We start from the raw sequence: 52,525 nt of genomic DNA on the forward strand, positions 1-52,525 counted from the left end.
ACAATTAAGAGAGAAAATTAAAGCAGACGAAACTCATATAATATAAACTCATATCAAACTAGTGTCTTACCGTTTTTCGTTGTTCACTTACAAACAATTGAGATTGTTTCTCAATTAAGTACTCAAGTAATGTTAAGGGGATTAAGTTTGTAAACAAAATTTACAAAACTAAATGATGTGTAACCAATAAGAAACAAGCATGTTTATCAAGGCTTAGGTAATAGTCAAATCATCAATTTTCATGTTATACAGCTTACTATATTTTGTCTACAAATTTAGCCTCCTTAGCATTACTCGGAGTATTCTTCTTATAAGCCTTTATTAAAAGTGTTCTCATTAAATATATGTTAAGTAAAAATACTTGAAAGTGTTATATGAAAAAGCATCGAATATGTATACCTTTAAAAATAACACATATGATACAAAATTACTTTTAATTTTTCGCCAATTAAAACTATAAACACGTTTAATTGTCAAAGAACATTTTCAACACAAAACAATCCAAATAGACCCTATAAAGTAGAAACCGAACTTCAACAAAATGTAGCTAGTGTTATTTATTTTCTATTTTATTTTTGGTCATAAGCTAGTGTTATTTATTAGATGAAGAATAATAGGATATACACAAAGATTCAAAAATAAAATAAGAGGTGCCCCACGGGCCCACCACAGCCTCACAAATCATAAGAGATTTTTCATATGATCGAAATATGAAATGGTACACCACGTGTCATTATACAAATGGTGGGATATGTGTGTTAAAAAGTTAATAACTTAAAAAATACAATTTCCCACCACTTGTATAAAAACACGTGATGTACCACCCATGTTCAGGTCACAAGGAAAAATTTCTCCACAAATCAGAAAAAAAAAAAAAAAAAAAAAATTCAGTGTATCGAGAATACAGCCTAGTACACCAAGTGTTATCTTACAAATGGTTAAATTTTTTTATGCAATTACTTAATTACTTATATTATGACACTTAATATATCAGATCGTCTTTTTAACGTAATAAATCTCTCTACAAATCACAAAACGCGGTTCCACCAAAATCCCAAATGGTATTAACGACACAAGATTAATCCAAGCTACGTGTTTGCGTTGACCCACCGCACCACACTATCATGAGACTCATACTCCACCAAGGGTATTTTAGTCACTACCAACAAATCCTAATATTAGTCATTGCTTGGTGTTGGTGATGATCAAATTAGTCCAGATGTTTATGAATCTGTGATTACCAACTTAATTAATTTGTGCTGCCGTATTTTATTGTTTCTATATAGTTTCAATAATCTTTTATAAGTAGTGGAGAAAAGAAACAGAAACTTTTAAGCATAATAGTAACATTGTCACGTGATATTAATAATTTATGCATTACAAAAATGATAGCGAGGTCAAAGGATAAACTTTTGAGCGTGGCAATCACATTGGCCACATGATACTAGTAATTTATGTATTGTAATCAATATGATAGAGGAGTAAAAAAAGGAGATTTTTTAGCGTGGCAATCACACTGTCAGATAATGTTGGTAATTAATATATTGTATTAGTGAAATTAAGTGATAGGATCAATGCCCGTGTGAATTTTATTGGATCTTTGAAATCAAATATACTTAAGGGATGTCTAGTTGACCTACAAATGTGACCACATTTCTATAACTTCTTGTGTTCTTTTTACCCGTGAAAATGGTGGTTTATTATCCTAAACTACTTTGTATACATAAGACTTGTTAACAATGACTCAACCATGATAACAGGGTTAATTAGATTCATATAAAATAATAAAAAATCGACAATCTCGAAATAACTAAATACACTTTTTACATGCGAGAAGAGATTCTAAATTACAACTAAAGTATTACTTCTAGTTATACACAAGAATGTCCCACGCAAGAGAGTAGAGGAATGTGAAAAATTAGAAGAAATTTTTGAAGTGCCAAAATATTTGCCGAAGAAAGCTTTCAAAGTGAATTTTGGAGTGCTAAAATTATCAGGCCATAAAAATTGCAAAACATGTCATGGTGGTAGAATACTCAACATTGAACGTTAAGGTACCAAAATAGTTGGTATAATTTCCAATTCACACAACTTTTCAATCGTCAAACATTTCGAGAAGGAATTATGTGCCTAACACCGCACTTTGAAAAAAGAAAAGAAGACCGTTTTTACTTGAAAATCTATGCATAACATCCATTTGATGTCTATCATGCAATTATTCATTTTATAGTTTTAGTAGCGTCGTTCAATCATATGTGTTTAAAAATGAATAACTCACCCAATAAAAATTTGCTACGTGATAAAATAAGGATTGAGTTTGGATAACTACTAATCTTTAGAACTGATTTCAAATTGGTCATAACATTTTAAAATATTCCAAATAACTACCTAAAGTTTAGAAAATTGGCATCTGTTAGGTTCACTAGAGTTCAATGATGACATGGACAAATATTGAACATGTTTTTAACTCTCAAGTCATCTATATAGATTTGAATCTCCAAATTGACGCCATTTAGCTAAGAAAATTTATGGTTTAACTTGGCTAAAATAGGTCATTTGAGGAATTAGAACTCCAAAGACATCGATTAGTGAAAACCGACTTTAGTATTTGTCCATCTTATCATTTAATGCTATTAATGTCATCAAAAAATATTGTTAAAGTCCCCGGTAACCTACCAAATATCTTATTTTTAAAATGTTAAGTAATTATTTAGATCATTTTATAAGATTGAGACTAATTTGAAATTACCAAAAAAAAAAAAAAAAAAAAAAATCTCAGCTAGTCCTAATTCCTAACCATTTGTCTCCTAAAGATCATTTGGCTGATTTTTAACTTGATATTATAATTCAAGTAAATAAAAATGAAGCAAGATCATTAGCTCCTACTTCTTTTTGTTTTTTGCTTTATTAAACCCATGATTGGGAATAATCCAAATCATCCAAACAGGAAATCAATTAGTAAAATTCCCACTAACCAATACTTTTTTCGCTGGTTTATTAAAGGTAATGTTAGGGAGATGAAATGTTGTAAACTAAATGACATGAAACTATGGAAGTTAGTTATTAGATTACGACTTAAGTGTTAATAAACGTGCTTATTCTTATTGATGACACATCATTTAGTTTGACAAAATTTTCCTAGCATTACCCGTTTATTAAAGTTTTAGGAAGATGGCAAAAGTGTGTATTTAGCTAATCTTTTTTTTTTTGGTCTCTCAAAATATTCTGATGGGGAAACTTAGAAAGAATAAGAGTTTTCAATTGATTTTTTATACTTTACAACAAGAACTTAACAAGCGTTTAATCCAACTACTCCAATCGCATGAACTCAGACCCGAGACCTCAAACCCAAGAGAATCCGAACTCAAGAATTTGGAACACCAGTGCATTTTTCATTAATCCAATTCCTCATTCTTGTGTAGCACCAAACATCACATTAGAATAATGTTATCCTTTCCAATCCCACGTAAACTACTGCACTAATCCAATCCCAGTCACTTAATTAACATGGCCATGAGGAAAAGCTTTGTGTTGGAATTTGAGTGTGGTGTTTATTCATCATATGATGCAAACTCAAACCAGGTTAATTATTCCGAGCACTAAGTAGAGAATGATCAGAGTCAGAGTGAGAGATTACTTTTCCTTTTAGAGGGGGATGGACGTTGAAACATGTCTTTCCCAACATGGGGGACAAGGTTCGGTGACTTGACTTCTTTCATTCTTTGTGGGGTTAATGACTTAATGGGATTTGAACCAACTCAGTTTCTGTTGCGAAAATTAGATTAATTAAAATTAACTTTAATAATTCTCGAATTTTAGGGTGTGTAAGTATATAAATCAAATGATGGTATAACAAATAAGTATAAATATTGTCCCACATAGTCACACAGATCGAATTGATTCTAAAAGTTGTACTAAGCAAATTGAAACAATCATAGTTGATAAGCTTTAACATAAAAGTGAGAAGATTTGAATTAATTAAACTGAATATTTAAATTAAGCTTGAAAATAAACACATTGAAATAATAATTTAAAAACAAACCAGACCTAGGGCATACGAATTCATCGTAACTAATTCTACTTAATCCCCTTAATATGTTATGAACAAGTAATTACCCAATATATTGATAATCAATTTTCTCCAAGTTTATTTAATGGTCATGGCATCTGGTTGCATCAAAATTATCCTTACAAGCGTTATGGAAATAGTTGGAAAATCATATAAACCCTAAATGCATGACATCTCCAAATAAGAACTCATGGTATCGATTGCAAGAAGGTAAACACACACCCTTCCCTTTTAGTGTAGATAATATGGTGTTTTCCAAAAAAAAAAAAAATCAACTTAATTTAAACCTAGATGATGATCAAGCATCTAAATAAAAAGCAAGTGCATTACAAATAGCAAAAGATACTCAATATGGATATAAAATTTTTTTTTTTTTAAAAAAAAAAAAAACTGTAATCTAGCTCTTCCAACTTTGGCTTTTGCCTCGAACCCCCTGTGAAATATGATGATATTTTGTTTTGGTGACGGACTAATCTCATAAATGATAGAGATATCAAAATTTTAAATCATTTTTATAAAGCATATGATGTAATAATTGATAGTTAGACTCATTTTTTAAATTATTAAAAAAGAGTTCAACTAATAACAGTCACCTTATGTGGTATATAAATCCTTAATTAAGAAGGAAAAATAAAATAATAGACTAATAATTAATTCCCTTAAAGCCTTTTTGTATTGCCAAAAACTGGTCCATAGAGGAATCATTACACTACTGCCGCATAAGCACTAGTTCATCATGGGATCAAATTCTATCTCGCGCCCATCCATTACTGCTTCTAGTAAATATGCACGTAAAAAATTATTATAGGCACCCAAGTCTTCCTTTTATATTCTTCTTTTTTATGTAGCTCCACTATCGTATGCCTAAAGATCAAAACAATATAATTCAGTGCATCTAATCCATTCAAATATACAAAATTCAAAATAATAAATGATAGAAATATATGAAAATATGAAGACATCAGTCCCCACATGAGCTTAGGTGGAGTATGAGAGTAGTATTCTCTTGAAATTCCTTTCCTACCATCTAAGTCCTAACCATAATGTTGGTTTTACTGCGTCCTTAATATTGGAACCAAGTCCTAACTCTAGAAAATTAATATTTGGTTCCCCAAACTATGTACCTTGAGAAAGCTTCTGTCATCCTCGGGATCGATCTTGTAAACAAAAAAAAATTATTAGTCCTTGTTTGGGGACCTCTACGTTCTTTATGTGATCTATAAACTGATGGATCAACAAGATTTCAGTGTTGGTCGTATGACTTGAAATCATTTACACAGCACACGTAATGCCTAGAACCATTAAAACTATCAGGGCCAGTGGAAGGGAATAATTTTTCCTTGATCCTTCTTGTGTGTCATGAACCAACTCCAATTCCAACTCCTCACCATCTCCAAACCGTAACGTTCTAGTTATAACCCTTCCACTCGTAATCTCCTTGTTTTTAGGCTTATAACATTCTACATGAAGAAAACAAGAGGCAGAACGGAGACTTTTTTTTATCATCCAACACCCAAGAGATGCTCCAAACTTTTTTCCCCGGCCTGCACCCATCGATTTTCACAGAAGAAAAATCGCTGCCACCGTACATTCTGCAATATTTGAACTGGAAAGTAAAACTCTTTTATAAAGCCACCGGTTTTTCGACCTCAAAATTTTTCGAACGGTGGGATATTTTGAAAGGAAGGAAGTTTGTGTTTGGCTCCGGAAATAGGGTTTAGTAAAAATACTAGAGAGGTTTTTTCCATTGACCATAACCAACCAACCTTTGCAGGAACTATGAACCGCCTTTGATTTTGCTTCGACAACCCTAACTTGATAACGTTGCATACCATAGGTTGGGCCTTGGTTTTGTGCCGCCAAGAAACAAGGTTACAAATTAAAGATAACAGTACATAACTTAATTTAAGAATTGCAAAGCATAACACTGGTAAAATAACATAAGGGATTTTTGAACATTAATCTTCCAAGAGGATTAAAATTTAATAAAAATCTGGTGTTAGATTGATTATTGATTTTAGTCCCTTAATGTGTACTTAATTCAAATTCATATTATATTTTTGTTTTTATATTTAATAGATAACTTATTTAATGTTATTACATTAAATTTTAAATTTATTATTATACAATTTTATTTAACTTGCTCTAATAAGTGTACCGAAACGTCCGTATCATAATATATTATACTAAATTAGTGTACCAAAATGACCGTACCTAAATATATTATAGTGAATTAGTGACAGATAAGAAAATATGTAAAAACATAAATGTACCGAAAATTCCGCACCTAATTATATGATACTACTAGTGTACCAAAATATCAGTATCCAAATATATTATACTAAACTAGTGTACTAAAATATCCGTACCTAAACATATTAACTCATTGTACCGAAATGTTCGTACCTAAATATATTGTAATGAATTAGTGGCAAATAAGAAAATATGCAAAATGTCACATCCCGGCCCGGGGTGGATCACTTCCCGGGCCCGCTCCACCACCGTAGCACGATATTGTCCGCTTTGGGCCCCGACCACGCCCTCACGGTTTTGTTTCTGGGAACTCACACGAGAACTTCCCGATGGGTCACCCATCCTGGGAGTGCTCTCGCGCGCTACTCGCTTAACTTCGGAGTTCCTACGGAACCCGAAGCCAGTGAGCTCCCAAAAGGCCTCGTGCTAGGTAGGGATAGGAATATACATATAAGGATCACCCCCTGGGCGATGTGGGATGTCACACAAAAACATAAGTGTACCAAAAAATCTCTACGAAAATATTTTTCTTATATAAGATGCCCACCATAATGAGAATTAAAAGTTATAATATTTTCATAAAATTAAATTCATAAAATTTATAAATAAAAAAAAAACATTGAATACATATGCTGTCATTAAATAGAGTCTAGGGACTAAAATTAATTTTTAATCTTGTATAAGATATTTTTCTAAACTTCATCTTATTTAGGGATTAAAATTTAATTTTCTAATAAAATAATTAGTACTGAAACAAAAGAAACAAAAAATCTCTAGCTAAGCTATCATAAATTTGGAATGAACCAACTCGGTCCCCGCATGAGCTTAGGTGAAGCATGATAGTAGTATTCTCTTGATTGTCCAAATTTCTGACCATCTAAGTAGAAATTGTGGAGCCAAAAATATTTACTAGGCGACACGTGAATTTTTGGACAAAAGAGGACAAAAATACCCTTGAGGCATAACGGGATTCCTATGAGCGAGCAGCGGGCAATCATCCCTCAACAAATTGTCGAAAATGCCCAAAATAGGTAACAATTCAAAACCTATTTCATCAAATCCCATCTACAAGGTAATTCCCAAAACCTATCTCATTCCATATATTTCTACCTCATTATTTAGCTAATCAATTAGTTAAATAATTTATTCATTCCATAATTCCTAAAACATTCCTTCTAAAAACATAATAATTGACTAATTAACGGGTTAATTGCCTAATTAATCCCTTAAATGTCAATTAAGTCATCCATTTTACCCAAAAAGCACAATAAGGCCGGTTATCCTCCACCCCAAAAGAAATCAACCATGCCTTCTACCTTTTCTATCACATCAACCATGCCTTCTACCTTTTCTATCACATCTTGCCTAATTAATCCCTTAAATGTCAATTACTTAATTACTTATATTAGGGAATTATTTTGATTAATTAGCTAATTATTTCATAACTCCAATTTGAAATAAATCAAGAACCTAGCCCACAAAAAGAGCTAGGTGGCCGGTCCTCTCTCACCCAAAGAGGCCGGCCATTCATCTATAAAAGCTATCCATTCTCTCCCAAAGACTACTTCCAACTCTATTGCTAAAATTCTCTAAAAATTATCAAACACTTTCTCTCTAAATTTTAACTTTGGCATCGGAGGTTTTTCGGCCAAACCCCCCCTCCCCCATTTATCGTGGGCGCGTGAGGCTGTTGGCCTTGACCAAATATGTTAATTGTTTTGTAGGTGCAATTTTGTCCAAGATGAAGGAGGAAGAAATTTGCATCCACAGAAATGATGAGAAAAATCACACATGCTGGTTTTACTACGTACAGCAATATAGGAACTAACTCCTAACTCTGCAAAATAAATGCAGTTGGCTTCTAACCCTGTGAAATTACTCACGGACAAGGAAAAAGAACAACCTCGACTTGTTACAAATAATATTTGGTTCCCCAAACTCTGTACCTCGATAAAGCTTCCGCCGTCCTCCAGATCGACCTTGTAAACTAAAAAATCATGAGTCATCATCCGGGTACCAGAATCGTTCTTTTCGTGATCCGTAAACTGATGGATCAACAAGATTTCGTTGATTGATGATCCTATCAAGTATGACTTGTCCTTGACCTTGACATGACTAAAACCATTAGGACGACCACCACCAGTGGAATAACTTTTCCTTGATTCTTCTTTTTTGTCATAAACCAACTTCAATTCCAACTTCTCATGATCATCTCCAAAGCGTCACGTTCGACTTGTAACCTTTCCACTCTTAATCTCCTTGTTTTTTATCAAAACATATAGCATGCCACATGACGACAACAATAGGCATAAAGGGGACTCTTTTCTATCATCCAACATCGGACAGATGCTCCAACCTTTTTTCCCCAGCCTGCACACACCAATTTCCATAGAAGAAAAAATTGCTGCCACCCTACATTCTGAGATATTTGAACTGGACAGTGCAATTTTAAGAAGAAAGCGATCAGCTTTTCGAACTCCAAATCTTTGGAAGGGCGGGATTTTTCTCAAGGAAGGAAGTACGTGTTTCACTACAGAATTAGGGTTTAGTAGAAATACTTTAGAGTTTTCTTCATTGACCATAATCAACCAACCTTTGCAGGAACTATGAAACCGCCCTTGATTCCGCTTTGACAACCCTAACTTGATAACGTTACCATCAGGCGGGATGGTGAACTCTAACCCTAAGTACTTGGGACTTGGTTTAGTACCGCCAAACTTGCGGGTCCAGGCTGGTTTAGTGCCTATTAACCAAGGAAATTGTTGAACACTGCGGATGCCTCTTCGCAATGCAATCGAACTCCAATACTTGCAGAGGATGCTTAAGCCGCGAATCCGATCAAGTAAGTCGAGGCGCTGTATGATATTCTCCATGGTATCCGAAGGTGCTGTCTGCCAACACCCTTCTACAACTAGCCATAGCCATGCCAATCAACCCCAAGTCCCAAAACAAGAAAACCAATTTTCCAAAAATGACAGTTTCAAAATTTCAGAAAAACGAGTAAGTTAAAGACGGTTACCTTGAACCTCGTTGCCGTTCTTGGTGTCCTCGACCTTGAGGCGCTTCTTCTTCTTCAGGCCCTGCATGCCGACCTCCTTCCCTTCACCCCCGGGAAGATTCAAGTCCTCGTTCATCTCCTCGGGTGCCGGCATGTCCAAGTCTGCGTCCATTTTGGGTTGGTTGATGTCGACACTTCGTTTTCTCTTCTTCTCAAACATCTTTAGTTACGTAATTAATGGCGGAACCCTAGACGGTAGACCTGTTTGGCTGCTTCTAATTGTATGTTACGTTGTTTTCTGCTGCCAAGCAATTTATGAGTTTGGCTTAGTTAGGATTCTTATTTTTTTTCCAAAAGTTTGGATTCTCATTCAACAGAACTACTCTCCTAAGTTCCTAATTTTGAGGACGTATCGGCTTCTTTTTCATATGAGCCCTTAGATTAATTATTTGGTAGATTAAACTATCAACTTAAATAATTCTTCTTAAACCAAAACACAATAATTCTGCGAAGTAATTAAATTAAAAAAAAAATAATAATCTTGCGTGAATTAAAAAAGTAATCTTTGAAGAGCAGCAATTCATATGCACTAATCCTAGGGCCGTTCCTGAGATTTTGGAGGCCCTGTGCGAGACTCAAACGGAGGCCCTTACAAGATCTAAATTTTGGTTGCTATATTGTCTTTTATATTTTATATATTTTTTTTCTTGTGTATAAATTGATATAAATGCAAAAGAAAAAAATAAAAAAGAAGCATGGTTTGGTGGCTATGTATCTGCATTCTTTATGTTTTTGGGTTCGAAACTCCTTACTTTTTAAACACAAAAAGCATGGTGTGCTGGCTATGTACATATCATATCACCGCACATATATCATAATCAGAACAACACATGCTCTTTATTATGAACTAGTTAAACAAATCACTGATTATGATATTTGTAGCATGTTATAATGAACTGTTAGTTTTTTTATTGCATTTTTTCTCACTCCCTAAAGTGAGGATGCTTCTAACCCCCACTCAGTTGATTGTTGTTAGATTACTTAGAATTCAATTCGTGTCTTAAATCAATTAAACCAAATTAATTTAACGGTAATCAATAGGAAATGAGCATCAGCTGTTCACCTCCACTTTAGTATTGTGAGCAAAGTTGTATTATATGATATATATATATATATATATATATATATATATTGACTAAATGGTCTTCAAATAGAATGAAAATTAGATGATCCTTAAAAGCTGACCAAAAGAATAAACAAATGACATGTATTCGATTAAATGATGTCATATATGGAAAGGGGGGGGGTTTTAAAGATTATATCTTCAAACTTTTAAGGATTTTAATTAATTATGATATTCCTAATCATAGATTTATCATCAAAAGTTATCTTTTATAATGATAGAAATTAAACTACAAATATTAAAGAGAAAAGAAAAAATTAATGTAGTTCAAAAAATGCCCAAAAGGGTTCTATTGGGAGTCGAACCTGTGCAAAAGCAAATGTAGTACATTATAAAGGTTAATTAAATTCAAGGGCCCCTAAAACTCGGGGCCTTGTACAGTCGCACACCTGACACTCCCTTAGGGTCGATCCTGACTAATCCAATGTAATATTTGGAAAGTTACTGTGCGCTTAGTGAAATCTTCGCATTCCAAGGTAATCTAATGCTCAAATCCAAAAGTAGTGCTAGCAAATTGAGCTGAGGAGACGGATTTTCTCAACCCATGATTAGGAGAGATTATTTATTTATTCCTCTTATTTATATTATAATTGGTCAAGTGGTAAATAAGTGATGACATGCACCCCATTAAAAATCTTTAAGCAGTACTTCAATAACTCAAATATATATATATATATATATATATTTTTTTTTTTTCTTTTTTTGTCATAAGCTCTTTTGGTTGGTAAGAGCATTCCCACCGTTGGGTTTTGCTCGGGGGACAGGGTCCAAAACAATGGCCCGAGGGCCGGTGGGAGGCCTCCAGCGTGGGGTAGCCCGATGGAAGGGGAAGGCCCGAGCTCCAGGCCCGTGGGGGATTGCCAGCCCTTGAGCCCGAGGTGGGCGTGACGTCAGGCTGACGCCAGGGTGGCGTCAGCGTAATATTTTATTTTTTTTGTGTCAGGCGCGTGCACCCCACCCGCGCGTGGGGGCGCGTCGCCGACACAAAAATCAGAAAAAAAAATCTGTCAGTTACCGTTGGGAAGCCACGTGGCTTCCCACGGTGCGTTAGATCTTAACGGTCACTTAATGTGGACCGTTCGATCTCAACGGTAAAAAAAAAAAATTTAAGTCATATTTAATATCCACCGTTCGATCTGAGATCAACGGTGGATATTAAAATGCTTTATAAATTAAAAAATAAATGAAAAAATAGTTTTAAAAATCTGAAAAGTTACCGTTGTGACACGTGGCACAATCTGGAGTGTTGGAATTCAAATTTTTTTATATCCAACGGCAGAGATTAATTAATTGAATAAAAATTTAAAAAAAATTGTAAAAAATTCAAAAAAATTCAAAAAAATCTGAAAAAAATTGTAAAAAAAATTGTTTTTACTTTTCTATAAATACCTTCTCATTATCATCTACCTTACACAACAATTTCATATTCTCTCAACTACTTTCAATCACTTTGGGTTGTAATTTATTATTTATTGTTTGTATTATTTATGTTGTTTCCAATTTCTTGAATATTTATTCAAATTAATTTGGTAAGTTATTTATACTAAGAATTAATTTGGTAAGTTTAATTTGGTAAGTTATTTATGTTGTTAAAAGTCCATGACCATCGTTCTAATTAAAAGTCCTTGTATAAAATAATTAAAAGTCCATCGTTCTAATTAAAAGTCCTTGTATAAAATAATTAAAAGTCCATGGTTCTAATTAAAAGTCCTTTACATAGATTAAAAACCACACGAAGATGAACAATATATACATGCAAAAACATAAAGTCTACTTTTTTTTATTTTGAAGAAAAAAACATAAAGTCTACTTGTATGATGGTGCCATTCTCTTTAATGATGATATGCTTTAATGTATTAACCAAAGGAAAATATGTACATATGTGAACATAGCGTCTACTACTTACATCAAAGCCATGATAAAATAAAGAGTGTAACTAATTAAGATGAGAATTATGCACAATCACAATTTTAAGGTTGCAAGCAATTCGGATAATGACACGTGGCGTAACGAGAACGATTAAAAATCTTATCCGATATTTACAATTAAAATTATTTTGTATTATTTTATAAATAAAAAAAATACTAATATTTTATTGCCTATTGCCAGGGCTATTGAAGTGTAACGGTGGAGATGCAAATTCTATTGCCAGGGCTACTTACTGTTCATTAAGGGCAATTACTGTTCATTAAGTGGATTGAATAGTGTACTGCCAGGGGGGAGGGCTCCAACGCTGGAGTTGCTCTAAAGAACATTCTTATCCTTCTCAGTACCCGATATGCAAACCCAAGACAAATGGAACTTAGACTTTTGAACACAAGTACATTTTTCAGAGAATCCAACTCCTCATTCTTGTGTAGCACCAAACATCACATTAGACTATTGTTAACCTCTCTAATACAATGTGATCTAATCTAATGCACTAATCCAATCCTAGTCAACAAACGTGGCCATCAGATTGGGAGTTTCCCTATATTGCACGGTATAATTGTACAAGCTTTTGTGTTGGAATTTGAGTGTGACATTTATTCACCATGCGATGCAAACTCAAACCAATTATTCTGAGCACTAAGCAGAGAATGATCAGAGTAGTGACAAACCACTTTTCCCTTTTGATGGGGGACAAGGCATGGTGACTTGACTTCTTTCATTCTTTGTGCGGTTCACATGCACTTTCCAACTCAACACTCCCACACATTCTATTGGTCATGAAAGAAACTTCGGTAGGGCTTTTTGACCAAAGCGACTCTCACACGGAGTAGGGCTAGAGCTTGGGTCGGGTGGACCAAAATATAAGAGATTTTATATTTTTGTAAGAAGTGTCTTATAAATGACATGGTTGGACACTCCTACCTAAAGTTTTCTTTAGTTTAGGAAAATTAATTACCATGCCAGTTCTAGCCGAGGCAAGCAAACGAGATCGAGAGGGGTATACAAAATCGAATAGTGAAGTTTCTCTCAAAGCTACAGAATTTATGGTGCAAACATTGCTCATTTACAATGAGAAAAGATAAAAAAAGGACATAAGAGGTGATTTCACAACCTCCTTCCCCAGCGAAGATGGCTCATACCAGCAACAAAGAGCATCATTTCTATTCGAAAGATTCAATGTGCTTATATGGTTAATCGCTAACCGGTATCAGATCAAAAAAACTACATCCCAACCAATCCACTTCACGCTAATACAGAACTCTTATGGATGTACCATCAGTCTGATCGACCGAATAAGGTTCAGGTAAAAGTAGAAGCCGACTGATTTGGAAGACAATGACAGAACGGCCAATCTCGCAAAATATGGCAAGGAGAGCATCTGATAAAACTTCAATCTTCTTCTGACGCGACTAACCATCCCTGGTTTGAGTTAGAAGCTCTTGATCTAGATCAGTATTGTTTTTCACCTAACTCCGAGGCATAATCTGTACGCAGCACATCATGCTGTTGCCTAAATATCCCAATTATAATGTATGGGCATATAACCATGCCTGCCATAAACAGCGTGAACTGCAGTAATGCAAACAGTACTTAGACAGTTTGCCACAGCAAAAATAATACGTAAATCTACAAGGTATGACAAGATGAAAAAACAGGATTTACCAGAAGAGGAAGCGTCAAGAAACTCCATATTGGCCACAAAGCGAAGCAGAAGCTGCCAAAAAATAAAGAGCAGCAAGTCAGAAGCAGTAATTGTAAACGTACCACGTGATGAATGTAAATGGAATTGCAGTATGGTTCCTCTTACAAGCAAAAGGAGATGCCGCCAACTAGTGTCACAAATGGCAAAGCAGATATACTTGCTAATTCCCATTTCTCGTCAAATCTCCCTACGCTCCATGCCGACATACTCGTATAAAAGAAGATGATAATGTTTAAAACTACGCCCGCCATCCCAAGGTATAAAGGCAATCTGCAAGTTATATAAAATAGATAAGAATGAAAGCTTTAAAATGTATATGTATCCCGATCAGTTAAAAGTTAATACACCATATAATTCGTGACAACTACTGAATATATGCAGGCAAACCTTGCTTCTCCAGTCGCTAAAAGAATAAGAATTTTCTAAACAGCATGATTATGTTTGTCTTACACATAACCCAAATCTTAAGCAAATATATGCACAAATCACTTGACCATAAATCAAAATCACATAATCCAAATTCTCATTTAATAAATTAATATTACAATTGCGTGAACAGAAATGAAGAGGCATAGGCTCTGTCAAAAAATAGCAAGCAATACATCAAACATAAGTTTAAGCTCTGTCAAAGCTTGCAAATGCAACCAGGCAATTCAATGGGAAACTACCAAATTTCCACGAGTATGTCTTGTATCGTTTCCCAACAACGCAAGACTAAAAAACCAAGTCATACAGTATACTTGTCCAATAACACTAGCAATAAAACAGTAACACATATCACTTATCACAAGCCTGAGGCACAACCCTTCTAACAAATGAACAAACAAAATAACTAGAGGTGCAAACTGAGAACAATTCAAGCAAAACCGATACCTTCTAATTCGCTCATCATGGCAGAAGAGATATATCAAGTTGGATTTCCTGTCACCATAGTACACAATGAATGCTGCTGAGGCAAGCCAAAGGACATTCTCAAAAATCTCAATCCATGACCAAACTTTCGGAGTTTGTGGGGATGAAGTGCGCATAACCGAGCATGCATCATCCTCAAGATCATCGCCGCTAGATGCATAGCCCTGGCTATGTCTCTGCCTCATGTATCCGGCCCCAGTTGGCGTACCACCGGACATCGATACAAACAATATGAACTACACAAACTATAAGAATCTCAAGCCGCAGAATCTGACCAAACCACGCTAATCAATCACTAATTAAACCCCCACCGGGCAAAATTCAATTCTACAAGGAATGTAGTAAACTGTTCTACTCTCTCTGCTGCTCCTAAACCTCTAATCAAATTTGGAGCAGCAATGTGTTTCTGTATCTATGAAAATTGAATGCAATAATCTAGTAATCCAATCACCAATATCACCTAAAATTACACAAGTCCACCACATGCTCATCAAAGAACCAATAAATCTTGATAAACCAAAGAACCCTTATCAGAAATCCAAACTCCCGCAAAACCATCTCGAATTCCAATACAAAAAACAAGAATTTCAGAAGAACAAACCCATCTGGTCCTGGAGTCCAATACCTTCCTCCAACGAATGCTTCAAAGTCTTCAAACACAGTTCCCGAATTCAACCTCCCGTCGGAACCCAGACGCCAATTTCATCGGTTTCTCCGATTTCCAGACACCAATCCGAAGCACGCAGCAGTCCTAGTAGAGGAGAGCAGAGAGAGAGAGAGAGAGAGAGAGAGAGAGAGAGAGAGAGAGCTGTGTGTAAAGGCTGTGTTACTAACGGAACTCTAGAGGGGTATTTTGGTCTTTTGGGTCTGTGCGAGCGGGTGCAGGTGTTTGGAGAGGGAAGACAGAATTGGATCAACGGAAGAAAGAAAGTGTCTGGATTGGATTGCAAGTTTGCAGGGACTGGGGAAGACGTAATTAAGGATATTATTCCTTTCGTGGACGTTTGAGAAAAAGAATGTCAGCAAAGAAAAAGAAGCTTCCAATTTTGATTTTAAATTTTTTAAATTTCCCTCTTTAATGTTTTTGGTTAGGTAATGTATCTTGATTTGTTAATTCTTTAATAAAAAACAATATGGGTAAATAGAATAAGTTGAATGTAGAAATAAGTTAAATGAGTTCAAATAAAATTTCTCATAAAAGAATTCGAGTTTAGATGAAAAAAAAAATAAGAACATTCGCATAACAAATCTGACTAGTTATCACGAATTTATTACTTTTTTTGTATTATATAGGTAGAAAAATTCAAACACGGCTGCAACCATGAAAAGAATTGTGTCACTAATTGATTTAATTACCACAAATTTATCATTTTTTCCGTGTGATACAGAAAGCTGAATTTATTGACTACGCAACGAAAAGATTGAGATGGTTTAAAAGTCACGCCTACTAAAAGTTGGCGAGGGGTGATTGGCCCAAACGCGAAACGTCTAGGTTCGTCTTCCCCAGTTGACTTTTACTTTTCTTGTTGATTGCCTGCTTCGAAGGCAAGCAAGCAAATTGCTGGCTTCAATTTGGCATTGTTTTGCACGCTTGCAAAAGGAAGAATGTTGCATTCAGATGTTGTTAGTGGCCGAGGGTTGTGTTCTGGATTATGAACCACAATAATATTTTGCCTGTCGGGTCCGGCAGTGCCGATCTCGAGCCGGCCAGTCCGGGATGCTAGAGCTATTGCCATCTCACTCAAAAACAAGGTTACATTTTATTACAGTAGTTAATGGGGGCAAAAAGTAAGGTGCAAAGAGCATGCCACAATGGGTTATGGGATCGTATATCGATTACATGACGACGACATTTGTACATAACATAGAAAAAAGAAAAAACAACCAGCAGCTACTTCACCGTCAGTTACCGCCTCCGTTGCACAGGCTAACCAAGTCCATCAGTGTTGAATATAACACTTCCAGGGATAGATGACCTAAAAACTTCCTAGTTTCTGATGCAGCATCGGAAGCGTCTATACTGAGTTTTCGTTCCTCTATAAACCCGCCGTCTATGACCAACCACCATGAGATACATCCTTCACTGTCTTCTGGGTCCACATGTGCCACCAAACTGAGTGTTTCGCCCTGATCCAGCTCAAATGACAAACAAAGAAAGTCTCGTTTTGCCTTTATTCCAACCGTAAGAGCTTCTTCGTGAAGCCAGCGAATAACTTGACCTGCAACCTGTTGCCAAATTCCACAATCATGTTAAGCACACATGAGTTGTAGCGTACCACATGCAACCATATGCTAACAGACATCACAAGACACCAATGGTGTGTTTGCCAATAATCTGTTTTTCACAACACTCCTTTTTTTTTAATAAATTAAAACCGGTTAAACCACCTCAGAAATATAAGAAATACCTGCTGCAAAATTATCACGGGAAGATCTGCCAAGTCACAATCGTATCTGTTCATTGAACAAATTTCCTCAGAATTCTCGTTGAACAGGCCAACCACATTAGGAGCACCTTCCCCTTCTACATTGATGCAATCATCTGTTACAACCACCTTAGTATGAAACTGAGATTTGGCAACGTTCCTCATGTGACGCATGTCAGATGCTCGGGTTTGGCATGCATGTAGAATAGATTGAGGAATCTTCACAGAGAGCATCCATGATGATGTCCGCGAATGCCAAGTGGGGTGAGATAACAGCTGCAGATATGGTACCCCTTTAACCTACAGAATCATGAACACAAGTGAGAAAAAGTTCAACCAAATTTAAATTCAAGCATTGATGTCTTCACAAGAATTTGAGCTTTACCACATTTTCCAGCTCCTTAAGAACTTTGTTTGAAAAGATCCGATGAGCCAAAGACAAACAGAAATGACCAAGAAGTCCAGAACCTTCTTTGGCTGGTTGACCAGATACTCGAGCACCTGTTGAAGTTGGTATATCCTTTGCTTTGACAAATACATGCTGGTGAAAAATCTGTTGCAGATATATTTCACAACTAATTTGATCAGGAATTATTGACTTTATCTTTGGGGTTTCCGGTTTATCATCCTCTGGGAACTGCAGGCCATCCAATGTGTCCAAAGGTAAAATTGCATTCTCTATGTTTTGGGTGCTTGGACTGTCAGCCGTTTGTTCATCTTTAGATGGGATAAGTGATATGAACACAGAGGTTCCTTCACCAATATTCAGTTGCAAATAATTTTCTTGTATTCCAGTTACATTGACTCCTAGAGTTTGATTGAAAGCTTCACGATTTACCAAATTAAACACCTGGACCATACGACCAGGAGTTAAAAACCATTAAAAAGAAGTGTGAAAGAGGGATAAATAAGGAAAAAAAGAATGTGAAAAATATACCTGCTCATCGAAGATTGCTTGATGAACTTCACGAAGAAGTGAATGCGTTTCTTTAACACACTCATCATCACTTACAGATTCTTTCTCAGCTTCCCTTGATGAATAGACTTTGGTTTTACTGGATTCAATTGGAGTATCACCTGGATCAGCACCAAGAAACCCAAATTGAAGAGATCGAAATGAATTTGGAGGTAGATTAATCGCCAGCATGCCAGCTGAGTCATGTTCAACACGAACTGTAGACAGAGCAGATGGACGAAATATAGCAGCTGGATCATATAATGAATTGTCAAACAGATCAATGGTAAAGCCTTCATTTCCAGACGCTGAAGCTGCCATACGCTGCCGCTTAACTTTCCAGTTCTGCTGCAATCTATCCGCTTGTCAATATACGAGATGGAGAATATTGTTCAAGAATATATGAATACTATCGTACCAAGTTCCTTTCACTCATGCACAAACAGAATATCACAACTTCTAAGTTACCCTAATTCCTCTGTGCAAGAAGAAACCAACGGGCTTATTGAAGTTGTTTATAGGTGATACAAACAAGTGACGCAGAAAATACACAATTAAAGCAAATGGCTTTGCTGGGTGATAAGAAAGAATAAATGGCAAACAAACTAACATCACTGCCAGAGCATCACTAAACATTGCAGATTCACCTGATTAGAGCACCGTAAAATCTCGCTTCTCGAGCAACCTGTCGGTCCAAAGCTTTGGCAGACTGCTTAAAATACTTTCCAAGATGCTGAAATAGTAATCAATAACACATAAACAGATATCCACGAACAATCAAAACAAAAAGTTACCGAATTTAAAAAATTTACGAAATTTACCCTGAAGCATTGAAGCTTGGTTGCGGCAGACACAGCAAGATCAGACATAGCTTCATTAGGAAGCGGCTTAGGACGCGTCATGCTAGCCACTGTTACAGCATCGTTTGTTTCTACCTGCACACATTCACATTCCATTAGAATCACTCAATCACAGCAAGCATTGCTCCTTCAAATGAATCTCTCCCCGAAATCGAACGAAAATCGAAATACTTACAGTGTTGATGAGATCTATGATAACAGAGAGCTCCTGGTGCGCCAGCTGCAAGTTCTCCACCATGCTCTGCCATTGCCACTGCGTCGCCGCGCTCTCTTTCGAGCTCTTCTTCTGCTTCTTGTTCTCGTCCTTCTCCACAGCCCAAGCGAAATCGATTCTCCGAATCAAATTCTGCCGCTTCTCGTCGTAGCCTACATCACTTTAATCGAAGAAACAGACAATTAGGGTTTCCGAGAAAATAAAAAGTTGATGCCTGTTTGGTTGCCGAGAAAATAAAATCAGACAAAAAGACGGTAAATAATAACGACGTACGGAGGAAATCTTTCAAGGCCGTTTTCTTCAATGACTTCCAAGCGCTTGATGGGAAGCTTGTCGAGCGAGATTTCCATTTTTCCGTCCATTTTCTCTCGATTTTTTCCGGGAAAGTGAAAATTTTCACAGAAAATTCGGGCAGAACCCTAGGAGGACCGGGAAGTGGGGAGCTGGGCACTGAAAGGGAAAAGTCGTGGATTGCTTTGTGTAAAAAGACGTATTTGCCTATTCCTGGCTTTTTCTCACACTCATTTTTACTTATCCTACATTCTCTTTAATTTTCGAAATCAATAGCCAAAGTTAATAATAATATATGAAAAAAACTATTATTAGCACTTCAAATGTATTTTTCTCTCTAATTATAGAAAGTTTGAAGTACCAAATGAGAATTTTGGAGTGCTAATAACAATTTCCTATGTGAAAAGTAAAAAGATTGTATGTGAATGGCACAACCTTTTTATAATAGGGTTATTCTTGTTGACCTTTTAAGTTTTAACTGGATTTTTAGTTTTCGTAAGGAAAATGATCCTCGTCGGATTCTTTTCCCAAGGATCTCAGGGATCCTGTGATCATGATCGTTTATCGTACATCATCTGATCAGTTTTTGTTAGGTACTATTTATATTTAATTTAAAATTTAAAATTTAAAATGATTTTTTATCGCACGATGTACGATGAACAATCATGATTACAGAATCCCCAAAAAAAAGTATCCGAGAAGAATCCTTTTCCTTTCTTTAAAACCCAAATTGTTCCACTCAACTTCTTGAAACTCAATGAACGATGAATGCCTCATATTGGTAGGATTTTGTTAAACTTTGCTACATTGACAATGGTGGGCCTAAAGAGTCAGTTGAAGACAAAACTAAGTATAGAAGATAGGCAAAGGCAGAATAAGCAATGTTAAAGCCGTCCAAGTTAAAGAGAAGGCTGGAAATTGTCCAGGCGGTGCTGGGAGGAGGGTTGTGGGTGAGGTGATGGTTGGTCGATGTGGATAGCCGCCGGTAAGGTTGCGTGGTGAGGGGAGAAGGATCCAATGAAATCTTTTGGGAGGGTGGAATTATTTATGGCCATTGACATGTATATCTTCATAGAATCCACTAAAAAATGAAATCCGATCAAATTCCTAATTTTTTTACTACACCTAAATTTGTATACACTTATTTAAATTAAAATTATTAAAATCCTAATTGACTACATATGAATTTAAATTGACTTTTAAAATGTCTTTTAAAATTTAAATTGACTACAATAAAATTTATAAATGATTTAAAACCTTAATTTGACTAAACCATATCTCAATATGTATTTTTATCTGTCATTCGAAATTCTAAATTGTTTGAATGTACTATATTCCTACTAATTCCCTAAAAAAAAATTCACCCTAACAGATATTATGTTGTGACATTTCTTTTCCTTTCTTTATCGGTGTGAGTTTCCTTTCCCTCCTAAATGACCGTCGTTGATTCATTTTTTAAGCATCTAGGACATATTCAAGTTATTAAAGCAACAAATCTGCATGATCTTGGTGTATTCAAGTTAGTTAGAGCAACATATTCTCTCTTTATACTTTAATTTAAATTTTCTTTCCACACGTGAGCAACTATCTAATTATTAATTACTGCGACTCACATTTGATCAGTGCCAAAAATCATCCAAACTCGATAGCATAAGGGTGTAGGTAATACAAAATATTTTGGTGGAGGGATTGCATGTAATTTTACACAAATCCGGGGCCACCAATCGACCTGTGATCAAAGGCATGCAACTTGTCCCTTCCATCTGAGCCACAAATCTAGGTTTTTGAAATTTGATCTAACGGCTAAAGTTATTATAACTTTTAAAATGAGCTCTTATTTATAGCCGTTTGATCAAATTTCAACGGCTCAGATAAGTTGATGAGAAAAACTTGGTGAAAGGGATCCGACACCATAAAACAGAGAGAAATAAAAGTTCACCAATTAATTAGCTAGTTTAGCTAGGTTGTCAGAAAAGCCCTTACGTGTTGAAAAAGAAATGAGTAATACCAATCTTGATATGAGTCATCAACGTGGAACCTACGTGTAATGGCCGGTCATCACCTATCTGGAAAAATCATCAGAAACCTAAAAACAAAAGCCATTACGAAATGCAGCAGCAGCACACCTTCCATTTCTCTCCTCCCAACTCTATTTATTTAAACCCTAATATCTAGCCTTCAATCCAGTTTTCTATATATTTGCTTATTCCATGCCTCTCGTCCCTATCCTTTTTATTAAATATAGTTCTACCCAAATATTTTTCAAATATCATATCATTTGGATCATATGAAAGAGAGCATGGGAAATCCGCTGCATTTGAAGTCCTTGAATCACATCTCGATAGCTTGCAGATCAGTTGAGAAATCCCTTGATTTCTACCAGAATGATCTAGGGTTCTTCCCAATCAGGAGGCCTGGCTCGTTAGATTTCACTGGTGCATGGTATATGTATTACCACTGTTATTAATTTCCATTATTCAAGATCATATATAATCTGTATAAACTTGTAAAACCAACAAGAACCCTTCAATTTGTTGATTTCGTTGTAGTTAGGATTCCGCTTTTGTTTCCTGGTAGTCACGTTTGGGTTGTGAATGCATGGACTGTCGTTTATAAATCTTATGCTACCTACTTTTCGAATGAAGTGTCCATTTCAACCAAAAATAATATATTGTGAGCTCTCTACTATGATTTTGAGACTATAGTGGATATATTATTTTGTGTTAATTTTGGTTAATTTTAATCATATATAGGCTATTCAATTATGGCATTGGCATCCATCTTCTCCAATCTGAAGACCCTGATAAAATGCCCAAGATCAGCCAGATTAATCCCAAGGATAACCACATTTCTTTCCAGGTCTCTCAATAGCTCCTTTTTGTACATATGTTCTCATCTTTCGTTTTCCTTTTCTCTTTAAGACCGATATCGCGGATGATATTATGTTGAAAATCATATGATCAATCTCTAGTTACTGTAGTTAGACGGTTGATCATGTGATTATCAATATATCCAAACGTACAACATACTTTTTAAACCACTTAAACTACAAGTCTTCTTATGTTTTTCCATATGTGCATGTGTATTGAACCATTGATCATGTGGCATGACTAGAAAACAAAAAACATTTGTTTGTTTCTTTGCAGTGTGAGAGCATGGCCTTAGTGGAGACAAAGTTGAAGGAGATGCGGATCGAGTACGTGAAGCGCAGGGTGAAGGAGGGTGGGATCAACGTTGATCAGCTTTTCTTCCATGACCCAGATGGCACAATGATTGAGATCTGTAACTGTGACAACCTTCCCGTTATACCCCTAGAAAGCCAACCTATATCAGATCCTGCAGCACGTATCAGCTGCAGTGCTCATAAGAACAAGTGCCACACCAGATCATCAAACAAGCAGTCCAAATGAAACATCAACAGCATCAGCAGCAGATGGCATATATGCCTCCCTCCTATGCACATCAAGAAAGATTACCTGCCTTCTGCATGAATGGGGAGTTTTTAGGAAGAGATATTAGGTTTAATTTGCTCAACCAACTTGAAGATGTTCCTGAAATCAGAATGTGTATGTATTTGTTCTGATTCAAGTTTCATATTTTTATTTTTATTTTTTACTTTTGTTTTTTGTTTTTGTTGTACATATGTACTGATTCAAGTTTCATCAGTGAGCAGATAAAAGTTAAAAAATAATAACTTACCTACAACACATGAGCGCTACTTTTTTTTTTTTTTTTTTTTTTGATACAAGCAAAGAATATGTGCTAGGAGAACACAGGACTTTGGTTGCATGGTTAGATATTTTAAGCTGTTTTAGTTGTAAGTCCCTTGTCGAGGAAAGAAAATAGAAGAATTGGGAGCTCCCTTAAGTCCAAAAGGAAGAGCTACTATTTCATTCATAGTCGCTGTTTTGGACTGCAAGGGACTCCCATTTCTGCAATTTTCGCATGAATATAGTTGAGAAAAGAGAAAGTGAAAGCTGAGAAAGATTAGAAGGAATGAAAATGATGTGTGAATTTATAGCTAACCATGGCTTGAAGATGAATGCCAAAGCGTTGATTGTAGAACTGTGACATCTAACTGACCTAGAGAATAATCTTTCACTACTAGAAATTTGGCTATAAGCCACCCTTTTCATTTAGTGGCTATTGTCAAGTGTTGCCACTCACATTGGTGGCAAACCTCTATGGCCACCAAGCACCCACTAAACTAAAGAGTGTGGCCTATGTAGAGGACTCTATTGTAACAATGGCTACCAATATTGCATTGGTGCCTTTCCTGCAGTGCCACCCTTATTCACATCAGTGGCAAAATTGCAAAATAATATTAAAAAAAAAGGATGCCCTGTGTGGGCACCCAGATTTGAATAGGAATATTTCCTTTTATTTTATTTTTTTATTTTTGGTGAGGAAACAAATTGTAAGATCTTTGATATAAGAATGTACTACAAATTTACATAACTAATCTTTAATACAATTTTGAACAAATGTTGGGATTCAAACTTTGAGAAGTGTTTGAACACTCTGTTTCCAAAGAGCTTAATCATGTCATGCCAATCTCTCTTTGGCGATCAAACCATTGTCTCTCCAGGTGGGTTGTTTGAGCTAGGTTTCTTCAAACCAGGTCAGCTTTCAAACTACTATATAGGTATATGGTACTCCAAGCAAGTAGTATCTGAAAGGACTGTTGTTTGGGCAGCAAATAGGGAAATACCAGTCAAAGGCAGCAGCAGCAAGAGCAGATGATGATGATGATGATGCTGCGATGGGAGTTCAAACTAAACAGCAAAAAATTAGAGAGAATTGAAGCAAAGAAATACCCAAAAAATTACATTCACATATCCCAAAACAATATAAAACAAAAAAAAAAGGAACAGAAATCTAGAAGAAGATGAAAAAATCGATGCAAAACTCTGCTGCACTGAATAAAATCAAAGGCAAGTCCTGATCGTCAAATTTCGAGCACAAAGAGCTGATCGCTAGAAAGAAATACAAAAACACATTGTTACTGAAGTTTTACTTGCACTAAGACTACCAACCATATGTTAAAAGGAACTTTAATTTGTTTGCATAACTACCTGCTAACCAAATCTTGAGCATATTGATAAACCAAAAATTTAAACACGTAAGCGGCCAGATTGCAAGCACGAGACTAATTCCATACCTCAAACCGAAGGCAACGTGCTGTCTAGCAGTCCAAACCTTGATCCTTGATAAATTGAACTTCCTTCTTTGATCTAGCAATCCAAAAATAGATAAATTAGGCAGCATGTCATATCAATATAACACACCTATACGTACACACACATATCAAAACAGCCTACATTCAGATTTGCATCATATCCTTGTTTCTAACTCTCTGGGGAATTTTCACAAACACCCAATAGGCAAGATTTGCTTCAATATAAAAGAAATCTGATTTAGTCAGTGATCTCAATTGCATGTATATCTGAACGACCATGCTTGTTAGTCAGTCATGTTATAGGATGTATTTAACACTTACCAAGCGATTCTAAAACAACATCCTACGTACATATTATGTTGTCAAACTATGAATCAAGACAAAACTTTCCTACTTTGGTAATGTAATCTCCTAGTCTAGTTACGATTTGGTTCCTGTATTTTGACTTGAAAACAATTTTGGTCCCCTAGAAGTTGCCAATGGCTCCAGAATTATAACTGGAAAAAAAAAACTCAACACAGCTATGAAAAATTAAAACTCGAGGCACCAAAGCGTGAGAAAAAAGAAACCAAAATAGTTAAATTTACCCTTTTATATCATACATATCATTAAAAATTTGTTTAGAGATAAAAATGGTAGTCATAGTAGAGAATCCAACTTGACCAAAGAAAGTGGATTTCCTCACTTTCTAGTGCTAATATATTTACCGTGCTTGAGACTACAAAAGCTTTATAAAAGCAGTTGCTTCTTTTTTAATTTGTCCATCAAAAATATTGGAACTGCAGATCCTGGGAATTTTAAAAAAATTTCCAAGCAAGAGATAAAATGTGATAGTTGTGGTTAAGGAGAAAATCACCCTGTTCACCTTAATTTTTTTAGAAGAACCCTCTTCACCTTAGTTTCACCCACAACCTTCCAAGGCTTCCATTCTTATCGGCCCAGGTTGGAAACAACCTTGATTCACCTTATTTGTCCCCAATCTTCGACATGCATACATAAAATGGAATTAAAATTTGAAATCTAGAATCGATCCAAAAAAAATCACTTACACTAGGGAACAGCCATGAGGAGAGGACCATTTTTACCTCTTGGTTGAGGTCCAATTCAGGCAGACTTCGCCGGAAATTGGCCGGAATACGTATGGTCACCGTTTCTTAGATCTGAAATTGAGAAAATTCGGCTACAAATTTGGAGAAACTAACTCGAGGGTTGGAAAGAGGAAGGGAAGAGGATTCTGAAGGTATAGTTTGACGCTCGTTGGTGACCGGAGGACGGAGCCGCTACTGCATGAAAGAGAAGAGTATACGGGAGGGAGGAGAGAGAGAGAATGAAAGGGGAAGCGAGTGGAGGGAATGAAGGGGAGGAGTTGGACTTTTGTGAAGGGGAGAGAGGTTTAATGGTTTTTTTATTTGTTTTATTGGTGTTCAATAAATTGTATTGGTGCCCAGTTAATCACAAATGCACAAAAAATTATTTTTAAGAAATAAAGTTAGTTAACAGCCACCAATATTGGTGGCTGATTTTTTTAGGTCACTAATATAGTGGCATCCCACTGTAAAGCCACCAAAAAATAGTAAGAGTAGCAACTTTATATCTATGGCCACCAATTGCAAAGGGTGGGCAAAAAATGGTGTGTAATGAGCATAATTCTAGTAGTGTTTCTTTGATAGCATACAAATGCAAAAGTGATATCAAGTTTTTTAATTGCTTCCCAAAAAGGGAAAAATAATTGTAATTTTTTTTTAATAAACGATAATATCTATACTAAGAGAGAGGGAGTGGGCTTAGAATCATTATAGGCTAGCAATAATGTAATTCAAATTTTTCTTTGGCAAGAATCGAACCTAAGACCTCTTACTTGCAAGTGAATAAGAATATCACTAGACCATATTACGAAGCAGCAAAAAAATAATTGTAATTGTAAGTGGTCTTGCTAACTACACCTCAAATTAAGTTCCAAAACTATTGATATTTGAATATACGATAGCGAAATAACATTGTCTTTGCATTCAACATTAATTCCTTTTTCTTTTTTTCTTAACTGTTTCATTGATTTTCTTCCCACACTCTTGACTCTTACCACAATTTAGCTACTAGATTTAACTAAACTTACTATCCTATTAAATCTTCTCGCCTACCCTCACAAAAATTGGAAGCTTTCTTCTATCCCAAAACCTAACCAATTTTTTGTCTACTTAAATACTCATTTTGGCTGCAAGGGTAATGTAACTCAAGTAGTTGAGAATAGTTACTCTTACATATGAGGTCCTACGTTTGATTTCCATATATTCAATATCACCTGTATAAAGAAAACTAGGTCATTTTGCCTTGCCGTACACTTACATGTTTATGTAGCAATTACAAATTGGCATCAAGATTTTCCTGAAAGGGGCACGCAACTCAAGTAGTTAAGAATGACTTGCTCTTTCACCTGAGATCTTGTATTCGACTCCCCGATCGCTTTCAAAGAAAACTATCATTTTGCCTTACACTGTTTATGAATGCATGAAGAAGGAGACTGAGGGCTCCTCTTCCTTTAATTATCAGCAAAGACCCTCCTGAATGAAAGGTCTGTTGCTGAGCTTTTAACCCACAAGTATTTTGGGGGGGGTGGAGAGGGGCCGGGGGCCCGGGGGGAAGGGGGAGGTCACTCAGGAGCTTCCAAGTCCGAAGGCCCCACATGCAGATTTATACCCTTATATTATATATGGTGCCAACGATAAGGAACTAAAATACAACTTCACCAATCAAAATCCATTAATGTCTTGTAACAAATATGCTCCCTACAATTTACGTAAACATTTAATTTGGAAAGAGAATAATATGGTGATTGGTGAACTCTACTGTTTAGATGGGGTTCTAAGTACTTTTGGCTATGTGGCTCAAAATGGGCCTAAATTTTGAGTCTATGAGAACTGTAGACGCTATATATCTCCAAATTATAAAAAATGTGTTTTTTATTGAAGGATATTATTGGGTGAAATTTTATTATATATTGTCTTTTAATGATTCGAACTGTTCGTTTATTCTCAAGTAATCGTTGATCAAGTCAAACACATCGTATAAAATCAATAGTGAACTGCACCATTATGAGGAAGTAAAATCTGACCTTCTAATTTTTTTTAAAAGAGTATTTTATTTCGGAACTTTTTTACCTCTAAGCATATTGGAAGAAGTATAGGACATGTGATCATGTTGACCCGATGGTGACGCTTAATAGATAATTATATGCCCATGCAGTAATTTTCACTAATTGAAAATCTCTTAAACGAATGCCAATAGTAGTTTATGTAATCTCTTTCTTCCTCCCTGATTTTTCCTATATAATTCTTATATATTTTTTTATTAAAATAAAAATAGAAAACATGATCAAACTAACAGATTCTGTTTCTACCCAACTATTTTTATTTACATTATTAAAATTTTGAATTAAAGACAGAGATAATCATAATATCGTGACTACTTGACCGAAACAATACTCAATTCTGTTCAATATTACAAATGTAAAATTGAATCGTCTAAGACAGAATTTTCATTTGTTGCCCTTAATAATTATTTTTTAGATCATACTCTTTTAATAATTTGTGATCCTGTTAATTTCTAGGAAGGGTGCTTTGAAGAAAACAAAGGTTGTTATAAAATATACACTAGCATATACAATATCATAGTCAATTGTAAGTTAGGAGCTGTCAAATCTTGTAATTTAATTTTTTTATATATGTATATATGTGGATAAAGAATAACAGCATACAGCAAAGACAGCGACCATTTTGTTGTGTACCACCAACAAAATGAGCGGTGGAAGGTAGGGAGGTCGGGGGTCCTCTGCTGCTTTGTCTCGAAAACAAAACCACATAAACCGCCCATCGATCGGAGACCATTATGCCCCAACGAGTAATTACCAATATCCAACCATCATCAATTTCAAGCAACAACAAACTCGTAAAATGATATGATATATTAACACGAATTCTAATCACTACTTAATCATGCAAATACATGACTGATTGATCATGTAAATGCAATTAATATTAGGTCACATGCATGATTGAGTGTATTATTCATGTTTGAAATGAATTAAGATTTGACTAATATCTATATAAATCGAAATCAATAAACAACTCAGTATATGCATGGCTAACGATAGCACAAATTTAAAAATAAAAGACATTATTACGAAGTTTTTCATCGAAATGAATTAGATCGACTAGTATATATATTCAACGTAAATATAAAAAATGACAAACGACGTGAAACATTATTACTCCTAATCAAAATCAAGAAATGTTAGTCACAAAAATAGCAATTTCAACATCATTTTAATATCCAAGATTACAGGCAGAAACACATGGTTTGCTACTATAGACTATGTTGCCATCCTAATCAACCATTAATTAATACCCCATTGATTGTGCTGGTGATTCGAAACAGTCCCCCTATCCTGCTTATATTTTTTTTGTACCTCCAGAACACATGAAATAGTAAGAGAGAGAGTCTGAGAACTGAGAAATGGCGAGTAGCACTCCCAGCCATGAGAAGCAGAAGAGAGGAGGAGCCATGTCCACGTACAAATACAATCCGAGCAGCGGCCGTCACTTAAAGCCGGAATCCAAGCCTGTTACTACAATGGCGGATAAAACACATGCTTTACGAAACTGGTTCAATTTATCCATGAGAAAACCAAAACCTCGTCCAGAAACTGATGTACTCCATTGTGACGAGAAGAGGCAGCAGGGCGGGAATGAAACTTATAGTTTAGATGGTAATTTTGGAAATGGAAGACGAGGAGGGGGAGGCGGAGGAGGTGGAGGAGAAGTGCTGGGGTCGAGGAAGTCTGTGTCTCATGTGGAAACTAATTTGGCATCAGTGGCTTCATTTCTTCAAGTGAAGGTGTTGGTCTCGGACATGCCTGGGTTCATGCAAGTTCATGCCTTTCGTAGCGCTAGACGAACTTATGACAGCTTGGAGAAGTTTAGCTCAAGACACATGGCTTATAACTTAAAAAAGGTAAGTTCCAAATTCAAACCCTAGATCTACATATGTTATGTTGTAATTACTTTATTTCACCACTATTATTTGTTCTTAAAACTAATTAAGGTTAATCCTTCAAAAGAAAAAAGTTTTATATTATGAGGTTTGAAGCAGAAATTTTGCCCCATCACCGGTACAATCAGTAACACCCGAAAATCTCCCGAGGGGAAACAAGCCCAAGACAAATGTTTAGGATAAATTATTTTCTTTTTTTGGTCTTGGATTCTAAGTGGTGTTTCTTTTTGGAGTTTCCTTCCCTTCATATCTCTTATTTTGGATGATTGGGATCATGTGTGATCATATTCATACGGACTTGTTTTGGATGATTGGGTTCATGTGTGATCATATTCATACGGTGACACATACAAACCCCACAGACCACATGGGATGAATTAATGAAAATATTTAGATAGACATTGAGTCACCGATCACCAGATCTGATATATTTCTTGGTTCTCCTACGCTTGAAGATTTTTAAGTGTTTTTGGTTTTATATAGTCATGTGTTTATTTTTCTTACCGCACTACGATCATATAGCCGCATGAAATGCATTGCATAAGATAGACACATACACGAACTCGGTGATAAAGACAGATCTTCTTCTTGGTCTTTGAATTAATATGAGGTTGCTTAACAAACAATTATGTACGAAATAAACACGTAGTTGTATACAATGATCATTTACAAGGCAGCCTTTCTCTTTTGACTCTCTATCAATGGGCCCATTGATCAGATGATTTCATGAGAGAGTTAATTAGATCATGAATCAATGGATCTGAATTGGCAGCACTTTTGTTTCTGCTCTAGTTGTCCACCTGTCTGCAAATCTGGACTGGGTTCATGTTCCAGCTGCTTCCAACAGCCCATGTTCTTGGTCACACAATTAAACAACTTATAATCACGATTAGTCACTTAATATTCATTGATTAATCATGGGCTCTCTGATTTATGCAGGAGTTCGATAAGTTGTACGGGCCGGCATGGCATTGCATAGTGGGCTCGGGTTTCGGGTCGTTTGTGACCCATTCAACAGGTTGCTTCCTATATTTTTCAATGGAGAAACTGTGCATTCTCTTGTTTAGAACTAAAATCCAGAAAGCAGTAGACTGATTGATGTCTGCATTTACCTATTTATTTCTTTTTTGTGGGTTGAGGTAATCATTATTGTATTAAACAATAACACTGGATTAGAGTGTGCTTATATAAATCTCAAATATTCGACCTTAATTATTTAGAGAACATAATCATATTTCCAAGTTTGATCCATAGCCATATTGAAGTCATGGAAGTACTTGTAGTAGTAGGAGCAAATACGGGCACATAATCACATTGGTTAGAGCATATTTGCTTTGCTTTATGCATTTGGGTTTAAATCACCGCTTTCGTAGTTTAAATTAGTTTAACATAGAATACCGTTTGCATAAAAAGATTTCACGAAATTAATTAGAAAGGCATCAATGAAACCACAAATTAAGCTTGTGGATCATGTTATCCAGAGATGACCTGCAATTCGGCGTGCAGCTTCTGGATTAGGGTTTAGGGTTATATTTTAATTACCACATGCAGCTTTTCGATTAGGATTTCGGGATTTTACCGCATGTAGCTTTTTATAAATCATTGGAGAGACTTGTTTTTCAGGTTAAAGATCAATTTCATTCGCAAGATTTTTATGGTTTTGAAAAGAATGAGGACTGTTATTGAAAGAGATTTCAAGTTGGTCGTGAAAGATGTGACTGGTAGTCGAGTTTATTCTTTTTGACGTCGTTGGGCTCTAATTAATTAATTAGGGTTTTATTGGTTGTCTGGTCTTGCACGTGAAGCTGGTGGATCTGCAAATTAACATAACATAGGATACTAAAAATTAGGGTTTTATTGTTTTGTCTCGACGAAACAAATCAACAAAAATGAGGCAAAATAATGAATAAATTAATATTAATTAATTAAACACATAGAAACAACGCAGATTTGCTAGAACAATGTGTTTTTTCTCTGCACTTGAGATTGAATTATTTAAAGCAAACTGTTGTTTGTATAAAAAAAAAAAAAAAAAAAAAAAAAGGGGAAAAAAAGGAAGAAAAAAAAAAGAGAAACAATCATGAGCAGTTATGGAGAAAAAGAAAGAGGGAAGGTGGGATTAGGAGTAAAGTACATATGGGTTGCCAGATTGGTCTGGAGTCTGACCAATTTGTGGTCCCTTGTGGCTGGCTTTTTTTAGTTGAACACGTCTTAAAGCAGAAGAATATATACCGGGGCGGTCAGGTTCTTCGGTTGCGGCTGCTGATTGCTAATTTCTTAATTAATTTGGCTTCTTCTGTTTGGCCAAACATACAAATAAGGAAAACTGATGAAAAAGATTTAAAAATTTTAAATTTTAACGATAAGGGTAAAATAAAGAGTAAAATGAATAATACCATAATTAATTTTTTAATGTAAAAATATAACTTTTTGTAAAAATGAACATTACGCTTTTCGTTAAAGTTATCTATAAATAATAGGTGAGACTATGATTAATCAGTTTTAATTATTATCCTTAAGCTTTTAAATATACTGGAATTAGGAAACTATGCTTGTTTTGGAGTGTATGGAAGCAGAAACCCCGCAATTTTATATATATGAACATATGCAATTACGAGCCAACGATGAAGTCACGGAAGGTCTTTCCGGAAACGCATAATTTCCTTTTGATTCGGACTGCTAAACAAATCAAATACAATAATTAAAATTCGAGGAATGCTAACAATTTTTTAATTCGATTTCTTATTATATCTTTTCTGTCTCTTCGTTTTATCTTGCAATATTCAGTGATAATTAAATCGTTTATTTTATAGGTTGCCTTAAACCCTTGATCTTATTGTAATCAGTTGTAACTACCTTACTGATATTTGATATGACTATTTAGAGGCAGATTTAAGGGCGAGTGGTGGAGTTTGTTACTCTTGCTTGCCCCTTTTGCTACACATAATGTAGAATTTTCATGGAAGTTAAGCTCCAGCATGGTTGTTTTGGAACAAGGAGGAGGATTCTCTATCCTCCTATTTCTACCCTCTTTCATCCATTCCTCTCACATATTGTTTTTTATCTTGTTATCTCTATAAAAAAAAAATCAATATAAGATGTTGACGTGGCTTAACCGTAACCGTTCAAATAGGAGGGGATGAAAAGGTAGAGAGATTATGAGGGTAGAGAATCCTCCTCCTTAGAACAAACTGTTTGACAGAAGTCATTTTTGTTTATGTACTCTACTTTCTTGAGAAGAAAAAAATTCATACGCTCACATGGTGTGGATCCTTAACAAGTCAACAATGAAGAAAATCGTGAATAAATAGTATTTAAAAGGTCAAAAATGATTGTTGTGAGGAAGTTAAGTGCAGGAAAATGTTATTGTCAAAGAGAAAGGATTTTCACCGGATCCTCCTTCTGAGGATATTAAGAATCCTCCAATCATATCCGTTCATCGTATATCGTGCTGTCAGTTTTTGTCAGGTACTGTTTATATTCAATTTTAAATAAAAAAATTACAATAATTTCTGACCGCACAATATACGATGAATGAATATAATTGGAGGATCTTTAGGATTCTCACAAAGAGAATTCGGCGAGGATTCTCCTGGATTGTCAAAATCCAATAGCAGTGACCTAACCCTAACCCTAGTTGATTATTATTATTTTTCGTCAAAAAACCTAATTAAAGCAAGCCAAATTGTCAATAGAAATTTGGATTAGAAGATGAATTAGCTGATGGTTTATTAGCTGTCAACTTTGCCACACAATTCTGTTTTAATTAATTATTGTTATTGGGTTCGAACTCTATCACTGGCTAATCTAACATTTAATCTAATAAAATTCAACGTTTGAGAAACAAAATTATTGTTATTGGGACCTACCAAAATAAATTGTAACTTCTTCACAACTAGTCCTATTTATTTGAATATTCTCACATTATTTTTTGGCGATTTAGCCAAAATGGTCATTGAGATTGGTATAACTCCTCACTGTGGTTCATATGATTTAAAATCGATAAGATTTAGTCCAATCTCAACGATTATTTTGGCTAAAATGCCTTATCATTTTTATTTTCTGGTTGTTATAACAAAAATGTTCCCTTATACCGTTGGGCAAAAATTGCTGAGCTCTAATTGGTACTAGAACTGACTTTTGGTCTTCCTTGTTTGAAGTATTTTTGTTTTAATATTTCGTCACATCCTGACCCAGGCTCCATCACATCCTCGGGTTCGATTCTACCGTAGCACGATATTGTCTGCTTTGGGCCCCAACCACGCTCTCACGATTTTGTTTCTAGGAACCCACACGAGAACTTCCCAATGGGTCATCCATCATGGGATTGCTCTCGCACGAACTCGCTTAACTTCGGAGTTCCGTTGAAATCAAAAGTCAGTGAGTTCCCAAAATGCCTCGTGCTATATGGAGGTGGGTATGTACATATAAGACATAGAGGATCTTCTCCCCTCCTGGGTGATGTGGGATCTAACATCTCTCATTTTAAAAGTGTAAAAGAAAAAAAAAACGATGCAATCCATACGAGCTCACATGCACTGAATATTTATAAAAACGCAAAACTAACCGAGTTTATGTAAGAGTAATACTAAGAGACTGAAATCTCTCGAGTATTAAAAGGAAAAAAAAATCATTAGCTGATGAACAATTAATTTTGAACTATTGCGTATCTTAATGAACTAGCATTTATATACAGATGTACAAATGTTTGTTTGAAAAGTAACGAATAAGCTTCTTCGACATCTCTTCATTTACAACATGTTTTTCAATTAAAAAAAACAGTGAATCCGCCTGAAATGTCTTCATGTTACATCCATTTCTTGTTCTCTTGCACTTGGCAAATATAATAACGTTGGAAACTTGGGGGAGTGCACGTTAGTGTCAAGGATTACTTTCATTGTGGTATATTCTTAAACAAAATTAAAATAGAACTCTTAAAAGAATTATTATTAGCACTCCAAAAATCTCATTTGATATTCTAAATTTTCTATAATTAGAAAGAAAAATACACTTGTGAGGAGTGTAAACTGAGATTTTTAGAGTGCTAATAACAATTCCTCTCTTAAAAGTAAAAGACAACAAATAGTAGAATGATATGATGGCCGACGCTTAATTTTCAAAAGACAATAATTATTAGAAAATGATTAGAATTTAACAAAAGTTGCTAATTGCTACTTACCAAACACCAACTAAACAGAATTGGATCCGTTCAAGGCCTTAATGATCAACTAATCTGGGCTGCACAAATTGAATTTAACGGTCTCCTTTAACTTACTTTTTTGGCCCACCATACAAACTAACATCTCTGATTTTTTTTACACACTAATTAAGGGTTTAGATAAATTAATCCTTAAGCTCCGAACACTAAAGTCCGGAGCAGATCCAATTCTCAACTAAACACAACAATTTTCAGACATTATATTATATTAATATAAAAAAGTAGCTAATTATATGCTTGCTAGCTGCTACCGCGTGGCTGCATTATGCAATGCGCTGTCCTCCAAGAGGGCAATATTGTAAAAAGATCCTACAATTTTATTTCTTATTTCTTATCTCACATCGAAAACACCAAAAACTTTTATGAAAAAGGATTTGGATCCTCTCCAAGCTAATGGAGAGGATCCTCCTGATCAATTATCATGGATCGTTGAATTTTTATTCAACGGTTACAATTCTTATAATTTTAAAGGAATCTTCTGTTTGTAGCCGTTGGATAAAAATCCAACGGTCTACAATGATTGGTCAGGAGGATCTCTTCATTAGCTCAGGAGAGGATCCAAATCGTATGAAAAAATGATTAATGTTAAATAGATTAAGTTTGTAGACGAATTTTGTAACTAACTAATGTGACACTAATAAGAAACTAATAACAAATAAATATGTTACTCAACATTTAAATTATAATTCAATCATCAGCTTTTATATCATTTAATTTATAAAATTTAGTTATAAATTTGGTGTTCCCTTCATTAACCATGAAAAAAATGCCCGTAGTTGAATAGATCAAATTTCCGGCTCCCACTTTCTTTGAATCTGCTGAGGTGATTCGTTAGTGGATTCAGGTTTTATCGAAACGCCACTTAAGCTAGTTGCTCTTTCGTCACATGGTGTTCAGTGTCTAATAATATATTGTCAAATGCAGTTCTTTTTTTTTACATGACAATGTATATAAAATTAGGAATACGGCGGTACATCTATTTCATTTAAAATGTTCTGAAAAATCCTTTTTGATGCATTTCTATGAAGCATTTTGCCGATATAGTGCTTAAAAATATCAAAGAAATATTCGTATAATCTCACGTATAACAATTGTATACGCCAGGTCGTATGTGAACCCGTCAACTATATTCTCTGATCATGAATACGAATGGTAATATTTGAATTATTGAGTAAGCGGATTATAGCATTTGAATTATAATTCCAATTGGCAACCATTTTATTTTTCTATCAAATTATCAATACGTGACAAAAATTCGAACTCAGAACATCTTCAAACAATAAAAAATTAAGAGCATTCGAATTTGGAACATCTTCAAATCCTAAGAAACAAAGAGCTTGTTGGTAATTAAGATTGGTAAACAAGAACACAACATGCAAATTATCAGGTGAGAGAATCACACAAACAACGCTAAGCTTAATTAGTAATTAACTTAAGAATATGCATAATTTCGGAAAACCTAGTGACACTCCAAAAGTGAACACAAAAACTTCCCCAGGAACTAAAAACCAATTAAGAAAAATTAGAACATAATTAAGAATTCTAAGTGGATATTATTGTAGCTCGCCAGACACACCAAAAGTATTTAATTATAATTTTTAACAAGATTACATTACAAATCACACCTTCATCCCCACAATTCTCTAATAACATCAGAAAATTAAAAAAGAAAAACTGGGCATGCAGTTTTTTGTTCCAATTAAACCAAAAACAGCTAACAAATTTTAAGTACAAATTTGAATAATTAATTAATTCTACGACCTTCGCTTGTTCGATCTCGGCCGACGCGCCGACGCCGGCTTCGGTTTTCCAAACGCGCCGCAGATCCCGCAGCCGGAGACTTTCGGGGAAGGCGGGTCCGTCGCTTGCGGCGAAACCTTGACCGTCCGATACCCCTTTCCTCCGTTGGATCGGCTCCGCTCCATGGTAGGTCCTGCCGCGCCGCCGCCGCCGCCCTCAGCCTGCTGAGCTGCCTCCGCCTGCTTCTCCGCCTCCACTTGGTTCAGCGCCTGCTGTAGAAACTTGTCGTCCCAAATCAAGCCCGACGAGCCCTGCCTCCTAAACGTGCTCTCAGACCTCTGAAGCCCCTCAGCCATCGGATTGATCTCTGAAATTTTATGATAAATCTCTGAATCTACGATCTGGGTTTTGTTTCTGGAGTCTGGAGGGTTCGATTTATGTGGATTTGAAGGATGGGATTTGGAATTTGGGATTGAAAATTTGCAAGTCCAAGTTGCTATAATGGTATGAGTTTGTTTATTTATACGGTGTTGGACTTTTCTCGCTGCTATGGGAGAGAGAGAGAGAGAGAGAGAGAGAGAGAGAGACAGAGAGAGAGAGAGTGACAAATGAATGTCAGGAGGAAAGAGATTAGGAGGTGAAATCTAATCGCTAATTTGCGATTAATTCTTATTTTAGTGTTCTTTTCTTCGCCCTAAATATTTTTGATAGTTTTGGTTTATCAGAAAATGTGAATAAGGATGAATGCAACAAATTTGAGCTAGGCAATTATATAGGCATCGAATCTAATTTGTATTAAATTCTGATTTGTATTAAATTCCAAGTCTTATTAGGAATTGGAAGATCTTATAAGGAAAGAATTAATGAAATCATAGTCAACTAGGAAAAACCAATAAATCTCTTGAGAGAAAGAAATATAAACTCACCCAATATCCTAATCTTTCTAAAAAGAATAAAGTTCAAAAGATTTTTTCAGAGCTCCTTTACTTTTAAATGACATGTTAAAATGTCTGAACCAGTATTAGCTGTTAAAAAAATGCAGTAACAATGTTTTTCAACTGAAAAGTTTAATATGATATAACATGACATGGATTGACAGTCCTTACTATTGTTGCCAAAATTGACAACAACTTAAAAAAAAATAGATTAATTATTAAATGCATTTTATTAGTGATATTATTGTTTTTTGTTTTAAAATATTTATTGTAATAGTTTAATATAATAAAATAATATTTTATTTAGACATAACGAATGCATAACGAACTTTTAAAAGATATCAAGATGTCACATAGATAGTCAAATTTGAATTTTATATTTAAAATTAACATCTTCTTTAAATATACTCTTCCGTCCTTTTAATTGTTGAATGAGCAAAATCATGTAAAAATAAAACGTGCTTAACAACTTGGAGCTACAATTTAAGAAAAAGGAAAATCAATTATAGCAAAAATATACAAAATTAATCGCATATTATTCATTCTAACTTAAATAATTAATCTCTCTCTCTCTCTCTCTAATTAGAAGACAAAAAAACGTTCCTAAACGAAGTTGAGATCGTCAAAGCTAGCAAGAAAATCTTCCAATGGCATATCAACTTCTGTGTTCACAATGCTCCAATTCCACACCGGTTGTTGGACATTTGTTGTTCCCCAATTCTGCATAGAAGTTCGGGACATCAACCGAAAGGAAATTAAATCATTTGGTAACATTTTTTTCGATATTTTCCGATGTCGGCCAACTTCCGTGTTAGCTCTGGTCTAAATATATAATTCTTTTATTGTTGGTCTGAAAAGTATATAAATTGGATCAACGGTCAATCACTGCTGTGTACAAGGCGTGTGGACCTTCAGATGAATGCGGGTCGGGTCCCAAAACAATCCTACATGGGTCACCACTTGGTCAATATTGTTGTTCGAACTCGTAATTTCCTAAACCACCGTGTTTGACTCAGCCAAAAGGAATTCTAATATCTACAACGAGACATCGGGCAACAATAAACGCCCGTGACCGCTTGAGCTACGTAAGGTATGTAATGTACAAATTTAAGCGAAAACAGAAACCAAATATCAACGAGAAACGACAACGACTAAGATGAGAGGATATGTGGCTGTGTACAAAAATCATAACAAAAGCAAATGAAGTTGCCAAAAAAAGATGCCAAGCCCTTGCAGCCAACTCTGTCAAGCTTCCGAATCAGTTACTACCATATTCGAGAGTAAATGTAGACTCTAAAACGGGTCTTTCAACAACGCCTGTAAGCTTCTGCACCACCAGCCCATGCAAGCTTCATCTAGTAACATGAAGGAAAATGTGTTTCTATGATTCTATTTCTATCTAGCAACGGTAAACAACACACAACTTTTTGTCGTCATCACCTGAAAATCGCTCTGCATTAAGTACTTCAGTTGCTACCAGCAGCACTTCCTTCCCTCTAGTCAGGTATCTTCCCTTTCTCTTTTAGAATTTCGTTCAAGGGTTTCGGACCCTGGAAATCCACTGTAGTTCTTCTCGCACGTTTTGGTATCCCAATGCTACCCCCATTTTCTTCTGCTTTCCTCTTCTCTTCTCTGATCTGGGCAAGGCTCTTGGGTCCTGTAAAGCTAGTTGGCTGCCCTGCACATCTCTTCTCCCTTGGAAATGGTTTCTTCGAGATTTCGGACCAAGGAAACTGCTCCTCAGCCGGCCTTCTCTCCTTGTGATGCTTCTTCCTGGATCTATATTCCTGTGCATGCCTAAGCGAACCACGTTGAATTCCACCATTGGAGAAAGCTCCATTCCCCCTAGGTGATTCATAAGTGTTATTTCCCATTACTGATGCCAATCTTCTATGCAACCGCCTACCTAGTCCATGTCTTTGAGGCCTGCCAAACAATCCAAGTGATTCGTGCCTTCTTGATAAGCCATTAATTGAACGACCATCAGTCACTCTTCGCCTTCTGAGGCGGTCTCGGAGATCCAAAAAATCCTCGTCACCATCGAACAGTTCCCTTGGCATATGTTTCCTCTTGCTGGAAAACATCGAATCCGACATTCTCTCCTTCGTGTAGACAGGATTTGGTCCATGATTACCAAAAATAATCCTGGTATCCAGACAATCATTGTACATATCTCTGTCATGTAGAAGTTTAGCATCAGGATATTCGGGAACATACTCGTCTGGATTTTCAAAATCATGGCCCAAGAAGCGGCTATTCAGCTCCCTGTGCTCCCCGTGAAGTGTTGGAAAGTACTCCTGATCATCGTCACAACCCAAATTGTCTGATTTTCCATCAACAAGAACATCAAATCCTGGTGAGGATTCCCAGCGTTCCTCTGGCACAAGGTCATCATCTTCATCCTCTGAACTCTGATCTGTCCATGAATGAGATTTGGAACGAATAGAGCTATCTTCTGGAAGCGAGTCTGACCTATTTTCACCAGCCTCTTCATCTCCAGACATAGAAATCTGAGTACAGACGCTTTTCTGTGGAAAATCTCTTTGTACCCTCTGCTCAAAATAACTAAGATTCTCTTTGTGCTGGAATCTTGTACCAACTGTTGCCTTCGAGGCAGTTTCAGAAGGGTTGAGATGTGTGATTCTTGGCGCTGACATTGTGTCATTTCCTACAGATGCCTTGGTTTCTGAATTAAGTGCAAGTGCTTCGTTTCCTGCAGGTGCCTTGTTTTCTGAAGTGCGTGCAAGTGCTTCGTTTCCTGCAGGTGCCTTGCTTTCTGAGATGCGTGCAAGTGCTCCATTCCCTGCAGCTGCCTCATTTTCTGAAGTAAGTGCAAGTGCTTCATTACATGCAGAGGCTGTCTTTGAAGATTTCCCATTTGATGCGTTACCATCAGTATCATGCAAGAAAGAACATTTATCACCTTTGTTGCAGAAGCCATTGGAGTAAAAGTAACAAGGAACACTGGTCTTGTTTGAAGTTACAGATGGCGGGGAAGACTCTGATGGTGCTCCACCATGCCCATCCAACGGCTATCAAAACAGAAAAGTGTCAATTGGCATTGTCAAATGACCAAGGGATGGCAAAGATCATTAAAACAGTCATGAATCGATAAACGTTACATAAAACCATCTGAAAAGAAAAAGGTGGGTGTAAGCAAATCCTCAAGATATGATAGGGTATCAAATTTAGAATACAAATTAAATGTCAATTACTAGCACTAACTTAAATGTGCGTAAGTCGTCAACACATCAAGAGTTTCTGTCGCCCTAATGACATGTGATATGGAACTTAAAAAGGACAAACAATCAATGAAAAGATAACACACATGGAACCAGAAACATATATAAATTATTAAGAATATCGTTTTGACAAAAACATGTATTTTATTGTAAAACTGTAAGATCATCTTAAACATATCATGTTCTAGGTCCCAACCTACACATAACCTAGAAAGGAGAATCCATAAACCGAGGATAAAGAAATCAAGCACAGCACAATGATGTCGAGCACAGCACAATGATGCAGTTGAAAAAAAGAGAACAAGAGCGTACAGGGTGTCGAAAAGCACAGGTCGGATTGAGACAATTCCCAGCCAACCAGTACCAGCATTCCTTCGGGTTGAGCCTCGCAATCTTGCTGTGTCGAAACTCGCAATCAATTCCCTGAAAAAGAACACCACCACCAATGTCACTACTCAAACAAATATCACACTAAAATGTAGTAAAATTCAAAATAAATTCACTGCATACAGAACCCAGTTAAGAATGAACACTCGAAATCGATACATCAAACAATTGTAACCCTAGATCCTGCTCTTCTTTCAGAAACACCAAAACCCAAAAATCCTTCAAATGTAGGGCAAATCGCAACAAATGGAAACAAAGAAAGAACCCCAACTCGCACCACTGGACAAAATCAAACACAAAAGTAAAAATAAAAAAACGAAACGGGTTATTGTTTTTGTCGACGAACCTTCTTGCATGTGAGAGGAGAAGCCAAGAAATAGACGCAATCGGTGTTTCTCTTCACCAACTCTTCCTCCATTTTTCGAAGCGGAAATCAGAAGAAAATGGTGAGAGAGAAAAAATACTTGAAGAAAAATGTCGGAGTGGAGGGTGCTAACAAATGTGCATGGCCGCTAGTGCGGCGATGGCGGATGAGAGATCGGGAACGGAGAGAGTGAGGGAGGTTTGTGCTGTGCTTTCTGTGTGTCGTTTGGGTTTTGCTGTCTGTGGCGTTTCGGGTCCTTTGGCGCTGCGACTCCTCGTTTCGGTTTATATAGGCCCCTGCTCTTTTACTCGCTCTTTTTTAATAATTTTTTCAGGTAACCGTACACATATTAGATTTTCCTTTATAGCAAAAAATTAGCAGTGTCACGGTTTGCCGGTGGGGCAACCGTCCAGTCCGACGGTCAACTTCCTTACGCCTAACGAGTATAATGACTTGTTTACTTACAAGGTATATAAGTAACGTAATTTTCAACACACGGTTGCCCATGCATTTACGTTATACAGAATCAAACGATATGTAAGTTTCATTTTACAATCTGTGATTCAATACTCGAACATAATAGATCGAGTTGCATCAGGTTTGATACTCGTTTTCAAAATAGGAAATCATTTCCGCACACTTTCTTTTTCTCCATGCACACCTTATTTATTTCTGGCATTCCGTAAATGAATTCAATGAGAATCAATTTTGAAAATCAACGGCCAACTCAAATGGGCAATGCAAAAAATTTCGTAACACTATATCCTATTCAGTATTCTTCCCAAATTTATTGAATAAAAGTTTTCGAATTTGAGTTCGAGTTAGGTATGCTTCCTAAGAACACATTTTATTGTACAAAACTTGAATTAAAGCCCAGTGATTGCTTCTTAAAAGCTAAATCGTCCTCGATGAATCAAAATTTGTAAACCATTTCTTCAGTGTATCCAAGTTCTTTTAGTATGCCAGTGAGCTGCAACAAAACAGACAGAAACTTATGAGCAAACACAGAAGAAAAATAAGAGAAATGGTATTGGTTTTACAGCAAAATTAAAAACCAGGGCAGCGCATTTTTTTACCTCTCCTTGAGACCAGTCTTTGGCCTTGTCACCAGATATATGTTTCATCATCCCAGGAGGACCACACACCTGCACAAGCAAATGAAGGTCGATCGATGAGTTAATTGAAGTAGAAGTGACATCGACTAGTACATGGCGTCTCTCCAGTATGTGGTCCTTTGATATCAACAAGTACACTTACCAGGATGAGAGTATCTTCACCAGGAGCAGGTAAGCCTTTAACTGCAATGTCCTTTGATATGTAACCTTTTCCCCCTTTCCAACTCTTTGTTGGATTATCTACCGTGTAAAATACCTGCATTTTTGTTTTCAGAAAATAAAGCCTCATTTCATGGGATAAATACCCGAATTTGGAGTGATGCAGCGATGGTATCTTCCAATGAGACAAATTGTACCTTTAGATTTGGGTGGCTAGCTGCAAGTATGTCAAGTTTCTGTTTAAGCAGTATGTCATCTGGGGAGACGTTTGCATAAAGAAGCGACACCTAGGCATCATAAACCGTCAATTTTACACATATATTTAAGGGCAGTGTCATACAGTGATTAATCACATGGAATTGACTTTGTTGAATATCACAAATATATTTACACTGTTAGTATCATGTATATAGGTACACATATATTGATGAAACTGCAGTTGTGATCTTGTGATGTGACTGAAGACTAATGATATAGGCTATTGCTTACCTGAGTCGTGTCATCAGGATTTTTCAGTATGGCCTCAATAACCTGAAGCATTGGAGTAATACCCGAACCACCAGCAATCTGTAATACGGAATGAAATCGCACTTCAGACAAAGTGACTACACAGATTTATCATACACCGATGATCTTAACTTTTGTAAGTATTCACGTGATTAAACAGACAATGCAAAAAAGAACTGAACACCGCTACTGTAAATGCTAAGGTTAAAATGATGCAAATGCATGGAACCCACGAGAAATTTGTATAAAAGGTGGAGCAAATTTGTATGTCTTAAACATAGAATTCTATACAAGTCGCTCATACCATGCCTATATGTTTCTTCATGTTGGGAGTATATCTAAGTTTTTCAATGGGCCTGCAAGGAACAGATACACCTGATTAGAAGATGATTTAGAGCATATCCACTACTATTACTTGTGAATGTGGACAAATTACCCCTTCACTTCAACTACATCGCCTGGTTTTAAGCTTGCGAAATGTTGACTCATTTTTCCTTCTGGATACACCTGCGTAGAGTTTCAACAAAATGAAAGAAGCTTGAATTACATGATTTACATCTAAGGATCCATAAATCCTCAAAAATTTAACCAAAGCAGGAGAATAGGTGTATATAATTGACAGCATACCTTAATTAACAAGTCAAAGTATCCCTTGGAATCTGGATCTGAAATAGGAGTATACCTGAGCATAAAGGTAAGCCAAAATAAAATCAATCACCCATACAAATGGATGCAAGTAGAGAAATATTGAATTCAAAGACTTCCAAAGTTACATATTCAAGTCCTGAAATCGGGAGAAAATAAGATCAGCATTTGACATGCGGACAGAAAGAGACTTACGGGCGTATGACATATTTTGGTTTCCCTTCAGCATCTTGTCCTAATGGAGCCCTAGAGTACATGATCACAGGGACAAAAAAGTCAATCAATGTAGTGACAGACTCCTATCAATAGGGAATCTCAAGACAAAGCAGAGTAGCTATAAACAGAATACCTCGTAATGAGACATGAAGCAACATCTAAACCCAACTTAGCAGTTGGATCAAATGTAAACCTGCCAATTTTGGAGAAAACTAAGAAAAATCAGTCACATTAATGTTTAAACATTCTACGAGAACATAAATCAGGACACCTTACAAACTTTTGTTTATAGTGCTTCTGATCAATATAGAATTTCTTTCAAATAATAGTTACAAGGCTTCTGGAGAGAGCCTAGAGGACAATACCTGAACAATTGCGTATTGTGGCTAACCCTTGCAGTATCTTGCAACTTAAATTCAATCCACTTATCTGGATTAAGTGCTGAAAACACAGTAAACACATCTATTGAGCATGTTTCCATAAATTAAGCTTCAAACCATAAGTATTAGATACTTAAAAACAAAACTATGTTCATGATGTAAACAAAAGCCTTTCATTTAACTATTAGTCTTATCGAAAATTCCAACCAACACTCTTTTCGTAATGGTCATGTTCTCTGAGTGTTGCATGGGATGTGGAGTGAGAGAGACTCACCAACTTTTGGGCCAGCTTGTTCTTTGACTTCGTCTAGATAAGCCTGTGAAAAATACGAGTGTTTGTTTTTAATAAAGAAAAATGACTTTGAGACCTAAACTCTTAATGACAAATGAGTTGCTAGTATGGGCAGATCATCTAATATAACCTATACCAAAATGAGCAGGAAAACAACGAACAACCTTTCATCTCATTAGGAAGCTCAAATCCAAAAATTTTACGAAAATTGTAGTTTGCAAACGTATCACATGCAGGTTTCACTTAGAAGGGAAAATACATGCCTAAAATGAAACACCATCAACTCTGATATTCACATCACATAATATTTAGCCTTAAAAAACAACATGATCAAATTTCAACGATAAGAAAGAAAGATAATCCAACGATAAGGTATACGATCACGCACAGGGATAGATTATCCTGGGGTTTTTTACTTTTTCAAAGCTATAAGATGCAGGCATGTACTTTGTCTCAAAACACGAACCACCTTAAGCCTGAACAACCCCCTTGCTTTTCTTTCGTGAAAGTAGGAAAGACAAGAGAAAGCTGAATACGCACCCATTAGCCAACAAATATATAACTAATAAACCAACATACAAAATCCAAATTAGATAGACAGAAGCACACAGACAACCACAAACCCAGCCCTCTAATTTATAAATTATGAATAAATAAGTCAAATGTTGAAAACATGAATAAAATCATCACAAATAAACCCATTTCTTCAAATGCTTAATACCATCAAAAGAAATGAAATATTCGAGAAACCCAATTGGGAGCACCACTAAAATAACATCAGTATCACCGTAATTCAGAAAAATAATTACTGAGCTAAACCACATTGCTTCACAGATAAATGAACGATCTGATCAAAACCCAGATGAAATGAGCAGGAGAAATTACCAAATCCGGCGAGGAATAGTAGCAGAGGTAGGAGATTCCGCCGGAGACGGCTGCGACAGCTCCGAAGGGAATACGAAAGCTGGGCTTCGATTGGCCTCGGAACGAGCTGCTGAAGGCGATCGGCGCCGCCTTGGAGAGCCTCTGGAAGAAGGTAGCCATTTTTCAGTGAGGAAGAGAAGAAAATAGCTGCTTTCTTTCTACTCTGGCTCCTCTTTCGTCGGTAAATTCTACGTCTATGGCGTGGAAGTCAGTGGTTGGCGGGGCCGAACATCCCAACGGCCCAAGTTATGGATCGGATACTTATCACTGGGTGGGCCGTGAATTCAAATATGGGCCTGGTCTATTGAAGTGGAATCCAAATGGCTCATTGGTCGAACCTTAAGGCCGAACGTACTAATCCCATGTGGTTTATGGGTCCATGAGGTGATATGAAAATATAGTATAAGAACATGGTATGAATAGCATTACTGCACTTGAAATATCACATTTGTTGGGTTATCAGGGCCACTTGAGTTGTGTAGCAAAGTAAACGGTTTGATCTGTTGAAGAATATCGGTGTAGAGTAGTAGTGAATCATTTGACCGACTCTGAAATTTTGACGCTAAGCAGTTTGATGGATCTTCTCATGTGTTATTTATAGATGTTCATACTGTTCGTTGTGCTTCCTTCACGTCGATGAGTGTGTGGCCCGGGAGCACAGGGAAGCAAAGTTGAAGCCACTGGAAAAAGGACATGTAAGGATTGGAGTGCTTCCTGCAGATGCAACTTAGCCCTAGTTTGGTACTGAGGTGATTCTGAAAAAAGTGGCTATCAAAAAAAACTGAGAGTTTTTTTATGTTTGGTAAACATTCAGCTTCAGCTTTTTTTCATAGTTTTGGATGAAAAAAAGCTAAAAACACAAAGCTGCAAAACGCAGCTTTGAAAAACCAGCATTTTTCACATCTATTTTACATAAAAGTTTATCAAACTACTATAATACTGCTTTTTTTGTTCAAAAGCACTTTTACAAAAAAGTTTACCAAATACTCTGCTGCTTTATTTCACAGCTACTTATTCTCACAGCACAGCAGAAACAATTTTTTTTCAAAGCACATCAATACCAAACCAGCCCTTAGATGGCTGGTTTTCACCAAGAAAAGTTACAAAGTCAATTTTGTTAATTTATTGTTACTTTCTTGCTTACATATTTATCAAAAATATGTGAAAAGCTGGAAGATATCAATTCCGATTTTCTTTTCTTCGAAAACTTCACTTGCGTTTTAAGTCACCGGCGAAAACGTTTTTCTAGTCTCATGGCAATGAACAGGGGTTTGAGGTTGTGGTACCCTGACACACAAAACATGGAGCATGTGTTGATTCCGGCAATTGAAAGCGATAAAAATACGGGACATGGAGGGGGCACGAAACCCCGTCAAGAATTGCAGTCCAGGTCCTGCTGGTGAGGGCGGTGAACGTCGTGATCATTGTTTCAGAGGAGTTGCAGGCCGTTCTGCCTCCGGACAATCTTCTTCTTAAGAAATGTATCCATCCCATGGATCGCTTTGGCTAGGTCAACGATAAAATGGGCAATGGTCACCGGCAACGGTGGATAAGAGATCGGAGCAAACATGGCTAAATAAAATGTATATAATCTGGGTGGCTTTGTGCCATGTTTCTCTTCTTTTCTGAAGATATTAGCAATCTTGAAATCAACTCAGATGAAACTTCTTGTAAAATCAACTTCTGGTTTGAAATATATACTCAGATTTATGAGTTACAAGTGGACAGCCAAAATGTCATCAAATAAAAATTGAACAATAAACTTTTACAATGATCGAATGATGTGAATCTTGAAGAAGAAGAAAATTCAAACATCCATAACCCTGTACCATCCAAATCAACATATATCTGAGCTTATTTGATTATCGAAAGACTATTTGGAGTACGGATGAAAAGAATTGAACCATGCTACAAATTCGAAGTAGAACCACTAGATTGTTTTAGAGCTGCGGCACCATCGGTTCCATCCTGATAGGCCCATGAAGAGATAAGGTGATGGGCAATTGCAAATGGCCCGGGTATAAACATGGAGGCGAGTTCGCCACTTTCAACGTTGAAGTCGGCAGACAAGCTCTGCTCTTTCTCTACTCCTTTGCACATCTGTTCTACCCTTGATGCCGCCGTTCTCTGTGCCTTCTTGTACTCGGCAAATGTCAAGGCTCTCTTCACATCTTCTCTGCTGTGCCACTGAGCATCTAGTTAAACAAAAATTTTAAGGAGAAAAAAATATTAGAAATTCATCTGATCGGCTGCGTACAAGGTAGCTCTTATGACTATCAGATGCAATGCCTCGCATAAGTACTATATTCTTACAGTTTTTTCACGGGAAACGTTAATTTCAGTACAGAGCAAAGGGGAAACATGATCGAAGGTCCAATAAAATTGTAAATATAGGCTAATTTAGTGGGTACCTTCCAACTCTTCCTTGTCCACATTTATTTCAAGCGACTTTGCATATGCAAAAAACCCAACCATCAACTGGCACGGCATGCTACTTGGTCCAACTGGAAACAAACCAGAACAGGAACTCAATCAATCAACATAAAACAAAGAAAGAACTCCATATGGGCTGTACAATAATCTGTAAACAACACACATACACAAAGTTTATACCAGGCCATGGCTGAGAGCTATGATAGACGACTTCTCCTACTTCAATTCCGGTCTCCTCCCACGTTTCTCTCCTCACTGCTTCTTCTAAGCTTTCTCCTGGCTAAGGACAACAAAAGGATCGAAACTAGTTAAACTGTTACGGACCTCCCGAAAGTGAGCATTGATACTGATATTAAAACTATTAAGTGTTAACAAAGAGTGATATATCCCATAGAGCTTACCTCTATAAAACCAGCTAAGCAGCTCCACATTCGAGGTACAAATCGAAACTGTCTACTTAATAGAGCACGGTCATTCTCTCTATCAATGACTAACATTATGACAACCTGTTCAAAAGGTAAAGGTATGGGAAAACTAAACAAGAGGTTGAACCAATGCTTGAAATGGAAACTCACAAGTACAACCATACCGGGTCAACACGAGGGTAGACCCGCTTTCTGCACTGCTCACTAGAACATTGCTTCCGCCTCCCAGCTTCCTTGGGGACTGTTTTTTCTCCACAATGTCCACAAAACTGTGATATGCTATGCCATTCTAGCAAAGCCCTGGCCTGATCACACCAAAATCATTCAACATATCTTAAACCATTTCCAAAACCGATTGAGACCATCATACAACTGGTGCACGGCAATAACAAACTTCAACAGGTTCATTCACTAAACATACCAAAGACATTCGCATTGCAATTCAAAGAACTTGATCTCACTAACATGTCAATTTTAAAATATTAGGCATTCTTAAGCACTTTTGAGCAGAAGCACTTACATGTCCAGCAATAGCCAACTCCCCCATAGCTCGAGCATCAGCCCAATCAGTAGCCACCATAAGCGTCCTCAGCTCAACAAAACACAATTGCTTGCTACCCAATTCAGTAACCAAGTTACTCTGAGCAGAAACATCAATTGCCCAATAAACGACATCGTCTTCGGGCCGAGAACCCAGATAAACCAGCGACTCTCCACTCAGCTGAACCCCACAATTGGCCAGGAAACCTTTACACTCAGACAAACTGATCCAACCCAGATGCCAATTTGGCGCGGAATCGCCGGCCCCAACGCTTGAGGAGGCTAAAGGCCTGCCCTTTCTGAAGGGCAGAACCTTGAAGCCGAGGGAAGAGGGCAATTGGGCCCCTTCCAAAAGTTGGGTCTTGAGGGTCTCGAGGGCTTGGGATGGTGAAAACGGGTCGCTGGGATTTGGGGTCTTGGATAGCAGAGGATTGCCAGCGAAGGCGTGGGACTGGAGGCTTATGGACATGGTGGCGGCGGCGGTGGAGGTGGAAGAAAGAGCTCGTCTGGTCAGGGTGTGGAGATTGGATTTTGTACAGAAAGAAAGGAGGTGAGTGGAAGAAGAGAGGAGATAGAGCCTGACCATGCTTCCATTGCGTGGTGGCGGTTTTAGAGGAGAGAGAAGGAAAGCAAACGGAGGTAGGTGGTGACTAAGGAGGCTAGAGTGACGACAACTGTCACCGATTGAGACGCACAGCTGCCGGTGCCCGGTGCCGTGAGACAAGGCCACACACAAGTGCAATTTACAGAAAGCCCAAGTGGTAAACGGGAGCCTTCAATATTTGGACTGGACCCCTTCTTCGGGCCCTCTCAGTAATTTGAAGAGAATGAGCTTATTTTTATTAAATATTAGTTAAGTCAGTTACATTTTTCAGAAAGGTATTCGAATTTGAGTTGTCATTAAATTATTTTTTAAAATTAAGTATCAAACTCGTCATTAAAACGAGTTAAATATGAGAGTTCACTGATAAGTGAATATAACAACACTAGATTGAAAGCTAATAGTTGAGTCATCCTATTTAAAGTGGTATAAAATATTTACATTATCATAATAATATTTCATTTGCCTTTAGCAACTTATGGCCCATGATATGCTATTTTTGGTCACATGAGAACTTGATAACTCCTTTTCTTCATGAGTGAGATTGGGAGAAGGGAAATTGAACATAAGAGTTATAATTTATAGTTTTCTTTCGGGGGTTCGAGGCCTTCAGGCTTGTTGTCCACTGGGAGTTCACTTCTGGGTGCACAAACTTAGAGTTTTCTTTATAACATGTCATTATAATCTAGTGGCATTCATCTTTACTTGTAAGTGAAAGGTTTTAAGTTCAATTCTCGCCAAAGGCGAATTTGAGCCACATTATTGCTAGCCCATTATGAGTTTGAGCCTACCCCTCTCCTCTCAGTGTAGATAATATCAATTGTTAAAAAAAAAACTAGGAAAATGGAAATTGAACATAAAAGCTTTATTCACAGTCATTAATGTCTTTTTATAAATAAATAAAAACAATAGTGTTGTAGGCCTATTTAACTAAGCTATCTAAGGAATAGAGAGAAAGGAGGCCGGTGGCAACAAGAGAGAATGAGAGAGATTTAATTATGAGGTGTGTGTTGTATCACCCCCTTATGCCTTTATTTATAGTAGTAAGATGGGTAGAATCCTTACCTTTTTAGGATTACATCTCTTAATAGGTAATCAACTCCTAATAGAATAAACTAGACACTCCTAGATATACCAGGATTTACACAATCACATTTATTATCCGATAAGACTGTAACATTCCCCCTTGAGTGTGTAAATACTCAAACAAAACATCGCATTAGATCTTCAGCAGATGAGGTAGAACAGTTGATGAAGTCGTCGGCATAACGGGTGAACACAAGTCTCAAAGACAAGTAAGTACGTATGCATTGGTAGTAAAACTCACAAAACCTCGCTATGGTAAAACCCAAGGCATGTGGAAAACCCATAAACTAAGGAGAAAAGTGAGAAGTATGCATAATGTCTAAAACAAATGTCAAACAGGACGAAAGTAGTGAACTCAACGGAGTATGATCGTCCCAAGATGGGTGCTTAGTTAAAACCTCGTTAGGTAACAAACACCCAGTGGGAAAAATGCTTCTAATCGTAGGAAAAAAAGTACATTAAGTTTAAGTGAGTATGCTTTAGGATACTCCTCGTGAGTTAGACATAACTTATGAATAAGAGAACTATAAGCAATTCAATTCAAATAATGTACGTATACCAATTCCTTGGACGAGCTTTCAAAAAGTAGACTTGGGTAATGACTTCGTGAGAAGGTCGGCCAGGTTGTCTTGTGAACGGATTTGCTTGACTTTGATGTTCTGATGCTGGTGTTGCTGGTAAGAATAAAAGAACTTCGGCGCTATGTGCTTGGTGTTGTCTCTCTTGATGTATCCCTTCTTTAACTGCTCGATACATGTTGCATTGTCTTCAAAGATCGTCGTAAGGTCAACGATGGAAAAAAGATCAATAGTGCTTCGAATATGTTCCATAACTGTTCTCAACCAAAAGCACTTTCACAAGGCTTCATGCAGGGCGAGAATCTCAATATGGTTCGAAGAAGTCGCAACTAGTGTTTGCTTGGTAAACCTCTAAGATATAGCAATGTCTCCAACGGTAAAGACATAACCCATTTGAGAACGTGCCTTATATGGGTTAGATAGATAACCAACATATGCATAACTAACAAGGCGTGAATCAACTCAAGGACTGAGGAGGGGGCGACGACTCCTCTCAAGGATTTGTGGGTGTAAAATAAGCCCAAATCCATTGTACCCTTAAGGTAGCGAAAAATGTTTTTAACACCAATCCAGTGTCTGCGTGTAGGCGCATTGTTGTATCTAGCCAAAAGATTAACAGCGAAGGAGATGTCAGGTCTAGTGCATTGAGCAAAATACAATAAAGCACCAATTGCACTTAGTTATGGAACTTTAGGCTCTAAAATCTCTTCATCATCAT

The 52,525-nt window shown here is 36.5% G+C and overlaps 8 protein-coding genes, 1 long non-coding RNA gene and 1 pseudogene across 10 annotated transcripts; 2 read left to right on the forward strand and 8 right to left on the reverse strand.

Annotated features, from left to right (window-relative positions):
* Window positions 1-7,107: 7,107 nt before the first annotated feature.
* LOC108868014 lies at window positions 7,108-9,492 on the reverse strand (annotated as a pseudogene).
* Window positions 9,493-13,433: 3,941 nt separating this feature from the next.
* Window positions 13,434-16,066, reverse strand: LOC103958295. Its single transcript, XM_009370551.3, has 4 exons — window positions 15,011-16,066; window positions 14,243-14,407; window positions 14,098-14,149; window positions 13,434-14,004 (listed from the first exon to the last, which is right to left on the reverse strand). The coding sequence occupies exons 1-4, from the start codon at window positions 15,265-15,267 to the stop codon at window positions 13,885-13,887; spliced, it is 594 nt and encodes a 197-aa protein (XP_009368826.2). The 5' UTR covers window positions 15,268-16,066; the 3' UTR covers window positions 13,434-13,884.
* Window positions 16,067-16,790: 724 nt separating this feature from the next.
* LOC103958294 (mediator of RNA polymerase II transcription subunit 17) lies at window positions 16,791-19,994 on the reverse strand. The gene is made up of 8 exons (XM_009370550.3): window positions 19,778-19,994; window positions 19,466-19,664; window positions 19,252-19,365; window positions 19,078-19,163; window positions 18,413-18,785; window positions 17,861-18,325; window positions 17,458-17,775; window positions 16,791-17,275 (listed from the first exon to the last, which is right to left on the reverse strand). Exons 1-8 carry the CDS (start codon window positions 19,864-19,866, stop codon window positions 16,952-16,954), a joined length of 1,968 nt encoding a protein of 655 aa, XP_009368825.1. The 5' UTR covers window positions 19,867-19,994; the 3' UTR covers window positions 16,791-16,951.
* A 1,912-nt stretch (window positions 19,995-21,906) lies between these two features.
* Window positions 21,907-23,500, forward strand: LOC103958293 (glyoxylase I 4). Its single transcript, XM_018650128.2, has 3 exons — window positions 21,907-22,237; window positions 22,549-22,654; window positions 22,942-23,500. The coding sequence occupies exons 1-3, from the start codon at window positions 22,083-22,085 to the stop codon at window positions 23,203-23,205; spliced, it is 525 nt and encodes a 174-aa protein (XP_018505644.1). The 5' UTR covers window positions 21,907-22,082; the 3' UTR covers window positions 23,206-23,500.
* Window positions 23,501-24,154: 654 nt separating this feature from the next.
* LOC103958292 lies at window positions 24,155-26,368 on the reverse strand. Its single transcript, XR_668886.3, has 4 exons — window positions 26,060-26,368; window positions 25,840-25,954; window positions 24,957-25,029; window positions 24,155-24,570 (listed from the first exon to the last, which is right to left on the reverse strand). It is a non-coding gene; the product is annotated as an uncharacterized LOC103958292 (long non-coding RNA).
* Window positions 26,369-29,405: 3,037 nt separating this feature from the next.
* Window positions 29,406-31,232, forward strand: LOC125469332. Its single transcript, XM_048566577.1, has 2 exons — window positions 29,406-29,981; window positions 30,960-31,232. The coding sequence occupies exons 1-2, from the start codon at window positions 29,484-29,486 to the stop codon at window positions 31,113-31,115; spliced, it is 654 nt and encodes a 217-aa protein (XP_048422534.1). The 5' UTR covers window positions 29,406-29,483; the 3' UTR covers window positions 31,116-31,232.
* A 5,575-nt stretch (window positions 31,233-36,807) lies between these two features.
* Window positions 36,808-37,592, reverse strand: LOC103958289 (uncharacterized protein At1g15400). Its single transcript, XM_009370547.3, has one exon. The coding sequence runs from the start codon at window positions 37,332-37,334 to the stop codon at window positions 36,993-36,995; it is 342 nt and encodes a 113-aa protein (XP_009368822.1). The 5' UTR covers window positions 37,335-37,592; the 3' UTR covers window positions 36,808-36,992.
* Window positions 37,593-38,881: 1,289 nt separating this feature from the next.
* On the reverse strand, window positions 38,882-42,173 carry LOC103958288 (zinc finger CCCH domain-containing protein 32). 2 transcript variants are annotated; one of them, XR_668884.3, is made up of 4 exons: window positions 41,889-42,173; window positions 41,468-41,578; window positions 39,354-40,945; window positions 38,882-39,268 (listed from the first exon to the last, which is right to left on the reverse strand). XR_668884.3 is itself a non-coding variant. In XM_009370546.3 (3 exons), the coding sequence occupies exons 1-3, from the start codon at window positions 41,958-41,960 to the stop codon at window positions 39,410-39,412; spliced, it is 1,719 nt and encodes a 572-aa protein (XP_009368821.2). In that variant the 5' UTR covers window positions 41,961-42,170; the 3' UTR covers window positions 38,882-39,409. The 2 variants fall into 2 exon arrangements, 1 of the variants encoding a protein (XP_009368821.2); XM_009370546.3 differs by having other exon boundaries at window positions 38,882-40,945; window positions 41,889-42,170.
* A 499-nt stretch (window positions 42,174-42,672) lies between these two features.
* On the reverse strand, window positions 42,673-46,279 carry LOC103958287 (NADH-cytochrome b5 reductase-like protein). Its single transcript, XM_009370545.3, has 13 exons — window positions 46,106-46,279; window positions 45,203-45,245; window positions 44,914-44,989; window positions 44,682-44,741; window positions 44,528-44,578; window positions 44,315-44,369; window positions 44,124-44,194; window positions 43,992-44,043; window positions 43,670-43,747; window positions 43,378-43,467; window positions 43,164-43,277; window positions 42,983-43,051; window positions 42,673-42,876 (listed from the first exon to the last, which is right to left on the reverse strand). Exons 1-13 carry the CDS (start codon window positions 46,262-46,264, stop codon window positions 42,820-42,822), a joined length of 975 nt encoding a protein of 324 aa, XP_009368820.1. The 5' UTR covers window positions 46,265-46,279; the 3' UTR covers window positions 42,673-42,819.
* Window positions 46,280-47,809: 1,530 nt separating this feature from the next.
* LOC103958284 (nudix hydrolase 19, chloroplastic) lies at window positions 47,810-50,359 on the reverse strand. Its single transcript, XM_009370542.3, has 6 exons — window positions 49,523-50,359; window positions 49,167-49,307; window positions 48,979-49,083; window positions 48,758-48,857; window positions 48,556-48,648; window positions 47,810-48,339 (listed from the first exon to the last, which is right to left on the reverse strand). Exons 1-6 carry the CDS (start codon window positions 50,126-50,128, stop codon window positions 48,053-48,055), a joined length of 1,332 nt encoding a protein of 443 aa, XP_009368817.2. The 5' UTR covers window positions 50,129-50,359; the 3' UTR covers window positions 47,810-48,052.
* Window positions 50,360-52,525: the final 2,166 nt, after the last annotated feature.

This window comes from the organism of the source record quoted next, unplaced genomic scaffold, assembly GCF_019419815.1.
Source record: "Pyrus x bretschneideri cultivar Hongxiangsu unplaced genomic scaffold, Pyrus_bretschneideri_v1 Contig1, whole genome shotgun sequence".
Taxonomy (NCBI): domain Eukaryota; kingdom Viridiplantae; phylum Streptophyta; class Magnoliopsida; order Rosales; family Rosaceae; genus Pyrus; species Pyrus x bretschneideri.

Coding starts and splice junctions, on each gene's coding strand:
- LOC103958284 (XM_009370542.3), bottom strand. CDS start 50,128: ATGGTCAGGCTCTATCTCCTCTCTTCTTCCACTCACCTCCTTTCTTTC. Junction 49,308..49,522: donor AGTTGGCTATTGCTGGACAT/GTAAGTGCTTCT, acceptor TGGTGTGATCAG/GCCAGGGCTTTGCTAGAATG. Junction 48,340..48,555: donor GGACAAGGAAGAGTTGGAAG/GTACCCACTAAA, acceptor TTGTTTAACTAG/ATGCTCAGTGGCACAGCAGA.
- LOC103958294 (XM_009370550.3), bottom strand. CDS start 19,866: ATGGACGGAAAAATGGAAATCTCGCTCGACAAGCTTCCCATCAAGCGC. Junction 19,665..19,777: donor GGCCTTGAAAGATTTCCTCC/GTACGTCGTTAT, acceptor CTTCGATTAAAG/TGATGTAGGCTACGACGAGA. Junction 18,326..18,412: donor AAGCAATCTTCGATGAGCAG/GTATATTTTTCA, acceptor CGTATGGTCCAG/GTGTTTAATTTGGTAAATCG.
- LOC103958289 (XM_009370547.3), bottom strand. CDS start 37,334: ATGGCTGAGGGGCTTCAGAGGTCTGAGAGCACGTTTAGGAGGCAGGGC.
- LOC125469332 (XM_048566577.1), top strand. CDS start 29,484: ATGGCGAGTAGCACTCCCAGCCATGAGAAGCAGAAGAGAGGAGGAGCC. Junction 29,982..30,959: donor TGGCTTATAACTTAAAAAAG/GTAAGTTCCAAA, acceptor TGATTTATGCAG/GAGTTCGATAAGTTGTACGG.
- LOC103958287 (XM_009370545.3), bottom strand. CDS start 46,264: ATGGCTACCTTCTTCCAGAGGCTCTCCAAGGCGGCGCCGATCGCCTTC. Junction 44,044..44,123: donor GATGTAGTTGAAGTGAAGGG/GTAATTTGTCCA, acceptor TGTTCCTTGCAG/GCCCATTGAAAAACTTAGAT. Junction 43,748..43,991: donor TGAAGAAACATATAGGCATG/GTATGAGCGACT, acceptor TCCGTATTACAG/ATTGCTGGTGGTTCGGGTAT.
- LOC103958288 (XM_009370546.3), bottom strand. CDS start 41,960: ATGGAGGAAGAGTTGGTGAAGAGAAACACCGATTGCGTCTATTTCTTG. Junction 41,579..41,888: donor CTCCTCTCACATGCAAGAAG/GTTCGTCGACAA, acceptor GTTCTTTTTCAG/GGAATTGATTGCGAGTTTCG. Junction 40,946..41,467: donor CCTGTGCTTTTCGACACCCT/GTACGCTCTTGT, acceptor CTGTTTTGATAG/CCGTTGGATGGGCATGGTGG.
- LOC103958295 (XM_009370551.3), bottom strand. CDS start 15,267: ATGTCCGGTGGTACGCCAACTGGGGCCGGATACATGAGGCAGAGACAT. Junction 14,408..15,010: donor CATGATGAGCGAATTAGAAG/GTATCGGTTTTG, acceptor TATAACTTGCAG/ATTGCCTTTATACCTTGGGA. Junction 14,150..14,242: donor GGCGGCATCTCCTTTTGCTT/GTAAGAGGAACC, acceptor ATTTTTTGGCAG/CTTCTGCTTCGCTTTGTGGC.
- LOC103958293 (XM_018650128.2), top strand. CDS start 22,083: ATGAAAGAGAGCATGGGAAATCCGCTGCATTTGAAGTCCTTGAATCAC. Junction 22,238..22,548: donor TTAGATTTCACTGGTGCATG/GTATATGTATTA, acceptor AATCATATATAG/GCTATTCAATTATGGCATTG. Junction 22,655..22,941: donor ATAACCACATTTCTTTCCAG/GTCTCTCAATAG, acceptor GTTTCTTTGCAG/TGTGAGAGCATGGCCTTAGT.